The sequence below is a fragment of the Centroberyx affinis genome, unplaced genomic scaffold (assembly GCF_046629955.1).
Source record: "Centroberyx affinis isolate AG114_WGS23_722 - 3 ecotype Tasmania unplaced genomic scaffold, CSIRO-AGI_Caff_v1 ptg000350l_1, whole genome shotgun sequence".
Lineage (NCBI taxonomy): Eukaryota > Metazoa > Chordata > Actinopteri > Beryciformes > Berycidae > Centroberyx > Centroberyx affinis.
The window spans coordinates 53,611-121,715 of record NW_027279022.1 but is presented as its reverse complement, the minus strand read 5'-3'; the positions used below and the strand labels follow the sequence as shown (position 1 = coordinate 121,715).

The 68,105-nt window shown below is 38.5% G+C and overlaps 3 protein-coding genes across 4 annotated transcripts; 1 reads left to right on the top strand and 2 right to left on the bottom strand.

Moving 5' to 3' along the window:
- Positions 1-416: 416 nt before the first annotated feature.
- On the top strand, positions 417-2,703 carry LOC139641165 (centriolar coiled-coil protein of 110 kDa-like; the record flags this gene model as incomplete). The annotated part of the gene is made up of 8 exons (XM_071515431.1): positions 417-526; positions 697-813; positions 983-1,084; positions 1,211-1,327; positions 1,476-1,549; positions 1,710-1,775; positions 1,907-1,966; positions 2,072-2,703. Coding segments are annotated over 8 exons (722 nt in total), but the record flags the coding sequence as incomplete, so codon positions are not given.
- Positions 2,704-7,837: 5,134 nt separating this feature from the next.
- LOC139641162 (nuclear GTPase SLIP-GC-like) lies at positions 7,838-37,618 on the bottom strand. 2 transcript variants are annotated; one of them, XM_071515428.1, is made up of 29 exons: positions 37,583-37,618; positions 36,166-36,247; positions 32,858-32,973; positions 31,078-31,155; positions 30,235-30,295; positions 28,694-28,786; positions 28,393-28,486; positions 23,106-23,322; positions 22,785-22,976; positions 22,370-22,564; positions 21,891-22,066; positions 21,514-21,607; positions 21,335-21,434; positions 20,998-21,119; positions 19,635-19,808; positions 19,339-19,502; positions 19,076-19,193; positions 17,765-17,873; positions 17,516-17,649; positions 16,986-17,067; positions 16,767-16,848; positions 16,627-16,684; positions 16,369-16,442; positions 13,037-13,236; positions 12,697-12,947; positions 12,465-12,584; positions 11,913-12,060; positions 9,515-9,769; positions 7,838-9,421 (listed from the first exon to the last, which is right to left on the bottom strand). In XM_071515428.1, the coding sequence occupies exons 2-29, from the start codon at positions 36,236-36,238 to the stop codon at positions 9,402-9,404; spliced, it is 3,600 nt and encodes a 1,199-aa protein (XP_071371529.1). In that variant the 5' UTR covers positions 36,239-36,247; positions 37,583-37,618; the 3' UTR covers positions 7,838-9,401. The 2 variants fall into 2 exon arrangements, with proteins under 2 accessions (XP_071371529.1, XP_071371530.1); XM_071515429.1 differs by having other exon boundaries at positions 30,247-30,295.
- A 6,179-nt stretch (positions 37,619-43,797) lies between these two features.
- Positions 43,798-64,760, bottom strand: LOC139641164 (uncharacterized). The gene is made up of 38 exons (XM_071515430.1): positions 64,628-64,760; positions 63,808-63,988; positions 63,170-63,251; positions 61,367-61,482; positions 60,699-60,743; positions 60,566-60,598; positions 60,102-60,150; positions 59,820-59,900; positions 59,528-59,621; positions 59,015-59,231; positions 58,645-58,899; positions 58,238-58,432; positions 57,719-57,894; positions 57,479-57,572; positions 57,302-57,398; positions 56,986-57,107; positions 56,064-56,225; positions 55,809-55,966; positions 55,516-55,633; positions 53,146-53,254; positions 52,895-53,028; positions 51,445-51,523; positions 51,231-51,312; positions 51,068-51,125; positions 50,838-50,922; positions 50,610-50,691; positions 50,251-50,308; positions 49,662-49,743; positions 49,434-49,515; positions 49,285-49,342; positions 49,046-49,119; positions 48,689-48,888; positions 48,349-48,599; positions 48,130-48,246; positions 47,601-47,748; positions 47,142-47,183; positions 45,682-45,936; positions 43,798-45,588 (listed from the first exon to the last, which is right to left on the bottom strand). Exons 3-38 carry the CDS (start codon positions 63,240-63,242, stop codon positions 45,569-45,571), a joined length of 4,101 nt encoding a protein of 1,366 aa, XP_071371531.1. The 5' UTR covers positions 63,243-63,251; positions 63,808-63,988; positions 64,628-64,760; the 3' UTR covers positions 43,798-45,568.
- Between the last annotated feature and the right edge of the window lie 3,345 nt (positions 64,761-68,105).

The following is a 68,105-nucleotide window of genomic DNA, read 5'->3' as shown; positions in this document are numbered from 1 at the left end:
CTACTGAGCTCAGAGAGTCATTCAATTTAACTGGTGGGGTGATTTCAAACATCATGATTTTTTCCCATCTCATGTTGTGATTTTCAGTTGGACCCCTACATGCTTCTGAATCTAGTGTCACAAACTTTTATTGGTTATTATTCACAAATTGTTTACACAAATACTGAACACTATTAAATATCACATTAATAAAATAATATCTGAAATTAGCTCAGTGTTGGGTATCTTTTGGCAGTGGGTATATATTGCAAATGCTGCATGCCCTCTTAAATCCACAAACAAGGCAAAGAGGCTTTCTTGTTCCTAGAAATTTATCAGCGAAACATCACTACCTGCACAAAAGCCTATGTAGTTCATACAGTACCCATCGAAGTGGTGTGTTTACGCTGACAGTCTCTCTTTGTTACTCTCTCCAGGTTTCCCCTCCCCTCTCAGTTCCAGTGTGTCCTCTCCCTCTGTCCCGCCCCCTGTCTATCTGTGGGGGCCCACCTGTGGGGCTAGCAAGCCCCGAGCAAGGCTGAGTCTGGTGGGTATAATAAAGTAGTTGTGTGTGTGTGTGTGTATTTATAGTATATATATTCACCTTTACCTATTTCTTAAAAGTTATCAGCCCACATTCTTATCTTCTTTGTCAGTACTCTTAGTGGGTGTGGGTTTACGCAGAGTCTCACACAACTTCCTTATTGCATTCCCCAGGTCCTGACAGCAGACCAGCAGAGGGCGCTCTGTCGACTTGGCGCCATTACTCGCGGCTTCCTCACACGCCGACTGCTCAAAATAGAGAAGGTCAAACACCTGCGCCAGACCGTGCTGGTGAGAGTACACACACATATACACACAAAAACCACACCCGCAATGTGCACAGCCACCTGAGAGCAGCAATGTCAGTGTAAAAAGCGTTATCAGGTGTATTTGTTGTGTTACTGATTCGGGGGAAAAAAAACCCTTGTATGTTTGTGAATGTGTGTATTTGTGTGGTCAGGACACACAGGAGTTCATCCGCTCATTCCAGACTGAAGCTCCACAGAAAAGAGGCACCTTCTCAGCACAAGACCTCTCTCTGCAGGAGAGAGTCAGAGCCCAGGTACAAATGACACACACACACACACAAACAGACAAATAGAAACACACATCTACTGATACTCAGGACTGACAGTAGAGGAGAACATCATCTTTATTTGTATTTTTTTGTGTGTGTCTTGTCCCTCAGTTACGTGCAGCCCTGTATGACGTCCATGACATCTTCTTTGAAATGCCTCTGGAGGATCGATTAGCACTGCTGCAGCAGGACAGGGAGCTGCGTGCGGAGAGGAAGCTACGAGAGATGGTTACCTGATACCTGATGGCACTTAATTACATAGACTCACTGCCTACTGTTAACTACTGTCATGCTCACTCTTACGCTCTCAACACCATTAATTCTATTGTGAACTTTAAAACTATGTCCTTGTTTTCTGATGGCATCAAACCCACAGGAGAAAGCCAAGTGCCCCAAGGAGAGAGTGGTGCTGTCTGCTGCCACACAGAGGTCACTGGACAGGAAAAAGAGGTGAGATGGGGAGGGTGAAGCAGAAGAAGAAGAAGAGGTTTCATAGCCTGCATGTTAATGGTTTGAGTCAGTGTGGATCTACTGTATGGGATCTAATTTTTAGATCTTATATTTTCATTATCACCAGTGTTTTTATTGCGTGCGCTTGCTGCTCCTTCAGGGTTGGAGAATCCCCGGCCCAGGCTAGGAAGATGCAGCAGAAGCCAAAGAGCCCCACTACCAACAGGTACCAAACAGAGCTCTGGAATTTATTAGTCACTCTGCTGTTTACCAAATGCAGCTGCGTGCTATCATTATTGCCCCGTTATATTTAGCTGTGTTTCCTGTCCTCTGCATGCTTCCTCTCTCCTCTCCCAGGATCCTGAAGCCAAGCCAAGGCCAAAATGCTCCTGTCCCAGGCCAGCTAAACCGCCAGGGGTCAGTATAGTCTTGTTTTTTGTTTTTTTTACAATGGTTAAGAACATTATCTGAACCACTGTCTGTGAATGCATCTCAGCATGAAACTGGGTGTTTTCCTTTCAGGAGCTGGTACAGAAAGACCCCCGAGGAGAGAGTGAGGCGCTCAGACAGCCTGAAGAAGCAGCACTCTCTGGGTTAACAGGTGACCCACCTGAACTGGCAACTTGAATCTTTACTCGTTAATACAAATCTTCAACCGCCACAACTCCAGTCAACGCTGCTAACAACATGATGTTCTCTGTTCTACCTTTTGGAGTTCAAATGATTGTATTCAGTACCACACTTTACCTTATGGATAAATCACAATGCCATTGTTTTTGACCATTTTGTTGTGGCTTGCCAAAATAATTTTAGTATTCCTCGACTGATTCTTATCCAGAAGACTCACATGTAGCAGATGCCTTGTGTGGGATATTTAATCACTATGTAGATGAATTTAAAGGTTTTATTGATAAACTAATGAAAAAAACAAAAAAAACGTGATGTACTTTCATGTAAGCTAGAGAGAGTTGGTGATAAAGGGAAATTTGGTGAAAACTTTTCATCTGTGCCTAAGAAAAATGATAATGCCTTCCTTCCTATCTCTAATAATTTAGCATGCTTACGCTTACCCATTGTGTTTTTAAACATCTAATACTTGCCTTGCTGTTATTCTCTTTACAAACACGGAAGTCATGCTGGCAGTCACATACTGTAGTTGAGATGAAAATACAGAATATTCAAGTGTATGTAGTTTTATGTTGAAGGGCTCTGAGTACTTTTTTTGTGCTCTGTCTCTTTATTTGATGGTGCTGAGAGTTTTTATCACCTTCTGTAACATTTCAGTGTGTTTTATTGTTTGGCTTAGATCAATGCCAAATAAAAAAAATCCTAATGTATTTGTGCACACAGTTGAATGCTGTTACATTTGCTGAGATTAATGTAGCTGCACATTTTAATGATAACATGATGCACAGCAGACACAGTAAGTGAAATATTTCCCTTCAACATTATAATTGTAAATTATCACAACCATTAAAAATGCATGCCAAATTCCCAGAATTATCAATTATTATCATTATAGGTTACATTTCCAACTGCCCTGTTCGAGAATAAAGGCCAGACTCAGAATACAGGAATATTTATGAAAACTGGATTATCTACATATTTATTCACCGGCACACAAACTTGATTACTGCTGTGTCCTGTATATAATGATGAGCTGATAAATGTGCTTTATAGCAAAATGTCATATTTCTGACACTTTTTAGATAGATTAATATGAAAGTTATATGAGAGCTGAGATATGTTTTATAAAAGGTGGATTTTATGTGGGAACATATATCAGTAAATGTGACATATACTGTATATGACATGAGTTTATATGACGTAGACCTAAGCGTAGCAGTGAAAACATGGAAGTGGGGGAGGTTCACATGAACGCACGTGGTCTAGGTGCGTGCATGCGTTTTTCAAAAACAACGGCTGTGGTGAAGATTTGTGCTAAATAATAGTGTAAATACAGGTCTTCTCCACTCACTGTGCAATTGTTTGGCTTCAGAAGACTTGGATTATGCTGCACGGGCTGTATGGAGTAATTCTGTGGATATTTCTTTGCCCTTTTTGGAGCCCTAAAGATCGGTCCCCATGTACTTCAGTTGTTTTGGAGAGGGCTGCTACGGAGATGTGCTGGCAACCTCCCTGTGTGTTATATGGACTAACAAACTTCACCTTGTTTCAACTGACATGAGGGTGAGTCGATAATGACAGAATTTTCATTTGTGGGTGAACTATTCCTTTTACTCTTCTTAGACAAAGCACATACTGAAGTTGTTGAAGCCCCTCCTTTACCATTGTGTTTATAAATTCCGCTTAAGGTTAACGATTCATATATTAGAGATTGTGCCAAGAAATTTCAGTCAGTCTGTACATAGTACTGAAACTGCCCTCCTTAAGGTAACCAACAACCTCCTTTTAGCAGCTGACATGGGGGAAAGTGCAATTTTAATTCTTTTAGACCTAAGTGTGCAGCCTTTGACACTGTAGATCATGCCATTTTAATTGACCGTCTTAACACCTGGGTTGGCATCAAGGACACTGCACTTAGTTGGCTTTATTCCTACCTTTTAGAAAGAACCTTCTCGGTCACCATAGGTAACTACTCCTCTTCTACAACTCACATTACCTGTGGTGTACCGCAAGGTTCTCTTTTAGGTCCAGTTTTATTCTCAATTTACATGCTGCCACTCGGCCAAATTATCCAAGCACATTGTCTCTTTTCATTGCTACATGGATGACACACAGATATACCTTCCCCTTAGACCTGGTGACCCAAACAGCCTAGCTGCTGGAGTAGTATTTGACTCTGATCTAAGCTTTGAACCACAGATCAAAAAAAGTTGTACAGTCCTGCTTCCTTCAACTGAGAACCATATCCAGAATTAAACCAATGCTTTCACACAGCGAGCTGGAAAAATTTATCCACGCCCCAATCTTCTAACGACTAAATCCCCAATCCTGGCTTCTCTCCACTGGCTCTCTGTTCAGTTTAGAACTGATTTTAAGATTTTACTGATCACTTTTAAAGCACGTTTTGGTCTGGCTCCAAACTACATAACAGATATGTTGACCCCATATGAGCCAGTGTGCAGCCTTAGATCCTCAGGTGGGGCTCTTCTGGCCGTTCCAAAGTCTAGGCTTAAAACTAAAGGTGCAGAGCCGTTTCTTGCTATACTCAGACTACGCAGCTGCGTAGGGCCCCCGGGACAGCTAGGGGGCCCCGTTGCGCCAACCGTATTTTTGTCCTCCTCGAATATAAATGGGCACTTTTGGTAACCAAGCGTCCTCATGTGTTGGTCAAAATCACATACATTATAAGCACATAATGGCAAAACTAAAATGCATTTATTGTATGCTAGATAGATCAAAAAGCAGCTATTCTTTCGAGAGCTCTTTGCCTTACAAGCAAACCAATTCAGCATCAGATTCTCACGTACTACGTTGTTGATGTCCTTCAGACCAATTAGGCTACTATTCCAGTATCTCACCGTTACTATGGCATCCAAAAGGACGTATCCTTCGGGAAATTAAAACAGAAAACGTAAGAAAGCAGAGGAAAACAACGCTTGCAGAGCAGATTATTATTACATATTAATTAAACGTATAACCTGTTTTCATGGGCAATGTATTTCTACCAGTCAGCGATCGGTGTAAAGTTACCTGAACCACTGGATAGCTAACGTTAGCTATGTAGGTTTACTACCTATAATACGAGCCAGCTATCTAGACCTAGCTAGCTTGCTAACCCTAGTAACACGCATTTTGTTTTCAGAGCTGGCTAGGCTAGCTAACGTGATCTATGGTATCATGGTATTATTGAACCGCATCTGACCACATGTGCATACTTGCTTTATGGTCAGAATTATCAGCACGGCTACCGTTCTCCCCTCACGGTGCGCATCTGGCAATTTGTTTCTGCATTAACGTTACTAATCGGCAAACAACGCGTATGAAAATATGACGTGAGACTTTGTTATTAACTGATAGGGTGTTCTGGTAAATTCGGCATGTATATAATCATCCCCACAGCTTGCATTTAATAAGTGTTTCCCACAGGTTGACAATTTAGTTATGGTGGGAGATTAAGGACCCTCATGCGGGATTATCATTACAAACACACGTTTCACAGCCTATAGATCCCAAGGTTTCCAAATATACCAAATATGTCATGCTGAATTACAGGGAAATATGTATAAAATGATGCACAAGACATCTTGTTCTTTCCATTTGATGTAATGGCACAGCCATACAAAAATGGCATTTTCGGTTTGAATATTTCACTCACTTCAATGATGCGTTGGAATGAGCAGATACAGAATATGTAGGCCTGTATAACATTGTCCTACAGTATGGAAAAGGTATTTTTAAAGCTACTTAAGGGGGGATTTTTAAACTACAGTAACTATGGCAGGCCATTTTAACATTTAATTAGGCACTAAATTAGGCACTAGTGCTTATTTTCTAATGACTAGTCACTATTCTTCCAGTTACTAGTCACTAATGTAATTTTACCAACGAACATGTTGGATTTTTGTAACCCAGTATTACAATATGAGTAATAATTAGTATAAAATATATTAATTCACCTAGAAACTTTATGTCTCTGCAGGAGCACTTCTGAAATACTTTGCAGGACCAGCCTCAGCACAGCCAGACCTCTCTGCTGGTCAGGGGACACCAGGTCCATCATCATCTTCCTCTGTAGACCCAACAAACACCAGATGCCAGTACCAGTACCTCTTTTCTGATTTGTGAAATTATTTTGCATAATATAGGCTATATATTATTGGATTGTTATTTGTCTTTGCACTTTTATCCTGATGCTAGTGTCATTTTATAGTACTTAATTTTATGTGTATTCTTGTCCATAAGTTTGTAATTTATTCAAAGCAAAAAAAAAATAATTTTATTTGTTCAGTATTTACAATTTGCATGTTTGTTTTGATTTTGATGTCTTAACAATGCAACTAAGTTCCTGAAATTAAAAGAAGTTTTTTATGTGAAAAATGCAGCATTCGGTCTGATTTATATGCATATGGAATTTGTGTCGATGCAGATTTGATGTGTATTCATGAGTGGTTGAAATAGCAGGGGGGGGGGCCCAAACAAGATTTTGCAAAGGGCCCCCAACAAGCTAGAAATGGTCCTGTAAAGGTGACCGTGCTTTTAAAATAATTTAAATCACTTCTTAAAACCCATTTTTATAGACTTGCTTTTATGTGATGTCGTCTGTTTATCGTCTTTCTATTGTCTTTTATCTTTTTATCTTAATTTTATCTTACTTTTATTTTATTTTATCCTTACTGTTTATTTTGGTTTTCATCTTAGTTATCCCACTATTTAGTTGAATGCTGCTCTTTTCCACCTCTGTCCTCCTATCTGAATCTAATCCCTGTTTATTGTTTCATTGCTTTTTAAATTACAATTTTGAGTATTCTGCTTTTATTTTGTCTGTCAAAGCACTTTGTAAACTCTGTTTTTAAAGTTGCTATATAAATAAAGCCTTCAGCCATCACTCAGACAGCGGAGATAAGATGGAGCCATAAAAACACCTAGTCCATTAAATGTACTCCAGTTCTACATACAATGAACAATAATGCAGTCTAACCCGATGCTGCTTTTTTGCTTGTTTTTACTTTTGATCATCACTACTTGTAAATGATTTAACTCATGATGTAGTTAAATATGCTGCAGCATTAGAGGTGTGCACTTCACAGTATGCACTTTATCCAGATATACAGTATATTGTATGTATATATTATATACTGTACAGTATGTACTTTATCTTGATATGTGCATGTCACCTGAAGGTTGTTGACAACAAAGCACTGAAACTGTATGAATGAACTGAATGATTTCTTATTTTTTTTATTTTCGTGTCATACCATCTAAATGGCCCATCCCACATGGGATTACATGGCACACAATTACAACATATAAAACACAGACTTCCTGGTCACTCAACATAATAGCACAAACAAAGACAGCTAATATTATTCAAAGCAACTGCTTATACAACATCTATTTTCTGAGTGCCCATGCTTTATCTAAATTGTCCACAATAGCAAATGTTTCCTCCTCACACTATTATTTCATGATTTCTGAGTCTTCCATCGATAAATAATCAAGATCTTCTCAGTTGATCTTAATAAACAAACCAATTCATATAAAATATTGGGGCAAACAACCCACAATGCGAAACGCGTTGTTCGCCCCAATATTTTATATGAATTAAACTAAAAAAGTCGATTTGAACAATCCCGGTGTGCGCTGGATTACTTTGATCTTGAATGTTGTACTGTTCCTGCTCTAGCTGCACCCTGGATGAGTAGCACGGCTGTGCACAAGGGCACCCATAGTTTTTCAAACAAACCAATTCTGTAGTCATGGTACATGGGACAATATAAAACAAAATGCATGTCATTTTCAATTTAATTTAACCAACTTTAATGACAAACCCTATCCTAATAACTAATGTGAATATTTAATATTGCTTTGATGATTTGGTTCTATGCTTTTCAATATATTCATAGCAAACCTGCATGTGCCAGCCTGAGGTGTAACAGTTCTCCATGATCGTACTGCTATAGCTGCTGCTTCCAAGGATGAAATGAAATGTCTATGAGGAAAGTACAAAGTACATATAGGTTTAATACCCTGAAAGCTACACTTAAGTCACTGCAGTTGGTCTAGTCATTTAAGACGCTCAATATCCATCTAATAAATTGATTTCCACTTTCCTTATTGAATTTTGATAATAGCCTTGCAGGTTTTACAGGCAGATGCAGCAGTGACTCTTCATCTCTACACTGTCTCATGTGAGAATTCAAAGGATAGCCAAACCAAATTAACTGTAGAATCGGTAAGATGAAATGTTGCTGCTATTCACGTGTCTCCAACACACTGTCAAAACAGACCGCTGTAGTAAACTCCAAACACATTTGGGCAGAGGGAATTTTGATAGCATAGGTATATGCATTTTTTGCATGTAATCATGAATGATGATGATGATGATTTTAATAAAAAAAAAATCATACATATTCATGCTTTATTTGCTTGTTTAATGAACACTTTCAAATAACAAAATAAAATGTTGATAGTGCTGAACAATGTATTTATTCAGTAACTATGTCACATGACTAAACAGTTACTGACAATCCTGATATAAAAAAAATCATGTATATGAATTAATTTTTGTATAAAAACAAGAATTCAAATTATTGTAAATGAAGATGATTATATCAATATTTTGATATCCAGCAGACACAAACAGTGGTTTGATAAATGGTTCATAATGACTACCACTTACAGACATTTCTACTCTGACTAAACTGAAGGAGAATTCCTTAGTAGTGATGTGCCCAAACCCGCCCGGAGCTTTTATTAACCTGCCCGAAGCCTGCCCCGCTGTTGACTAATGGATGGCCAATCTGCTATTTCAAAACCACAGTTTTTTTCAAATGCTTTGAAAACTTGTTTTTCTTTGCCCCACTTGTGTTCTTAGCTCATCTTGTAGGCTTGGCTTACTAGTAGGATAACAAAATGGCTATACTTTAGGCTAGGCTGCCGGATTGGTTATTTGCTTATTTGCTTTTCTTTAGGCCTATCTAGTTGAAACACAGAATATACTATAGGCCAATTGTGTGTTTTACAAAATAATCAGATCAGATGCTCATTTGACAGACATGGAATAAAGAGACAAACCCTACAATGAAAATGTGAAATAAGAATTTCAAAGCTTGTAATAATTCAAAATGTTTATGGCAATAGCTGGAACTGGTTTTATTTTGTTGCTCTAAACAGCGACCTGGCACTGCACTGTTTCACTTCACTTGGAGACATATTCAGTGCTAAATCACTTGTAGAAACACTTTGCTGCAATTTGAAAAGAAAAGAAAAAGCATGTCATTCAACTGTATCATTGCACTAACTGGATTAAAAGACACTTGTTGAATTATTTGTTCTTACCCAGATCAGCAACAAGATAAGGTTCATGGTTTCTGAGAGCACTGTAGAATTCTGACATTGCTGCTGATCCTGCTGCGCACACAGCCTTAAGCAACTGTCTCATTTGCATCTGATTGGTCGTTTCTTTACTGATTCTGGTGTACATCTCCTCTCTGATCACTTCTTTGCCTAGAAGTTCATCCGCTATAGGCAACACCATCATGACCCGCTGAATTAAAGCATTCCTCTGCTTCTTCACAAACTCAGCTGCTGCAGCTATGAGAAACGTTAGGTTATATGTTAATCAACTTTAACACCACAAGGGCTGCAAAGAGCAATAAAACATCCTACTCATGTAGAAGTACTGTTACTTTGCTGGCATTCTGTGCTGTTTTCGGGGCTTTAGTTGGTGAAGGCGCACACACACCTCTCCAAAATCATAAGCTGTTAACAGCTTAATCAGACTATTGCCTTACTCACAGCATTGGTAACAGTGGCATTATTGTGTGCATGTAAACATGACTATCATGAGCCAATGACTAATTGAATGCAACCTTTTTAATCACTGAAGTAAACCTCCAGGCATCCACTAAAGTGATGGAAACACATTTTATTGTACTACAATGTTAGTTGTAACTGCATGTGTGGTTATTATGTGAATCACTGTCTTCCAACATAAAACAGTCACTGTGCATCATTCCACAAGGAAAACATGGTGACAGGGATTTCAATATCTCCAGAAATGTATATTCATTCATATGCCCTTGGCGGCATATTTGGGGTGTCGATCCAGTGTGGATCTCCTCTCCATTACAAAACTGTCAGAGCGCACTGCTTCTAAAGGGAATGAGGGGAGCTGATTTGACCAGCCATAATTGATGCCAGCCCATACCACACTTTCTGATCATTTATGCCTCCTTATCAAAGCCCTTTTACGACTGCCAAAAATCTGGGCCCAAATGCGCTAATACAATGAATTTGTGCCAATGCCTGCACTTGTGCCTTGATTCACAAAAATAGGGTCCATAGCGGTGGTGTAGTCCAAAGAAAAATGGTGGGCGTACAATAAATCTGGGCCAGCACAGCACACTCAGTCAGTGCCCCTGTAGTCCCTGTAATACTTACAATATACTTTAGATTATTAAACTAAGCTTCAAATGTAGGTATTTAGCTATGAAATCTAGCTAAAAATGTAAGTATTGTGTAAGGCAGTAAGTATGATACTATAGAACACTTATGGACATTCACTACAATCAATGTATTAATACAAACCACAAAAACTACAATTGTTGCAGTTACTCAAAGAGTTCAGTTTAGTGTGCAGCTCTATTGTACAAAGATAGAGTATGCTCCAAAAAGACTTTCATTCAGAAACAGGGCTTTGTGAAACAGGACCTTGTGATAACTAAGGTATTATTCACATACAATTATCCATACAATTATCCAAACAGCTGGATTCAGCATCCAGTTTACTGTACAAAGCTAGAGAATGCCACATTCAGTTTACTGTGTGTAAAGCTGGAATGCTCCAAACAGACTTGACAACTGACAGCCTTGTGAAACAGGACAGTCATTAAAGGAATAGTTCACCACCACCATTTCAAAATGTCATATTTGCTTTCTTACCTAGAAAGTACTATAAAGGTAAAAAGGAAACGGGAATCAATGCTTTGGTGTTATCCATGCTATCAATAATATAGCATAGACTATAGAGCTAGACCCCATAGAAAAAATAAAGTTGCTAGTTTACTGAATGGAATATACCACCAATAGTTACCATACTTTGTGGGAAACTGGGAGTCCAGCTGTACCATGCGGACAAACTCTATCATTGCTATGCGATATCACTGGCTGTATCGATAAGACCAGGGCATGGATTCCAATTTCTTTTTGCCTTTATAGTACTTTCAAAGTAAGGAAGCAAATATTAAACTTTGAAATGAAATTTGAACTATTCCTTTAAGGTAGTTTAGAGTATGCTTCCATCCAGTTTACTGTACAAAACTAGAGTATGCTCCAAACAAACCTTCTTGCACTTTGATTATGATGGAAATGAACCAAATGTCTCAATTATTTTTTGTGTTACATGTCTCCAAATAAACATTGATAATGTAATGTTGATATTGTAATTTTTTTTCTTTTTCATGGATTTTTTTGCATACTGCTGATGCAACTTGTTAATCGCTGGGTATGCGCCTAAACTCCTCATCAGAAGTCAGTATACAGAAACGTCCTGGTAGAATTGGTGAGTACAGTATACGCCATATACGGCATATGGCCTCGACTACTCCACTGGTCCATAGAGGTGAGAGACAAGTAAAAGGCTACCCAGAGGAGGAGTTTCTTGTACACCAAGCATGTTAAAGAAACACTGAGAACTATTTGCTAATACTGACCCTGATTTGATAGTCAAACTAACCTGCAAGTGGAACTAGACACTCCCACACTCTCTGGTCATTATTTCCTCTGTCCATTAGGATCAATCTTACAGTCTCTGCCCCTGAGTCCAAAAACACTCGAAAGGTGGATTGGTAGTTTTGGCCGTAATCACAGTCAAACATCCCACTCTGAAAATTCAAATGGAAAAGATTGTCAGATGGATCATCTTTTTGACACACCACTGACTAGTAACATCAGCAAAAGCAAGCTGTGTTATGGCAATGTGAACTCAACAATTGGGATTGGGAAAAATAGTAAAGGTCTAACATAATCTTTTACAATACAAAACATCCAAGATTCAAATGGTTCAATGTGGTGAAATATACAGTATAAGACCAATACAGAGATGTTGTATTTAATGTTATAGTACAAGAAAAGCAGACAGACAGTTTGTCAACAGTGACTGAAAATAAGTTTCTCCCCGTATACTTATAACTGGGGACTTTATGGTTCTTCTTTTCCCCCATTATCCAGTCAACCATGTGGAAGTTAATTCTATCTACACCACCAAGTTTTCCCCTCTCATGCTTACTTTTGGTTGAATCTCTGCCCTTGCAACCAATTCACAGCCAAGGCCATATCTGCCTCTAGGGCTCAAAGTGCAGTTGGACCTGGTCGGAATGAAAGTACATCCCATTTGATGACTCTCCACCTTCAGAGAGAAGATGAGCAAACATTTAGTAAAAATACTATAACTTGATTCACAATAACACCAAGAAATGATCAAAACGGATGGCCATCCATTAACCTTCTCAGAACATTACCTCACAAATTGGCACATTCCTTGGGAGCAAAAGCACATTTAGGGTACATGAATGGGGCCGGTTCTCAGCTTTTTGGTGGAACAGCAGTACTTGCCCTTGTACTGGGAGGTGAGAGAAACTTTTTCTGAAGAGGCCGTACTCAGACAGATTTGTGACATCAACTACCACATGTGTGGCATTCATGTGATTTGGCTGCACTTCTTCCATTTTTCCATCAATTACATGAGCCACCGACAACTTGTCAGGATCATCTGAAAAATCAGAACTGAAATGATTAATTGATCAGTTGTATTTTACCAGTGTCAAGTATACAGCTGAAAAGCAACTAACGTTAACTAACCAGAGAGAATTTCACAGTGAGGGAGATGTAGCTGACGGACACAGGGGCATTGAATGCTGAACAAGGGCCCTGCTGGTGTCAGTGTGCTCGGTAAATTGTCCCAGTCAACAGTCCTGTAGAGCACTTCTCCTTTCTTTTCCATCTCAAACACCAATCCAGTGGAAGCACACTGAAAGAGCCCCGCCCCAGGGCAATCAAGTCTGAAGAGGACAGACAGCAGCAGGACAACAGAGAGAGATACATCTGGTGAGTTATTGGTGATGATTACAGTGCCTTGCAAAAGTATTCAGACTTTTTGCACATTTTGTTGTATATTGCACTCTATTCTATCAAAGTGAAAAATGTCCAGTGCTATTATACTGTATATCAGCACTCATGGAAGGCCTCTTGTCCAATCAAATTACTCAACCGGAACTAACTGTTGTATAAAATTTAAATAACAGAAATCAGTTAAGTATTCAATCCCTTTGCTTTGTTTGGTTTAAACGGCCACACTAGCAAAATCTTTTATCTTTTACTCATATATCATATTCAGATTGTATTTAGTGGTTCTTTGCGATCAACTTTTTATTGAATTTCTCTATAGAAGGGGTTCAGACATTTTACATTGACATTTTACATTTTCTTAAGAAAAAGAAAAAAATATTTGTCCCCTTACCTCTCCCTCCTCCCCTCTTGCCATCACCCACAGAATTTACAAATATATGAAAATACAACTGAAATCTGATGGCTAACCCTCTGTGTCCCCATAATTTATCCCCATATTATCCTCCCGCACCCACCCATCCCCGCATCCCCTGTACATACCCCCCCACACAAACATTCAATAAATAATAGGAAATAGTAGTAATAATGAAAAAAATAAATACAATAAAGTAAATGAAAAATAAATGAATAAACAAAATTAATAAAAATAGAAGTAATACAAAATAATTCACTGATTTAGCTCTGTTACAATTGTGATAATTTTCTTCCAGGCCTCAACTGTTTCACGACTAGCCTCATTGAGTTTTGCTGTTGACAATTCCATTATTAGAATATCTAATAACAACTGAATCCATTGATGTATTGGGAGAGCATGTGGATGTTGCCATCTCATGACTAACATTTTTTTTGCAGCAGTACAACCAGCCAGCCAGAGACGTTTTTGATTTAAAGACATGTTGAAAGAAGTATCATCATTTAAAAGCATCACAACTGGGGAATTAGACAAAGGTGTATGTATTGCCTTGGATAGGAAATCAATTACTGCCGTTACCGGGGGGCATTCCCACATCATATGTAAATAGGTTCCTATATAATTTAGTTAATATAATGTGCAGTTAGGTGTTGGAGTAAAATTTATCAAGTGTCTTTTCTTAGGGGTTAAATAATATAAACTTAAAATGGATCAGCTGATTTTAACAATTTATAGATTCAGCATAGTCAGAAAGATCTGTATTCCAAATTTGTATCACTCCTGTTGATTTTCCTAGTAATATTTTATAGATGACTGAAATATGTTCATTGGGAAGATCAATTAATTTGTTAATCAGTTCAACAACTGGATGAACTGGAAGTTGCATGTTCCATGGAACGCCATAAGCCAGCATAGCTGATCAGCATAGCTGATCTAAAAAGAAGGATTTTCCAGGTAAATTAAATGATTCTTTAAGGTCTTGGAAAGACTGAAGCTCAATTCTATCCATAATGTCCCCTAAGAAACGGACTCCAGCATTTGACCATTGGGATGAGATAAAAGGACAGCCACCTGTTCTGAGGGCCGTATCATTAAATATTGGAGTAAATGAGTGCCACTTGGTCGACCATTTGTATTGTTTTTCCGTATTACACCAGACTGAAATACTGTGTGCAATTTTTGGACCACATTTTTGTTTTAGTTGTCTCAGAGAGGTTTCAGTAAAGACTAACTCTTCAATAGCAATTGTTGTAACAATGTTTCTCTCAATGATGAGCCAGGGGGTTGTAGATTCAGAACAGAACCATTTCAAAAGTTGAGCAAAATGTCTGGCACGCCTGGCAATACATTTTTAGATTTGGAAGTGCTAAACCACTTGTCTCTTTTTTTTTCTTAAGTTGAATAAGTTTAATTCTCGCCTTCTTACCTCTCCATAAGAAATGGATTATATAACTATGCATCTTCTCCCAGTAACCAGGAGGTGGAGGCAAAGGCAACATAGAACTACAAAAATTAACTCTAGGAAGTACATTCATTTTTATATTGGAGATTCTACCTGTCAGAGAGATGGGTAGTTTCTGCCATCTCGTAAGTGAGAGTTAATCAATGATACTGGACGATAATGGGAGCACTGAGTAGGATCTTTGTCTTTTTTAAGCAGCAATGATATCAGAGCAGTATTCACAGTCCTGCCCCACGCCGTGTGTGTTCAATGCTGTGCACTGAAGCACTGCGACACGGTATTCCACTAAAGTTGCTTAAATACCACAAGATAATAACATTACCTACCGATAAAGTTTGTAGGGCAGCAGAAGTTACTGTTACTGTTTACAAATCCCTGTTACTAAATGTGGAATGTTAAGTTTCACTTTTGTTTTCACAGCAGGAGATTGTGGATTCAGTACAATGCTGCTGGTCTGCTGTCTGTACATCTCCACATGACAAACATGACGTGATGCACACATCAGGCGCATTAGAGATCAATTTAGATCATCTTCTATACACTGACCAACTTGATTTTGTGCCTCTGTATGGGAAACACTGCATCTCACAGTCAATGACGCCCTCCAGAGGCCATCTGACAAAGTGCATCATCTCACGAAGCGACAGGTGTCTGTGTGTTTCCATGGGAAAAATGTACTATATGGTTCATTCATGGATGGCATTAGAGTCTAGTTCTTGAGGTTTAAAAGAAAACATAAATCATCCAATTCCAACCACTATAACTGAAAATACAGAAGGTACTGATTCAGTGGGTTTTTCCAGTCCATTTTTACTATAGAAGTCAATGGAGAAATTGGACCGGATAAACTCAAATATTTCAAATTCTGTATTTTCCCAAACTGTGATGGGAGGGTGATGATTTCTATTTTCTCTGAAATTGAGTTCTCTGAGTCCTGCCTACACCCTAAAATTGAGGGAATACTTGTACAAACTCAATTTCTGTTATTTTAATTTATACATTCACATAAATTTCTTAAGTTTTGTTTTCTCTCTCTTTTGTTTTCTCTTTTTAGACTCAAAATCCTGAATAAACGCATTTTGAAATATGTATCCTTTTGAAAGACACTGTATTTTGGGTGGTAACGTGATTACTGCAAACTACTGCAAGCATGAATTTGTGAAAAAAGTTAAAATAATTGCTGTACAGTACCTGTAACTTGGTTTGTGGTCATCAGTTTCATGAAGAATGTGAGGAATTAATACTGTCACACCTGACACATGACTCTGTATTCAGATAAAAAGAACACAGTAACACTTTGCAATAACCAAGCATTATTTAACAATTGTTAATTGTTTTACAAATAGTTTATGTAATATCATGAAAGGATTATGAACAGTTATAGGGAACACAAAGTTCTGTCATCAATTTGAATGTTCAGTTTGGATAATCAATCAAGAAGAACTTTACCTGTGCATGTGTCATGGGCTGAAAGTCAGATGCAGCTTTTGGCTTGAGTGGCTCACCACTGGGGAATAAACATTTCAAAATTCTGAATAGTATATAATTCTTGCAATTCTAGTTCTAAAAACAATTTAACAACATCTTACCATGTCATTGGGGTTTCTTTGTTGGGGTTGCCTAATAATTTATCATACCATTTCTTCCCCCTCTGATACTCCTCAGTGACATCTGAAACAAATATAATTAAGATTGACTGCACTATTGACCGTCGTTAAATTAATGGGCAAATTTTATTCTGTGAAAATTTGTTCACAGTATTTATAGTAAGATACATGATTGGTTTCCTTTCGACATTTTCTCTTTACCTGGGATTGAGTTATCATCCGTCTTGAGTGACAGCTCAATTGATCTCTTCATATTTTGTTCCAGGGTCTTCAAGATGCGTTTCTAATTCAGCATTTGTAATCATTATCATTTACACAAATACTGTGTTCTCAGTGCAAAATTAACTGAACCATACCAGAATTAACTGTCCAGATATATGGAGGTCAAAACAGTTGATAGCTAAGCATATGTAAAAAAAATTTTTCCCTCCTGTGAGAATACCAGACTAATAACAATACTTGTACATCTTTGTAACAGTGCCTGGAAGAATTTTATGGAGGTCTCAAAATTATGTTTTTTACACTTACATCCATGAAAAACCTTCATGTGAATGATGACCTAATAAGATTCACCAATAGTGCATATTTGTGAATATTAGTCACAGGCACATGACTTCACAGGAAGTTAACTGACAAAATTAGACCTATGTTCCAGATGGATTTGACAATACTGTGCAGCACAATTTGCTGCTATATTATGATAAAATGTTGTAATACAAAATTTGGCAAACCATCAGCCTCTTCATCTGAGACAGCATTTCATCCTTTGCCTTGTTGAACATGATATTCTTTGAACCCTTCAGGTGCTTCTCAATTGTGTCCCTCATGTTTTTCAGTGTGTCCTTTCCTCTGTGTGTTGCTGCTTCTACAATACAACAGAAACAATATTGTCACACTTCATTTTGCTGTTAAGCTAAAGGTGAATGTAAATTTATATCACTATATTGTCAGTCTGCATCTGCCATGGTCTTCTTTCTTACCTTCATAGCATGGTTGCATGGAATCCTTGATTGAGTATGTTAGACTACCATAGATTTGTTTCTTTTTCTCACGGATGTAGTCATTGAGGTTTGTCTTCAATTTTTCTTCCTTATAGAGAGAATAAACAAATTGTAAATAAACACTCCACTTAATAGCAAAGTGACTTGCAATAAGATACTAAATAAAAAATAATAATGAAAAAATGCTGTCTCCAAAATATGCATTCATAAATCAAGTTACATTTCTGTAGCTCATTAGTCTCAAAGAATCCTGGTATAAACTAAATTGTTAGTTGCGAATGTTTATTTCATGCACCTTTACTAAATTCTTATTTATATTCTATTTTTTTTTTCACTGTATCTTTCAACTATTCGCTGCTGCAACAACCAAATTTCCCCATGGAGATCATTAAAGTTTCATCTTTACAGACTCAAAGGCATAGTTCTACTGGGAGACTTCAGTGCTCATGTGGGCAATGATGAGAATCCTGCATGGGCGTGATTGTCAGAATGAGTGGCCTGATCTGAACCTGAGTGGTGCATTTCTATTGAATGTCTGTGCTAGCCATGGATAGTTCCTAACACCACATTCAAGCACAAGACTCATAAGTGTACTTGGTACCAGAGCACTTTGGGCCAAAGGTCAGCGATTGACTTTGTAGTAGTTTCATCAGATCTGAGGCTTTTGAGACAATTGAAGAGAGGGGCTGAGCTATCACAATTCAGTTCGTACATAGAGAGTTTGCATTCTTGGCATTAAGTCAAGCTTGTTCAAGGTGGGCGTCAGACTTCAACAAGGATGCACCTTGCCTCCTCTGCATTTTATGATATTCATGACAGGATATCAAGGCGCAGTGATCTCCACCAATATCCATTGGTGTTGTTCGGAGACCATGGTTCTCTCCCAGAAAAAGGTGGCCTGGCCCATTCAGGTGAGGAGTGAGCACCTGCACCACATGGAGGAGTTCAGGCATCCTGGTGTCTTATTCACAAGTGAGGGTAGCCCCCTCCCTCAACCCTCCCACCACCCATCCCCCCACCCAGTGCCTCTGTTTGACAGTATACCAGGCCAATAGGGAGGACCCCAGGGCAGGACACCCAGGACACATTGGAGGGACTCTATCACCTAGCTGGCTTTGGTATCCCCCAGGTGGAAGTTGCTGGGGAAAAAGACGTCTGGGCTGCTCTGCTTGCCATGCTCCCACCATGACCCTGACCTGGACAAGCAGCATGATAATGATGGATGGGCAGACGCCAGACACTGAACCCTTCAATAAATGAAAATATCATAGTATTATTTTGACATTGTACCTCAGTCTTGAGAAATATCAGTTGCAATGAGACGTCTTTGTACTTGTCGACCAGGCTGTCGGTGTCAAGTGTAAACTTATTGATGACCCCTTTGAATGGTCCACATCTTCCTTCATTCCTGAAACATGTTATCCTTATGTAGTTAAAAACTGCTTTCCAGCTGACAGGTTCTTCTGTAATGTATTTGTTAATCTTGCTCATTCACCATTCCTTTTAATGTGCTGGAATAAGTGCTTTTACATCTATAGTAAGTAGTTTCTTACGGGAAGGTCTTCTTGAACTCTTCGTCAATGTGATCTCTCATGCATGAAGTTAATTTCTCATTGATGTTTATTTCAGATTTTTTCTTGTTCTTTGGTTTTTGGATGCCATCATTCTCAACTAAAAATTTCAATGTTGCATAAAATCCTCTGTCTTGTTTCCCTTTCTGAAATAAATAAGAAAAAGCAAATATATATACAGTAATATATATTGTATATAATATATAATATATAACACTTAACATTTTCAGATGATGCACAAAATTTAATGTTGACAAAATTATTATTCAAAGACTTACAGGAGCTAAGATGAACTTCATGTTATTTTCACATGATTCTTGTGATTTTTTAACCCCCTCACTGAGGCAATTTTCAAAAACTTTATAAGCCTCTTCCATGGATTGTCTGACTTTATCAAGCTCATCCTTTATTCTTTGTTCCAGGACTGCGCACACCTCTGGTTTGTGGCATGCCTGAAATCAAACACAATACATTCAAAATAAAGTATTCAAAGCACCAAAACTATATATATAACCTGAAACTGTGGCCACAACAAATGAATAAATTAAAGAGGAATGCTGCCCATTTTCAATAGTAAAATATGACTTTCTCTACTCCGCAGATAGTACTGAGCTCATTTGCTCACTTGACTCGGTTCCAGAGCTGCATTCGCTAAGCACAGATAGGTCAGGTCACTTGAGCAGCTTATGTAGCACGGATGCTAATGTGACAAGGAAATATAGGCATGGCTAGAATTATTATTTACAGAATGATTTTGATGGGACATTTAAATGTCCGGTCGACCCTTCTGACCGGACCTGGACAATGCATCTGAAAACCGGACAGTCCGGTCGAAAACCGGGCATCTGGTAACCCTACGACAATTATGCTTTATCTATGCCCTAAAAAGGTTCAAGACTAATTAAATAAAGTAGTCCATAACTACTACAGAAATACCCCTATATTGGTATCCTTTGATATGAACCACATAATCTGTAAATTTGGTGTTTAGCATTTGAGGTGTTTGGGCATAAGTACAGCATACTTTTGTTACAGAAGGGGTGGAATTCGCTAGAAATATCTGAATAAACACGCTTTGTTATTACAGATGCCTTCAGGAGTAAAGCATGCATAGGCCTATTGGTTGAAAATATGTGGTTCTCTATAACAGGTTGATTAATATTTCATTATCTACAAGCAGCACAGGAGCTGTAACAGCATCAGGACCACGGTGGAATAATTTATGGACAATTTCAAAAACAAAGTTGGAAAACATTATTTAAAGGCATGTTTAGAGGTCTTGTGTATGTGTATCAAGTTCAGCTTTATGTAGGCCTATTTTCTTGAGTGTGTGGGGATTTGGGGGGTTGCTCAAAAGTAAATTTTCTATAGGTTGAAATAATGGCGTCTATAGGTGCGAAAGCCAACAGGAGGCGAGACATCAATGGGCCGGCTTGTACTAGGTCAACCTCGTCTTGTTTGTGTTTGAATGTGTTTTGTAAATACTTGTAGAGCACATTGGTCGACACTTGTTGTTTTTAAGTGTGCTTTATAAATAAAGTGAACTCAAACTTGAAACTTGAAATACATTTAAGCATACAAATGGAGGGTAATTGTGTAGTGAATTTGAATAGATCTTTGTGGGGGCTGAAATGATCATACCATTTTGCTACGGTTGGCTCCTTGAATCAGAGAGAGAATCCCATAACCTCCAGAGACATAGTTTGATGTCTTTGACTGACGGTCATTGAGAGTTTGCAGACATTTCTGAAGATCAGGTATTTCTGGAAAAAAAATAGTAGAGTAGATATTTACATTTGAAATCAATTTCATAATCCAAATTTTGATATTTGTTTTGAATTGTAAATAAATTCTTTGAAAATAGTTCAAATGATTCAAATTTCAGATTTAATATTGGGGTGTTTTGAGGCATCAGTTTTGTTAAATCAGTTCATCTTTCACATACAATATAGCTTTCACATATGGAGACTTCACCTACCGGTCTCATCTTTTTGTAGAAATTTTTCTTTTTCCTTCTGGAACTCTCTGGAGCTCACTGTGAACACTTGTAAAAGGTCACTATCACCAATGAAATGTTTCTGAAAAGAAAAAACTGATTCAGTTATAAGGAAGGTTTGGGACTGTAAGACATACGTTGTGTCAGTTTTTAAAAGTTACCTTAATCTTGTGTTGTCTGTTGAATTTTTCCCTCACTTGCTTCTTGGCTTGCTCGTTTCTGTTTAATATGTAAGCACGTCCTTCGTCTTTTGAACTGGAAGAAATTGCATGTCTTACTCTTAGACAATTCTATTGTTATGTCATCCACTTTCTCCTTGTAACTTTCACACTTGAAATTAAACTTCAAAATGCATTTTTGGCATACAATCTTGTCCACTCTAAGAAAAAAAGGCACAGTTATCTTTTGTCACTGAAGCTGTACCTGCTGAGACTATAGCATTTATATCAAAATTAATACATGATGTGAATCTCAAGTCAATGTATTATAATTTTATATTTTATATCTAGCCATAACTATATCCTTAATGGTGCATTACATCTCATCTGAATCCTCAATAGCATCAGACTTGGTGCATATAAAACTGATACGTTGACACTCTCCACCATTTCCCATGAGGCTGATGGTGTTATTCAGGATCTCCCAGGGCTCTTTCTCTGATGCGGCTCGATTAGTGTCAGTCACAATCCACACAGTAGAGCAACATCCAACAAACTGAAGGAACACAATGGAAAGTTATAACTATGATCATCCTTGAAGACAGTCTGCAACAAATGCTATGCTATGGTAGACCTTATGGTTTCTATCTGAAAACAATATTTATAACTTTTTCTTCAAGCGTTACTTAAATTACATTGTGATTAGTGTAATCAAGGTATGGATACTGCAATAGTCTCTCTGAACTCTGAAACAAACTCTTTTAATCTGCCCTAGTTATGTAGTAACTACAGTAATCAAAGGACTGTAATAATATGGTGGCAATACAATTTCTAGATAAGAGTAATATGAATAAATTACCTCTTTCCACATTTCATCTCTGCTTTTGTTACTGTCTCCACTTCCAGGAAGATCCACAAGTGTGACATGCTCAAGAAGATCAGTGACATTTGGCACCTTGATGGTCACACACTTCACTAGTGGCCAATATTGTCTTCCTGTCTCTTCCTTATCACTTCTAGTGTATTTGGCCAGTTTTTCAGACAGCTCTGAGGACTGCAATATACATTCAAATGAATGCACTGCTTTTATTTTTTTAATTTTTATTCAATGAACACTGAACAAAATGTTATCAAATTGAAATATATATATCTATGCCCTTGAAACACCAACAATTCCAGATTTCATAACTTTCCACTCTGTTAGAAAGATTAAACATTGAGTTGCAGGAATGCTTACTATGAACTAAAAATACAGGACATTTTATTTTACTTACTGATTCACATGTCAATATCTTCTTCCTACATTTGAGAAATTCTGGAATTTCAAAAAAATACTTGTAGCCCATGAGTTCTTCAGGGGATTTCCTGTTGTCTGTTCCATATAGTGCTGAGCGCTTTTCAAAATGATCATCATCATCATTTTCCTTGATCACATCTGATATGGAACATAACTCATCTTTCCATTCCTAAACAAATAAATAAAATCTCAATATTGCCACATAACATTCATGTATGCTACCCAACAATTGTACTTTTGCAGCTGCACCATATCCTTTAGCTTTATGTAGTACTTAAACATATAAAGTTCATTTTACCTTTTTTGTAATGAACTCAATCTCTGCCATGTATTTGGAGTTGCTCATATTAGCTTCCACCTTAATCATGACTGAGGTACATGCCATGACATCTCCAGAGGGCAAGAGATCCTTCTTTCCAATGATGGCATTTATCAAAGAGCTCTTTCCAGCCCCTGTTTTACCAAAGACGCCCACAAGCTGCTTTTTGCCTGTCTCCAAATCATTTAGTTTATCCCTGTTGTGAAAGAAATAAGAGTTTAACTATGGGGTTAATTGATGGATTGTGTAAAAATATAAATAAATATAGCTGCAAGTGGCAATTGCGGGGTCCAAGCACACTCTGAAAAGACGTACAGGTCAAAACATTACAGAAGGTAGACAAGACAGGCACACACACAGACAAGTTTTCTGAAGTTGATTATGGCTAATTTTGTGGTAGCCTGTGACTTTTGTAAAGTTTCTAATTTAATTGCAACCATATTGTTCATCGCACATTGTTCAAGGTATTCTTGGCAGTTTATGTGTGAAGAATTCCCTCTGAGTCTCATTTTCCTGCTGCCGTCCCACTCTCTCCTCCCTTTCCGATTGCGCAATCTTCATAAGCTGCTTGGATGCGCGTGTAACACACACTCCATGAATGGAGGAAGATGCTGCCGCGTCTGAGAGCTGCGACTGAATATGGATTGATTCTCAGTGTACCATTTGATTGACTTTATGCATTCTTGCCCATGTAACTTCATTCATTACTTTTATTCGCCATAGGAAATACGGCCAGTTAGTGCCTGCTAAATCCTATATGGCCAACACGTAGTATCCTGGCGCTTGGCTAAATTCATAGGCCACGTCAGCATTCATTCACTAGTTTGTTATACGGGACATTCATTATCAGTAGCTAGTTATTTATGTTAATTGCTTTGTGTCGCTAATTTTGGTGAAACATTGGCTGTTGTTATTGTTGTGTCTGAAATTGAGAATTTCATTTGTTTAATTAATATTCATGAACTTGAATAGAGGTGTTTATCGCCCATTTATGTGTTTTAGTACCTTCTTCTGACCCTTATGTATTAATAGTTTGTTAAACGCTGATGAAATTCACTTGTCTACTCATGCCATTAAGGCTACTGGTAGTTGAATGCCTTTTGCTTTCATTGCTTTATTTCTCCTTATTGTCTTTCAGAAACCACACGTCAATCATCAAACATGCCAATCATCAGTCTTCATCTGTTTTGTTACCTTTTGTGATCTATGGACAATAATTCATCTGTTTGCCTGTGTTGTTACCCCCTGCATTCATTCAACATTCAACACATATTCTGAAATCTATAAACTGGACTCTGCCATGTGTTTGATCCTGAAGTGAAGTCAGTGAGTGGGTATCAAATTAACCAGCAGGAATAAGTTGTTTTTATTGTGACTATTATGATGAAAATACAAGCCTGGATTTGAACCCACAATCTTCCACATATGATAGTGATGCTTAACCTAATGAGGCATACTCTGTTGTAGTTTTGTTGAGCAGAAAATAACTAAAGGAAGAAGTATGGTGATACTGCTGCCTATGATTGACAGTGCTAACCACTTAACCACATACCACTTTATAGTGCTTGTGCTGGATTGGGACATGTTTTGTTGTTCTTGGAGCCATTATTTTGGTACCTTTACATCACTTCCTGTACTACATAACCTCCAGTTTTACATCAGTTCCTGTTTGCCCAAAGACAATGGAAGCAGCAGCAGGGCTGTTCAAATCATCTCAAGCCTTGTTGGACGCATTGTCTGTGAGTTGCCATGTTAATAATGTTGTGAGAAATATATCTATGCAATACTCAGCCGATAATGCCAAGATAAGATGTTTATTTTACATGCTAATTTGATGTTGGCCTAGCTGTGAACACATGTTTAGTTATATTCAGCTATATTCACCTATTCAGCTGTGTTTAATTAAATGTACCTATGCTATGGAGATTGATTTGTATCTTAAGATCGGAATTATGATTGGAATTATGTCAGAATGTATGGTGATTACCTGCAAAGGACATATTTACTTAATTCATTTTGCATATTGTACACATAGTGTATTTGTACACGGATTTATGATCTCCTGGCCGTATTGGACTCATTATTGACACATGGGTAATTCCTAATTACAGTGTTTTGTATTGTGTCTCTTTTCAGTTTCACACTGCTCAGTAAACATCCTAAACGACTTCTGGTCTCCTGTGGATTTCTTGAGTCAAGTGTATAACTTGCTGGATAGCTAGATATCAGTTACATCTAGTGAGACCAGTACAGTGCTCTCCATTAACAAATAAATCAATACAAAATCACATGGGGTAGGAAAGTGTTGCTACACTGCTCTCTAATCAGGTATTTTGCATTTGACAGATGATGCCAATCACCTGCTTTGACATCACTGACTGGGATGTGGCCAGAAGTGCTATATGCTTGACAATTTCAACCTATAGAGTTGAGAGCGTTTCCGGCATTATGTGATTTAATGTTGATTTCCTTCACATGAAACTTAATTACCTTCATATCCTGACAGCATTTTTTGTTAGTTAGTTATTCATGACAGTAGGTCGGGGACTTGAACTCACAATCCCATGCTGTGAAAACCTATGCCTTACCCACTACGCCAACTTCCACTGTGCCAATGTGGAGAAATAAAACAAAGTTTTGTGAGAGTCCAACCTATGTTGAATGCCTCAGAAAGAATATTATAACTACAGAGCCCCTAAGGGGACATGGAGGAGAAAAAAAAGGAGAAAAAAAATAGTAGGGGGAAAAATAAAAATAAGTAAAAATAGATGGGAGAAAAAAAAAATTGTGGGGGGGGGGGGACTAGACAGAAGGGAAAAAAAGGTAGGAGGAGAAAAAAATTTTTCCACGGACAGGCTGTCCCATGTTTCATGTCCAGGAGCTCTGTGCGCCTCATCACACTGTTCTACTAAACGTATGTGAGTAACCAAAGGCTATGTGTGAAATTACTTTACATGGAGTTTTAATGGTGATCGCTTGTTCAATGGAAAAAGGAGGAGGAGATGGAGACTTTCACACCTGTCTATCAACGCCCTACTCTCACATAGCTTTAGAACAACAGTGTGATGAGGTGCACAGAGCTCCTGGACATGAAATGTGGGAGCCTGTCCATGGATTTTCTTTTCTTACGTCTAGTTTTTTTTCTTCCCCCTACTATATTTTTCATCTTCCGTCTAGTTTTTTTACCCCCTACTATATTTTTTTTCCCCCTACCCTTTTTTTTCCTCCTCCATGTCCCCTTAGGGGCTCCGTATATATAACTGTATTAGTGCCCTCCATTAATCAATTTCCAAATCATCTTGCGAGTACAGACATCATTTGTCTTTAGTTTGATGAAGATTGATCAAACTGTTTTGAACAATTCACACTTTCAGTTCATCAAACAATTTACAGCTGGACATTTCAATCTACTGTACGCTTAGTTTTCAAGATATACATTTTTTTATCTGTTTATTAATGAAGGTATGATGATTTCCAAAGTCATGTCGTTTTTTTCCGTAACGCTGTGGGATCACAGTCAGTTTTTGCTATAAAAAGAGGGGGGTGACTTCAGAATCAGGGTAGGTACCAGTGTACGAAAGATTTATCTCACTTCAGCCGACACATTCTGAAAATTGCAGCTCTCTATGCCAAAGTGTTAATGGATTATACACCCATTTTATCCATTTTTGCAGTTTTAATTTTGGAAGGCAATTATAGCACCACCGTTTGACCAATCACAGTCAATTATTTGGTGTTGACGTGTGCCTGTTGGATGCGTGATGAGTTTCAGAGCACTAACATTAACAAGCTCACAGGAATTTGTGGAAAAACGATTGTGGCGCCCCCTTTTTACTGTTTCTGATGATTGTTTTTAATGAAACTTGCATGGGTTAAACAGCTTAGATTCAGATATCATATTAACATAGCACGTTTCATGATGATTGAACAAACAGCCATGGAGTTCTAGCCAATTATGTAGTTTGACCATAGACCATAAACAAAAAAATGGACGTAGTGAGTGTGACGTCATCCATAGGTTTCTGAAGGGCCGTTTTGAAGCCAAAAGTTGGGGTTTACGAGTGCTTCCATGTTGACATTTTTTGGAGCTGGAGCAGCCAGAGCGAAGCTGGGGGTTGCCCACAGCGCTGCCTGCTATTGGTCCGTGATCAGCGACTTGTTGATCAATGGACAGGCAACCTGTCAATCACTAGGAAAACAACCCAGTTTTATAACCGTTATATCCCGTTGATGATGCAATTATTTTGAAAATCGCCACATGGACACATATTAGAAGAAGTGAAATCAGCTACTGAGACCAAAACCTCCTCTAACCGCCAACGTTAGAGGAACTGCAGCTTGAGCTGCAACTTTCACTTCCTTATTGGCTTCAGAATTCACCCAGGGTTTTGGCTGCTTGAGTTTGACACAATTTTCTGGAAATTCATTTATTAATAATGGTCAAACAGTTCATGAGATTGGGCTGGTTTGTAGTAGGTTTGTGTATCTCAGTCCCCTGAAGCTGTCTACCAATTTTAGCACAAAGCTCTAGCGCCACCATCTGGCCAATACATTTGGGCTGCCCTGCCTGAGTAGTGGGGGCCATAGTAGCCCACCTGCCAAATATGGTTACTGTAGGACTTACGATTTCTGAGCTGTAGTTTAGCGGAGAAAAAGAAAGAAAGAAAGAAAGAATGAATTCCAGCAAATACAATAGGGTTCCAGTACTACATGCTTGGATCCCTAATGAAATAGAAGATGTGGAGAAGTCAGGAAGACAACCATCTATGAAAAGCCCAGTCAAGCATACTTTAAATGCAGGTATTGTCCAACAGGAAAGGCAGACCAGTGTCAATCCTTACTCGCATCTCCATACTTTGCTTGCACAAACATGAAACAACAAATCCCTATTATGTGCATCATGCAGTACTATGAATCAACACATACAGTATATCAAGAACTACACAATAATGAGATTGCCATTACCAAGACATTTTCCCTTCTCTCTCAGGTTACAGTTGATACACCTGATGTGCTCCTGGCAAAATCAATGTAAACCATTTAAGTGGAATAGATACAATTCCAGGAGCATAAATGTCACATACACTAGTAAAACAATAACTACAAAATGCTGGAAAATGTATTGGGATTATAATTAATTATGAAGTAGGCTATGTTCAACACATTTAAATTAAGCATTGAGTAAACACTATTTTGATGTAACAGAAGTAAGGCTCTTTCATGTAAAACAATGTGAATAATAAAAAGGAGCTCATGGAATACTTACTTTAGAAAAGCATTGAGCTTTGTGTCGCCCTGCTCATCGAGTTTGTCATGGACACGTTTCATGATCTCCTTCATATTAGCCAGTATATTCACTTCTGTCAGAGTAAAAGTAAAGGACCATTCAGCTTGAATCATGCACCAGTGCACAGGCTATAATGTTAGTCTATGCAATTTAAACAGATATTTGCTGTACTATGAACATTGAAGCTAATACATGATAAAGTAGGCTATTGTAACGTTCTTAGAATAGCCATTTGTGGAGAAGCTGGTAAAATTGTAAGGAAGAGTCTTTGAGGCAATACCTGAACTTGTTCCCAATACAGAGCCACAGTGTTGTTCACTAGTTCTTGGTTTCTTTTTGCTCAATTCAGTTTCATAATCAAGCTTTCTCTTCCCTGAAAAAAAAGAATGATATATTTAAAAATAAAACAGCAGTCAGTAAAGCTATCAGACTTGACTTCAAGTTTCACTTTCTTCTAAACACATTGGGTCTCATTTATAAAACTGTGCAGAGCTTCTACGCGAACAGGTTATGTGCACACAAAATAGGAAAAGTACATATGGACAAAAATAATAGGATTTATAAACCGTGCGTAGGCACACCGGCACGCAGTTCCCCCTTTATAAATCCCAGTAATATTGAAATGGTACATGGTGTGTGTGTATCTCTCTCCTGGGGTGTGTGTCTCTCTCTCCCCATGGTGTGTGTGACAGGGGTTTGTCTCTGTCTCTCCTGGGGTGTGTGTGTCTCTCTCCTGATGTCTCTCTCTCTCCCATGGTCCATGTGTCTCTCTCTCCTGGGGTGTGCGTCTCTCTCTCCTGGTGTGTGTGTCTCGATGTTATCGATGGTTAAAAACATGTACTTTTGGTAATGATGATGTTATGACCATTTTTTAAGTAGAAAAGCCTAACGAGGGACAGGGGTCGCAAATTAGCCTTGGCTAGAAATCCCATATGCAGCTCATCTGTATCATGTTATTGTAACCTGTTACAATGTTTGTTTTGCATTGTCCCTGACAAATAAACAAATAAAAAAATATTTTTTTAAAAAAAAGCACTGTTTTACATTGAGAGGCTGACCAATGCTAGATATTATTCCAGCGGGACAGTGCAAGATAGTTAGCTAGCCACTTATCTATTCCAAATACACTTTACAAATTGATTCTACTCTCACTCTGTGCCTGGGTAAGCAAAACCGTTCTTTTCAGGACTGTATTACAACACACTGCGAGTACTCACAGCATTATTATCTTTCATCCTTTTGGTAATGGATGGGGATGCATTGGACAGCAAATTCATAAGCAGGGAAAGTCTTGAATTTCCAGGCTAAGAGCCACTGAAAACCCATCCCATATGCTCCAAAACCGAATGGGCAGGACACTGTGGACCTGGCAAGTGGGTGAGGGCGCAACCTCAGTAAACATCACTTTTTTTTGTCCAATTCCGTTGGTGGAGGTAGATAGGATGAAGCTTTTGGGTAGATGGCTTTTAGACCAAAGCAACAAATAAATTAGTATGGCCTGGATGTTCCTCTGGGATATTGGAAGTCTGTGTAATTCGATTTGGGGCATAAAGAATTGATTAAAAGTATAATTAAAACATTTTCCTTTATTTCACATTCAACATTTCTAAGTGTGTCCACAGTGCGTATGCATGGGTCACAGTTTCCATAGAGCTGCGCACATTCTCACGTCAAGGTTTTTTTTCTAAAGCCCAGTTTGTGCGGAAAGCATGCACAACATTTATAAATGAGGCCCATTAAATCTAATAATTTGTCTCAATATGTAATAGTATCATCCTTTGATTTTGCCAGGCATCAAAATATTCATTAGAGATTCCTCACCATGCATCTCACCTTCATCAGTTACTGGTAGAGTACTGAAGTTACTGGTGGAGGGCCCAAGCTGATGAATATGAACAGTCCACTTGTTAAATGGCACTTCAGCAAAAACAAATGGATTCACTATTTACCATTTCTCACAACTATATAATATAATTGAATAGGTGTGACTGTCACTACTTCCTCCTCTATTGACACACATTTGCCTTATTAGCATGAATCATTACAGGATCCTACCTTAACATAGCGCAAGAGGGGCTTCCTGGTCATTGCCATTATCTAATTGTGTGTAGGCTATTTTAAATAGCCTGGAAGTGGAGTTAGCAGATAGGATCATTCCTGGTTTGTGTGCTGCCCCAGTGCGTTGCAGGTAATTAAAGAGTTAACTCTCTCCTCCTTTAAAGTCCAAGTGCCAATCTATGACAGTTGTTTCATAGGAGAAGTAAATTATACTCCTCTTTGATGTACGTCATTTGTATTTGTTGCTTCTTATGGCATTTAGAATTACAACTTTCTGGTTTGGTTACGAGTTAACTACTAATTGTGGTGCTATTGGCCAATGAATGTCTATCCAATAGTGATGGTCTTTCAGGCAGAGGCGTTGCCAGGGATTTTGGGCCCCATGACAAGATATCATATTGGGCCCCCACTATCCCATTGGGCATTATGTGATTTCAAGAGATGACAAATTATTATTATTATTATCTATATGGATTTGTTAGCAATATATGGTATTAACAATTCACCTAAAGAACAGCTGGATAAGAGATTTGCTAACTTATGATCTGAGTTATATTAGAATAGTTAAATGCTAGAATAGTGATCATTCAACACAATGCTGCTCACCTCTTCCTTCAGTCCAGACCGGTTCAGTGGGTGTGGTGTCACAGGGTGACAGGAAGGCTGAATCTGAATCTGCTGGGCCTGGTACCGGGGGACATCTGATTTAGTATGAGTGCCTTGCCAAAGGTTAGTGTTTAATTTGCACCACAGTTAATAAGCCCAGCTTTCTTTGTGAAAAAAAATTTAAGATTCTGTCGTACTCTTTTTTTCTCCCTCCTCTGTTTCCTTTCTGTCTTTTCGTTTTTGAAATCCTGACATTACTTTCTGACATTACTGTCTGTCATCACTCTGGTCCCTTGAAAATCTCCAACTGCTTAGCACTGTTTGCTGGAGCTCTGGAAGGGGCAGGACTAAACCATTTTGAGTAAATAGGCAGGGGGAGACTACAGATGCTGCATGTTTGGTGGTTAGGCTACTTTTGTTAGTACTTTTTGTTGATGAAAATGTTGCCCTTTTTGGAACTCTAAAGAACAGGCCCTCAAAGACTTCAGTTGTTTTGGAGAAGGCTGCTATGGAGTTGTGCTGGCAACCTCCCTGTGTGTTATATGGACTAACAAACCTCACCTGTGTTTCAGCTGGCATGAGGGTGAGTAGATAATGACAGATTTCATTTTTGGGGGAACTATTCTTTTAACCTAACTGTTGTGCATAATAAGATACTCAAAAATACTTCCTTGTGTGCAATTCTCAAAGTGCCCCTAGCTGGTCTGGCCACATAGGCTTCCACAATATTTTTTGGTTTAACACTTATTGAGAGATAATAAGTTGAAATTAATTGGCATACATTCATGTAAAGACACTGAATCCGTGCATTGCAGTAATTGCAAACATCATCTTTATGCTAGTGATACCATAATTCAAACAAATGCTTTGACAGCTCAACAATCTATCAATAATACATTATACAATCTAAAATGAGTTTTGAATCAAGATAAAACCTTGTCAAACAATGTTAACGTGGACGTACTGCATAACAAAACTGAGTAAGGTCCCTATAATTATCTTGGAATCTAGTTAGATGATGAGTTATTTAAAACTCATGTAGAACTTTTGATAAAACTGAAAATTAAGTGTGGCTTCTTTTTACAAAAACAAAACACGTTTCACACATAACAGAAACAGGATGTGCCTGTACACATTCTGCACAGCAACGCTTAGACATATCCTCTTAAGATGCAAATAGACTTTCTCAGGCCAATACACTTGGTGGCATAATCAAATGTTGGCAAAAGTTGCATTTATCAATACACAGGATATGATGTTACTATCCCTTGTGCCATAATCTAAGGTGAGAGTTTAACAGAATAATATACTACCATGCAAATGTGTACCACAGAAAACATCAGGCTATATCATCATAAATCTACAGGACCATAAGACAGGCAGTTAGGGATTCATACCATACTATAGTATACTATACTATATTACACAACACTATACAATAGGCTACTATACTATACTATACTATACTATACTATACTGTACTGTACTATTTTATGTTTGTCATTTGAACCCCATCACAAATAGGCAAATGACTCAGCAGCTTCTGGTAATTATAAAAGCATAATGAATATAAAGCACATTATTCTTGTGTACGTTCTTATGAAACATGACTTTATCTGAACTCTAGACAGAAGTTCATGCTCCTGCAGTAAATTTATAGCGTAACCTTCTACAGCTACTGTATAATCTTTCTAAAATAACTTGTGAAAACAAGCATGTGTATACAAATGAGAGTATTCCAAATGTCAGAGTAAATTATCTTGATAGTGCAGCACATTACCTGTAACAATTCTTTCAGTCTCTTTTTGAATTTTGCCCTTGGTCCTACTTTTGGAATCACATCTTTGATGTCTGACTCTTCAAGACTGAGGAAACTCTCCTTGTCAATGCCTTCATCTGAAATTCAAAAATATTAAATTTAATCTTGGTCACACAGCAATAAGTCTTATTTTCAAACTGTTGCAGACATCTATTTCATTAGGTGTGAAATAGACATGGGCACTGATATTGATTTTCCATAATTATATTAGTTGCCCTTTTCTGAGACAATATTGGTAATTAGCTACTCGGCTTGTGAGAAAGTTTCATTGGCAGATTTGCTTACAGGACAATGGATGACTGTACTTGCTTGCTAAACAAACAATTTGACATCTGCTATTTTTGAGATCTGAAAACGTATTCATCTTCATCCAGTATAACTTTTTCTCTGTCACTTTTCAAGCTCACAGATGCGTTCTTTTTCCAGTGCTGCCTGTGCCGAGGTCCTCCTCTCCTGATAATGCACTAATCTACAAGTTGCTAATGAGCACCAGTGACTTTCAAGTTAGTTAAGGAAAAGGAGGAGTTGAAGCAAGAGGCGGACACCCAGCAAGTACCTAAGATTGAAGAAGAGTCTAACTTTGAGAAATATGGGTTTTCCCTTGAGAGTGGCTGATATACAATTATTGCTTTCAAATTATATTTACCGTTTAAATACTATTTTAGCAACCACACCAACAGTTGTTGCACTAAGGGAGGAGCTGTTGTTAACTGAAGCGACTCTAAACTATATCTTTATACAGGCCAGCAAGAGTGCAGTTGGGGTGGCAGTAAGGAAGTAGGGAAGGCTTCAGGATAGAAAACAGTTAGTGTCTGGACAAGGATCTCCCGCTACCGGCTTATGATTGATGAGTGATTAATCAATCCTGTACTGTTAACTACAGACAGGCTAAATGCTAACCACCTTAGAGTGAGGGCTGGTCTGGGCTCCAAGTGTCTCTGCAGACCGGAGACTTTGAGAGGGCGGGGTAACTACTTTGAATGGGCGGGGTAACTGTCAATCATTTTTTAATTTGTCCAATCAGAGTCAGAGACTTACAATCTTCTGTCAATCTGTGGAGGAAATTACACATTATACTATTCTATATGACTTTAATATCTGTACTGTACTCTCTTTGTATTATTATGAGAGCTCATCTCTGTGTGGAAATTTACAAACTGCTGTTCAGCACATCTCTCATGCCTTTGACCTGACCTGAGACAGATAAGACAGTGACTAGTTTAATTGGTCCTTGTTTGCACTGGAAATCTTTTATCCCTTTATCTCTCGCCATTCTATTCATCAGGTATCAAGCATGATACCATTCCTCAGTTGAATGCTGTCTCTGCTTTCAGTAATTTTCCATTCTCCACCAGTCTGAGATAAACAAAAGTTCTGCCCAGAGATGGTCTTGAGTGTCCAGTATGAACTGGATTTTGTTATGCACCAAAACTTCTTATCAGAAGATACCTAAGATGGGGATGGGCCAGGCTTTCTGGGGATTCAGCTATAAGACAGAGACAAAGGCTTGGTTTCTGGCCCTTTGCTGATCACACCTGTTGTGAATGCATCGTGCCTTGCTTGCAAGCAATAAAGACGACAGAAAGACAACTTCTCATCTCCAAGTCTCTTTTATTACAGAAAACGTCCACCACACAATCAAAAACGAATTTCACCAATACACTGCCTGAACCCACCTGAACCAGTTGTCAATCACTTTATAATTCGGCTAATCATCTTTCTCATAGGAGAAGGGGGAGGTACTGGACATACTCAACTGCCTGCACAATGGCAGAGATGAGCCAAGCTGAAAGCTGCTGTAAGTTTCGCTGTAGGACTGTTAATATGTCACTTTATTAAGTTTTAATATTTTTTCAGGCGAGAAAGTAACCATGTAGATTCCCAATATGTGGTCAGTTTATCCATATAACGCTTGTTTGGAAATCTGCACCGACGTTTTCGGAGATCTGAGGAGCCGCCTATTGGAGCCGCTGGCCAGGACCAGCCGGTCATCTCAGCTGCTAGCAGCGCGACTCCTGAGCTGATCGGCCGGTCAACGTCCGTCGTCATACCGGGGAGAACATGATCCGATGAACTGATCTGTGCAGCTCTTTGGTGATTAGAGATCTGGCTCTAATGTCTCCATAGCATTTTGATATATGATATAATTCCTTTTGGAAGATAAATGTTGGTCTCACAGAAGAAATCTAACAATTGTAGCTGCCACATTAGTTTGAATGTAAAGTGAAGCTTCATGTTTTTACTGGCCAGAACAACAGCGCTGCCTCTGGGGCTCTATAGGCCTATGTATAGATATCACCACATTTCAATAAATATAAATGTATTAAAATGGCCTGGTAAATGGTGAATTAACTTGCATCAATTTATATAATGATCATATTTATTTATCACTTTTCAGAGAAATGTTCTCTGGTTAGTATCTATATTATTCGTTAATGTTAATGTGAACATGTTACAAAACTTTTCTATTCTTTTGCTCATGGCAACTTACCTCTGAAAACTTTGGATCTAAACATTGATTGAGAAACAAGAACCTCCCCCTTCTCCTATGAGAAAGATGATTAGCCGAATTAAAAACTGATTGACAACTGGTTCAGGCAGCGTATTGGTGAAATTCGTTTTTGATTGACAGAAGATTATAAGCCTCTGATTGGACCCCCCTACTATGGTTCTGTGACTTCCTCTGGGCTGAGCCCAGGATGTTGTGAAATCCTAACAACGCCCCTGGTGTCCGGTCTGCAGAGACGCCCTACTCGGTCTAGGGCCTGTATTAGGAAGTAGACTAACTTACAGTTAGCCTACTTCCCACCTTTTCTTTTAGTACTGTTAGAATTGTGGTCAAGGTCACTGAGGAGAGAGTCCCAACACACATTTTCTCAAAACAATTAATTGTACAAAATGTGCAAGCATATGAAACCATTGTACTGCAATCTCTGTTTTCAATTTAAGTACAATTACAATTTCCCATTTGGCAGACGCTTTTATCCAAAGCAACGTACACATGAGAGTACCGTAAAGCTAAGGTCTAGTCCGACAGGACATAGGTGCCACGAGGCAGTGCATAGAGGCAGTACATAAAGTGCATAGAGGCAGATAAAGATTTTTTTTTTTTTTACACAGTCCATCAGGTGAGAAGGTGATCGCTAAAGAGCTGGGTCTTTAGCCTTTTCTTAAAGATTGAGAGGGATTATTGGTAGTATTGGTAGACTCAAGCAATATCAATATTTTATCATATCTGTGCCCACCAAGGAAGCATGGTAATACTTTACCTTCAAATGTCTGTATCAACTCACTGAGACCCCATTCACGTAATTTGTCCCGGACAAAATCAAATGTCTCCATGAAATGCCACTGTAGAAATAGTAAACAAACAATTATATGGGTTTGAGCAATTATTGTTGATTAATATTATTTTAATAAGTTATGTCAATCAATCAATTAAATTCTAGGGTGTACGATTGCTTAGGAAGATGGTAGGGACACACTGGCAGATTTTATTAAATTTTGCACATTTAAGACCTTTTATAAGAGCAGTGACCTTGAATAAGGTTACAATATATAATACAGTTCATACAACATTGTGTGTCTTAGGACTTTCAGACTTCTGAGTAGCCTGCTGTACTTGTCCGACAGGCTGTATGGTGTGAAGTCAAATGTGAAAGCAGCTTCCAATCTGCATAAAATGTGTTAACACGTCGTACGGTATCTAGACAAGCTAGACAATGCTTTCAATGTTTTACCTCTCTCTCTAAAAGTTAATAAATGGCCACTATATAAAAGATTTAAATCCCTGCTTAGGGTAGGAATGAGGAAACATTACCTTTATTACATTTCTATTGCCCTCATAAACTGGTAGATCCGGTAACTTATCTATCTACCTTAAAATCAAACCTAGACATATTTACATATTTATAAGATGCCAACATTGGCTAAAATAATCACATCTGATTCCAACCTAGTGGCCAGTGAACTCAAACAAGTAGTTTAGGGTACCATAGTTCTGGCTGAATTGCCTGAGGAACACCTTTATTTACCAGTCAGTCGGTCATTGCATGTGTAATATTTGTTTATGCTGGTGTGGTACAATAATAGGGGACATAATATCAGGGCTCTTTGACAAATGTTTTGTGTTTTTTTCCATAACTGTGATGAAACCAGAAAAATGTAAAAGAAATCTGAGAATGGAATATTAGTATATCATAGCTGGCAAGCCCTTCTTCGACCAGAGGCATGTGATAATGCAGTTGGTTATGCAGGGTTTGGAAGTGTAGGCTGGTACTGAATTAATTAACTAGATCGTTTTAACTACAGGATCATGGATACACATTGATTTGATTTATTTATTTTAATGTGCAATGTAAAAACACCCACAAGTTTGCTCTGCTGCGTCACATTGCCTCTGGTACAATGAGGTATTTATTTTAATCATTTTTAAACAAATTGTACTCGTTTTTTACAGTTCTATGGAGTTGCACTCTTACCTTTTATCTCTTACAATGCACTCTTACACTGCACTTTACTGTATTAATCAGTGATTAAGTGATGATGTTGAGAGTTAATGAAAAAAATGACAGTGACAAAATTGAAAATGACATAGTAGACTTAGTTATTCTGTTATTTTGTTACTACCTGGAAGTATTAACATATTCAGTTCTGAATATAGTACAGAAAATTGAATGTACTTACATTTTGTCTTGTCCAAATTAATGAACTGGATTCCCTCCGTACTCCTCTGGTGCTCTGTATACCATGGCACTCTCTTTTATAATGTCTCCACCTCTCTCCAGTTTACTCCCTTCCCTCCCCTTAGGCAGATCAAACAGTTTAATGAGGAGGCAAAGAACAAATGTCACATGACTCAGATATGTCAGACACCACATTTAAACACATTGCACAGACAAATGCAGAGTGATTTGTATCTGTAACCTACCATTTGAAAAAAGGAGGTGGATTGATACCAATTCCAATACTACATTTACTGTCGATACACCTCTAGAACCTAAGAAAAATGGATCATGTGCTTGGTCCTGGAATGCAACAATAATTGGTGTGAAGAAAAATCCTGGTTTATATGGTTCCAACAGTAAGCAATGACCAGAAATACTCCACAAAAAAGAATGTTTGATCTTTCTTTACTTCCATGTCTTATGAATAACGTGGTCAACAAATAGTTTACATGTCATCATTCTGAGGTTTTGCCATGTACTCATAATGCATGGGTGTCTATGCAGTAGCTGTTTCAAATTGTGGTTTCTATCTGCATACTAACAAGCGGTGCATCATATTAGGACATCCTATTGTCCTTATGGCAGTTCCTCTCCTACTCTGCTTCCTCCTGACTCACTGAGGCCCTCTGTGATGCAGTAGGCCATATGCCAGAAAACAACCAATATCAACTTTATTTCTCTTTATTTCAATGAGGGAGTGGGTCAACGTGGGTCAACCATCGAGAATTGAACCTCGGTGATTCTTTAGCTTTGATGCAGCCATCGGACACAATGCAACGTGAATGCAACTCGAGCAGTGGAGCATCTTTCAGTGCTTTTAAAATAATTATTCCTTCGAAGGCTAATGTCTGATGGCTGAAGTAGAACAGGGCCGTTGGAGGCTTTCTCTGCTCGCTTAGCCTTAAATCTGGCTTTGAATCTGGCTCGATGCTGTTTCCAAGACTCAGATCTTGGATGTGACCCCCTACTGTTTTTTTAAAGATTTATTTTAGGCATTTTATGCTTTATTGATAGAGACAGTGTGAGAGAGAGACAGGAGGGTATAGGAGAGAGAGAGGAGGACATGCAGCAAATGACCGTGGGCCGGATTCGAATCCGGGTCGCTGCGGGAAGGACTGAGCCTTATGGTGCGCGCCTTATGGGCACCCACCCCCTACCGGTTTTTATGGAAGTGATGGATGAGCCATTCTCAGCCCTTCTAGGGGAATCTCTAGATTCCACAACACAAAGTAATAAGCATCAGTACTCAATTTATGACACAGACAGCCTACTCACCGCTGAGCAGAGAGTGATAGATGACAGATCTATTCTCTAAAACATTCTAATGGAACTAGAATATAATTTCTAAACAAGCACAAAGAGGTTTATTGCATTTGTTTAAGTTTATATCATTCTACCATGATTTGAAAGCACTTGACCAGAAGGGGCCCCTTCATGACCAGATCTGTAAAAACCACTTGTCCTTAAACAAGAGATCACTTTTCACATTTCAAATTGATCAAAAAAGGAGCATGAACACCATACAAACACTCAAATACAGTGAATTTTAATTTAATTGTAATTTATTTAGTATTATTATTATGGTTTAAAACTGTGTGCTGAGTTTTTGTCAACACTGTCAGATATTTTTATAAGCAATATAACCAGAAAAAAACACATGGGGAGCTTAACTCTGAGGACCTCACCTTCACTTTCCACTAGTGCTTAATGCATCAAGGTCACACAGGTTCTAATCAGTTTGCTTTTTTTTGTAATTTAGACTTATTATATTTATATAGTACTGTCATGGTTGTGACTTTTGCCCTGTCTAGATTTTGTATTTCTTTGTGTGTTTCCCTGTCTAGTTCTTTTAGTTCTTCCTGTACCATGTTTCCTGTCTGCCCCAGCTGTGTCTAATTTGTAATCACCCCCATGTGTATATTAGTCTTGTTCCCCAGTCAGTCTTTGTCAGATTATTGTGTTATGTTTGTCAGTTTGTGTAGAGCTCTTGTTGTTGGTGACTTTGTAGCGATGTCCATCGGGCGATCATAATGCTGTGGCCTACTATAAACTGCCCTTTACGCTTATTACCTGTTGTCATCCTCTATCAGACTCACTCAACAAATCTGTTGCTGTTAGCCATTTTTGCTCATATTTCCATTGTTTTTGCCCATTTCCAAGCTCCTTTGCATTGACTGTGCTACTGTCTTCCACACCCTATAATGCACTGCCGTCGAAATAATGTGTGTGATCAGTATTACCACCATTAGTATTTAATACTACTACCCAAGGCACACTGGACTCCTGCACTTCAGGTCATTCATTGCTCCCCAACCCCTTGTGTACAACATACAACTACATAGTTAACATTGAGTGGCATTGGATGCTGAGCTATGTGTTTGACCAAGTGTCCTGTTGGAATAGATTGCCCTACATCAGTTAGTTTTGTATTGTTTGTCATCGTCAAAACACAATTACGATTTTAGCCTGCTGCGTGTCTGTATATATATAATATATATACTCAATTTATTTTTCTTACTTGTGAAGTGAAGAACCCAAAGTCCAGCCTTCCCCAGTCAAGCACTGGAGGCCTGTGAATTTGGGCAGTGTAATTTGGAAGTGTATGGTACATAATGTGATGTGAATGAGCATGGACTCACCGATTGACTGAATTGATTGAATTGAATACAGGTGCGATGAAGACAGACAGTAGGGGTTAGGGGGTTAGCTGTTCCTGTGTTAGGAGGCGAGGTCTGCTGCCTCCAGGGCCGGAACTGTAGAAGAGTGCAGTAGCCGCCACCGCTCCCTGTGTGTTACTTACTGCCGTCTGGTGTGACACTGACGCCCGACTGAATTTTGTCCACGCCGTCCAGCGAAGCCGTTTCCCCAGGGAGTTGGACGGCATCTCAAGCTCAGACCCCGGGGGAAGGTCTCGCCGAGTGGGCGAGTTCAGTACACGCTTTAACAAGACTAGGTCAAAACCTAGTATATGGCTGGACCGTGTATGGGTGTGCCACGTGCCACGGCCGACCAATGGTGTAACTAACTCCACTGTAGACTGTTAATATACAAAATAATAGTCCATACATCCATACTGATCTCCGTTCCAGCGCGTCCCGTCTCCTCTCTCCGCCGCTGTCCTCTCCACCGTGCCCACGGCCCGCATTGAACCTCCCGATCCAAGTGGCAGTCGCTCTAGTACCCATCGGTGCCGCAAACGCTGTTCGCCAGACACCCGGTGACGCATCGGTGTCGGGACCCCCGCTGAAATCTCGGCCGGATAACCGGGAACAAATCGCCGTCCCGCTATCGGCACTGGCCGGAACTGTGGCCCCAGGAAGGTCAGCAGTAAGCCCTCGGCGTGCCGAAACCTCCATGCTTGTCTGTGTCTCTCTCTCCGCCGACAGAACAGAAGGCTGTCAGAGGGACTGAGCTTGCGCATATGCATCGAAATAAATGGCGATACTGGACTGAACTGGCAACTTGAATCTTTACTCTTTAATACAAATCTTCAACCACCACAACTCCAGTCCAAGCTGCTAACAACATGATGTTCTCTGTTCTACCTTTTGGAGTTCAAATGATTGTATTCAGTACCACACTTTACCTTATGGATAAATCACAATGCCATTGTTTTTGACCATTTTGTTGTGGCTTGCCAAAATAGTTTTAGTATTCCTCGACTGATTCTTATCCAGAAGACTCACATGTAGCAGATGCCTTGTGTGGGATATTTAATCACTATGTAGATGAATTTAAAGGTTTTATTGATAAACTAATGAAAAAAAAAAAAGAGAGAGTTGGTGATAAAGGGAAATTTGGTGAAAACTTTTCATCTGTGCCTAAGAAAAATGATAATGCCTTCCTTCCTATCTCTAATAATTTAGCATGCTTACGCGTACCCATTGTGTTTTTAAACATCTAGTACTTGCCTTGCTGTTATTCTCTTTACAAACACCGAAGTCATGCTGGCAGTGACATATTGTAGTTGAGATGAAAATACAGAATATTCAAGTGTATGTAGTTTTATGTTGAAGGGCTCTGAGTACTTTTTTTGTGCTCTGTCTCTTTATTTGATGGTGCTGAGAGTTTTTATCACCTTCTGTAACATTTCAGTGTGTTTTATTGTTTGGCTTAGATCAATGCCAAATAAAAAAAATCCTAATGTATGCGTGCACACAGTTGAATGCTGTTACATTTGCTGAGATTAACGTCGCTGCACATTAAAATGATGACATGATGCACAGCAGACACAGTAAGTGAAATATTTCCCTTCAACATTATAATTGTAAATTATCACAACCATTTAGAATGCATGCCAAATTCCCCAAATTATCAATTATTATCATTATAGGTTACATTTCCAACTGCCCTGTTCGAGAATAAAGGCCAGACTCAGAATACAGGAGTATCGATGCAAACTGAATTATCTACATATTTATTCACCTACTTGATCACTGCCACCACCACACTTTTGGCCTTCTGCTGTAGTAGTGCTGTTCAGTAATTCTTCTCACCTGCTGACATTACTGTGCTCTATCTGTTGTTGGAAAAAAGCTTCTTTTTTTTCTTTTTTAAATGCCAAGTTGTCAACGGTGTTTTCTATAAACACAATTCTGAAAAAGCTGAACTTTCTGGGTACACAGAGACTGTGATTAATTATAAAACGGAAAGAACAATTAGATGGGACAAATAAATTAAAAAACAAGTTTGTCAGGACAAGCAGGATCGTGAATGTTGTGTGTGTGTGTAGATTACGAAACAAATAAATTACACTACACACCCTTGTCATAATCATGTTGTATGTTTAAGGAATACAGCTGAGAATGAGAGTAGCATCATAAAATGTATATTGTATAAGTAGTGTTGTTCTTAATATATAAATCAAATCAAACATACAAATTGTTATACTTATAGTTGTTATACAATTAGAGAGGACATTTTATTTTACAAATTAAGGACATTTCAGGGATATATAGTGATATGCTTCAGTTAAGGGGAATCAGTTCATCATGATTCATTCATTTTCCCTTGAAAATGTCTTTCCATGTTTTTGTGCATATTTTATATTTGTGATATTCATTTATGTTTTTATATGCTTTATCTATGTATGGATTATTATGTAAACAGTGGAGTGAAACTGACTTATGATTTATTTATTTACTGATTTATTTTGAGATTATTTTCCATCAGCAAGTAGGCTTAACCTTCAAGAATCTGTATACATAAAAAAACAAACAAACAGGAGTTGGGTTTGAAAACAGCTGCCATTCTGCTATAATACATACCAGCCTGCGTGGTGTTGGCATTGAAGCACAGAAAATCCCCTCTGTGAACAACAACAAGGTGTGGCACTTTAACAGTCTTTTTGTGGTTGCCTAATATCATCCTGCTGTGTAGTGATCTGTGTGTTCTCCTTGTCCAAAATGATGTTGGAGAAAGAATAATATTAACTGTCAGTGAGGTTTCATGTTGTGATCTTTAAGTCAACTTCAACACGGTCACATCATGAAGCAATGACTGAATACGAAACCCCAGACATTAGACTATCAAATCAGGACAAGGAAAAATCCCCCTGAAAGCCTCATTAGGAAAAATATGGATGAAACCAATTGAGTGGGGCGACTCTGAGAGGGATCCCCCTTCCACATGTTCGGGCTGCAATGAACGCACAGAAAGTACACAGAATAAACACAGTAAGAACACTTGGGTAAAACGCCCAGAGCCTCGTTTCCCAAAAGCATGTTAAGGCTAGAACGATCACAGTATCCATTTTACGAAACCTCTAGTTTTCTCCCCATCCAAAATCTAGTTATGACATGCAGATAATAGCCAACTATGCCTTAAAACAAAAACAATTCAACCCTCATATACTTTGTTATTTACCATCTGCGAGGGTACATTTCCATGCCATTTATTATAGGAAATATTTAGTTTTAAAATATTTAGTAAAAAAAATAGTAGTACAACTTAGTAAGGGAAGCTTAGTAAAAGTTAAATCAAACCTTGTGAAGTAGTAAAACTTCTTCACATTGTTCGCATATCGTTAGCATCATTTTGTGGATTGTTTTCCTATGGCTGGTTTTTCAAACGGTAAAACATTTTAAGAACATTTCACAGGACTACAAAGAATCAAAGTAATCACACACCACAAGAGTCAATTTATTATAAGGAAGTTGCCAGGCTGTAGCCTAGTCAACTTGTCATTTATTAAGCACATTTCTCCCACCATAATTTCCTTGTGCAGTAGCAAAGCAACACACACCAGGGACATGACACACTGCTGAGGGAAACCAATATAATACTTTAAACACATTCTCTTAGGGGACACAAATCTTGGCATGTTCAGACCAGAAGCAGATTTCTACGTGGTCCAGCAGCCTCCTAGAGTAAATAAGCACACAGAGGACAAACGTCCCTTTAAAATTAAGTAGCAGACCCCATGTTGATTTGCCATGTGATATCAGAGACGGTATTATATAGAGGAGACAGGACACAGGTAAGCTATACACTGACCAATGGTACATTCAAATATAAAAAATAAAAAACTGGATTATGAAAAAGGTAATATATCTGTCAAATGACTGAACTATCTGTCACTGATATATAAAAAAAGCATGTATATGAATTCAATTTTGTATATAAATTCAAATGATTGTAAATGAAGATCGTTATTTCAATATTTCAATTATGAAAAAAAATATATATATGTATACAGGAATCATACAGTTGAAACAACAAAACAAGTATCCAGCAGAAGCAAGCAGTGGTTTGATAAATGGTTAACAATAGACATTTCAAACCCCTCCCACTGGACTATATCTGGAAACTGGACTTGAAGTCAGACTGTCTGAATTGGCAGACTATCTGGTCTAATGTATCCTTATCATCCAGAAACCCTAATTATCGGATGATCCATTTCAAACTCATCCACAGATCCTACTCGACTCCCAGAAGACTACACCAAATGAAGTGTAGACTTGATCCGCAATGCTCTTTTTGCCCAGGTAACACCTTGGGCACTTACAGTATATACACATGTTTTTGGAATGTCCCGGTGTAAATTCACTCTGGAAAGACGTAGCCAGCATCATGTCTATTATCATGACCAGGACAATCCCACACTCACAAACATTGCTCAACGACACCTCCTCTCCAGAACTGTCTATCCAGGACAAACGCATTGTCTTTGCTGGCTTAACCGCAGCCAAGAGGAGGACAGTCTGTTGCTGGAAGCCACAACATACCTTAGCAATCAGGGAATGGCTCTTAGCTTATAGGGACATAGCACAGCTTGAGCTATCCACTGCTAAACTTCATCATGCCAAACCACACAACATCAACAGCTGGAAAGACATAATGGCCAAAATAGACCCATGCATCATATTTGAAAATGATGGTTCATTTCCTATTAATGTGTTGGTGTACATAAAGAATGAACTCCATCTGTTCATAAATTTCATGATCTGAGAGAATAGCAACGGTTACTACACCCTATATGTATCACAAATTAGTGCATACTTTTTTAGTTATTAATTTATTTTATTATTATCTTTATTATTATTATTTTTTATAATTGATCATCTCTAATTAGAAGCCTTAATCAATCTTGCTTTATATATTAGGGTTTGCCCAGGGGAGGGATGGGGAGGGATATATGTACTCGTACTTATGTGTGTGTTATTTATGAGAGTTTGTGGTTGTAAATTAACGCTCACACTCTGTAAGTGTGAGCGTTAATTTATTTTCATTTTGTGTCTTATTGGATGTTGATTTGTTCGTGGAAAATTACAAAACTATGTCAACAATTCAATGAATGTACACTGCTCATAACGCATACCTGATTGACAATAAAAAAAAAAGTTGATCACAAAAAAAACAATAGACATTTCTACTCTGGCTAAATTGAAGGACAAATAAAAAAAAAAGACTTTCACTTCACTTGTGAGACATCTTCAGAGATAAATCACATCTGGGAAGGCTTTTCTGCAATTTGAAAAGAAAAGAGAAAGCATGTCACTCAACTGTATCATTGCACAAACTGGACTGAAAGACACTTGTTGAATTGTTTGTTCTTACCCAGATCCTTGACAAGACGAGGTTGATTTTGTTTGAGAGCCTTGTAGAATTCTGACATTGCTGCTGATCCTGCTCGACACACAACAGCAAGCAACTCTCTCATTTGCGTCTGACTGGTCGGTGCATTTTTGATTTTGTCGTACGTCTCATCTGTAATAACTTCTTCCACTAGAAGGTCATCTGCTATAGGCATCACCTCTGAGACCCGCTTAATTAAAACATTTCTGTGCCTCTGCACAAACTCAGATGTTGTGCCTGTCAGAAAAGTTTATAAAAAAAAAGTCTATTAATTGACTTGCAAACCACCCATACAAATAGTAACACAATTACCACATAAGATAATGAGCACTTTGATGTTGAATAGCAATATCACAGAGATAATGCAGAAAATGGAAAAAACAAAACAAAAACAAACATGTATTTGCTATTAGCCTCTTAAATTGTTGCCCACTTGTTGATTTGATTCTAGTCCCCAATTCAATGGTTGAAATATAGGACCCTACTTTTGTGCCAGCACAGATCAAGCGGGGTGACCTTGCGGCCACAAAGGTGCAATTTTGTTGAGCGCAAGCATATTTTTTCCCCCTGTGCCTGTTAAGATATGTTGTGGGTTGCCATGACACTAAAATCGGGTGGCACACTGCAATTTTGGTATCAAAAATTATACTGTCTCCACTCTGCAAGAGCATCAGGCTCTTGCAGAATATGCACACAAACTTCTGTGTTTTTGGGCACACCAAACAGGTTGGCTATATTCTGCACAGCTTCCAAGATTACAGTGCAACTGCCACTCTCATCCTCAGGGGTACAGGAGCACAGAAGGCGACATCCTGGGGACGCATTGGACGCAGTAGCTCACCCAGCTCCATTTTAAAGTTCACTCTCCACTACATCACTCAACTCCCTCAGGACCACCCATTCCCACCAATCCTCACTCTGTATCCTCATTCAAAAACGAGTTGGGTTGCCAGAGGTGCATCAATTGCATGAGTCGTCTCCTTCTTTCCAACAGGTTTCCAAAGGTAAGCATTTTGTGATTACAATAGAGATGGGCCTATGGCTGCAATGAACAATATGATATGGTAGTGCAAAATTATGGCTGTAATAGTTTTGGTTAAATTTGATAGTGTTAGGGCAGGAAGCAAGTTATATGTTAGCAAAAAACATACAATTTTCTGTGGAAGGATTTCAATATCTCCAGAAATGTCAATTCAACTTATAAAGGGGCATAATCTGACCTTGGCGGCATATCTGGGGTGCTGTATATATCTGCACCTCCCACACAAGGACATAATTTCCTCTTGGGAAAAGCTTTTTTGGTGCTGCCAATCATTACAAAACTGTCTGGGAGGGCACTGCTTTTAAAAGGAACGAGAAGAGCTGATTTGAGTTAACATGCGCCTGCGCCTTGATTCACAAAAATAGGGCCCATAGAGGTAAGAGCCAAGTACAGGGCTTACCCAGAGTAGGAGCTATCTGTGGCACTTCAAAACCTGGTGCAGCTGAAAGAAAAAAATCAGAAGACTCACTTTGTTGTGGTAATAGAAATGACTTTGGTCATGAAATGATGAAAGCATTAAGCAGTGACAGGAAAACAGCAAGCAGTGACAACTGTTTTTGAAGATTCCATATTTAATTAAGTGACGTAAATGGTGGCAGTCTGGTTGGTGTACTAGATGGGTCTGGTTCACTGCACAGTACAATCAAATAAGTAGCAGAAAGCAAACAACCATAGGAAAGAATTTGAACATCAATTTAGTGTCCTTTTCTGATATTAACAGCTATATCTGACAGTTCCTGAATTGTCCTTCTCCTTGATATGGTAAACCCCTCCTATCTTGTAGTCTACACCAAGGATGTAAAAAAAAAAATTGAAAATTTTTTGCAAATACTGACACTAATTTGAGAGTCAAACTAACCTGCAAGTGGAACTACACACTCCCACACACTCCGGTCATTATTTCCTCTGTCCATTAGGATCAATCTTACAGTCTTTGCCCCTGAGTCCAAAAGCACCTGAAAGGTGGATTGGTAGTTTTGGCTGTAGTCACAGGCAAATGTCCCACTCTGAAAAATCAAATAGAAAGATTGTCAGAGAGATCATCTTCCCAACAGATATTTTTGATACACCAGCAACTAGTAACATCAGCTAAAGCAAGCTGTGGCTATAGCAATGTGAGTTCAAGAACTGGGATAAGAAATAGTAAAGGACTAACATCATCATCATCAAGTACAAACCATGCCCAAGATTCAAATGGTTCAATGTGGTGATCATTTTACTGAGGGTGATGGGAACTGAAATGGACCGAATGATCAATCAACAGGATTTAGTATGACACTTCAGAAACAGAAGTTCTACAATTTCCCAGGTAGAAAAACATGCAAACAGAGCCTGCACTACTTAAGACCTCCAGTATCCACCACAAAGTTTTCCCCTCTCATGCTTACTTTTGGTTGTATCTCTGCCCTTTCAACCAAGTCACAGCCAAGGCCATATCTGCCTCTAGGGCTCAAAGTGCCGCTAGAACTCTGAAGTAAATTAAATCCCCTTTGATGACTCTTCACCTTCAAAGAGAGGATACGCAGACATTTAGTAAAAATAATATAACCTTATTTACAATAATTCCAAGAAATTATCAAAACAGATAGCTCATCTTAGTACATTACCTCACAAATCGGCACATTCCTTGGTAACAAAAGCACATTTAGTGTACATCTCTGGGGCCGGTTTGCAGCTTTTTGGTGGAACAGCAGTACTTGGCCTTGTACTGGGTGGTGAGAGAAACTTTTTCTGAAGAGGCCATGCTGAGTGAATGTTGTGACATCAACTATCACGTGTGTGGTAGTCATACGATTTGGCTGCACTTCTTCCAGTTTGCCATCAATTACACGAGCGACCAACAACATGTCAGGATCATCTGAAAAATCAGAACTGAAATTATTAATTGATCAGTCATACTTTACCAGTGTCAAACATAGAGCTGCAAAGCAACTAACGTTAACTAACCAGAGAGAGTTTCACAGTGAGGGAGATGTAGCTGACGGACACAGGGGCACTGAATGCTGAACAAGGGCCCTGCTGGTGTCAAGGTGTGCGGGAAGCTGTCCCAGTCAACAGTCCTGTAAAACACTTCTCCTTTCTTTTCCATCTCAAACACCAATCCAGTGGAAGCACACTGAAAGAGCCCCGCCTCAGGGCAATCAAGTCTGAAGAGGACAGACAGCAGCAGGACAACAGAGACAGATACATCTGGTGAGTTATTGGTGATATTTACAGTATTTAGTTGGTAATGTGATTATTGTAACCTACTGCAAGTATGAGTTTGTGAGGAGATTTTGAGCTAAAATAGTTGCAGTACGTTACCTGTAACTTGGTTTGTGGTCGTCAGTTTCATGAAGAATACGAGGATTTAATACTGTCACACTTGACACATGACTCTGTATTCAGATGAGAAGAACACAGTAACACTTTGCAATAACCAAGCATTATTATACATTTATTAACTGTCTTAAAGTTACAAATAATTTATATAATATCATGAAGGGGTTATTTTTATGTTGAGTTTGGATAATCAATCAGCAGTTCAACAAGAAAAGCTTTACCTGTGCATGTGTCACGGACTGAAAGTCAGATGCAGCTTTGGGTTTGAGTGGCTCAACACTAGAGAATAAACAACATTTCAAAATTCTAAATAGTTTTTAATCCTTGTAGTTCTAAATAATAGTTATAAAAACATTTAATTAAGTTTTACCATGTCAGTGGTGTTTCTTTGTTGGGGTTGCCCATCTGTTTATCATGGTATTTCTTCCCCCTCTGATACTGCTCAGTGACGTCTGAAACAAATATAATTAAAATTGACTGTACTATTGACTGCCGTTATGCTAACAGGCTAATTTTGTTCTATTAATTTCATGACAGAATATGCATAGTATTTTTCATAAGGTACATGATTGGTTTAATCTTGAAAACTTCTGTTTACCTGGGACCGAGTTATCATCCATCTTGAGTGACAGCTCACTTGATTTCTTCATATCTTGTTCTGGGCTCTTCAGGATGTGTTCCTAATTCAGCATTGTAATAGTTACTGCTTGCACAAATATTGTGTCCTCAATGCAAAGTTAACTGCACCATACCAGAAATAACAGTTCAGATGTGAAGGGCAAAACAGTTCATAACTAAGAATGTTTAATTTTGTTTTCCTGTTGTGAAAATTCCAGATTAATAACAATAATTGTACATATTTGTGATGATGTCTGAAAGAATTTAATGAAGGAGCAAAATCGGCTCTCAAAATTGTGCATCTTACACTTAAATCCAGGAAAATAGCTTCATGTGAAAGGTGATCAAATAAGATTCACCAATAGCACAGTAACAGAATACAGTAACACTTTGCAATAACCAAGCATTATTAAACATTATTAACTGTCTTACAAATAATTTATATAATATCATGAAAGGGTTATGAATGGTTATAGGGATAGCAAAACACAAAGGAACACAAAGTTCTGTCATAAATTTGTATGTTGAGTTTGGATAATCAATCAGCAGTTAAACAAGAAGAACTTTACCTGTGCATGTGTCACGGACTGAAAGTCAGATGCAGCTTCTGGTTTGAGTGGCTCAACACTAGAGAATAAACAACATTTCAAAATTCTAAATAGTTTTTAATCCTTGCAATTCTTTTTAAGATTTATTTTTTTGGCATTTTATTCTTTATTGGACAGATATAGTGAGAGAGAGACAGGAAGGTATGGGAAAGAGAGCGAGGGGTGGACATGCAGCAAGGGACCACGGGCCGGATTTGAACCCGGGTCGCTGCAGGAAGGACTGAGCCTTATGGTACGTGCTCTACTCAGTGATCCACCGGGGCGCCCCCAATCCTTGCACTTATAAATAATAGTTATAAAACCATTCAATGAAGTTTTACCATGCCATTGGTGGGTGTTTTTTGTGGCTGCCCATCTGTTTATCATGGTATTTCTTCCCCCTCTGATACTGCTCAGTGACGTCTGAAACAAATATGGTTAAAATTGACGGCACTATTGACTGCCGTTATGCTAACAGGCTAATTTTGTTCTATTAATTTCATGAAAGAATATGCATAGTATTTACAATAAGATAGATGATTGGTTTAATCTTGAAAATTTCTGTTTACCTGAGACCGAATTATCATCCGTCTTCATCCGTGACAGCTTAATTGATTTCTTCGTATCTTGTGCCGGTCTCTTCAGGATGTGTTCCTAATTAAGCATTGTAATCATTACCACTTAAATATTGTGTCCTCAATGAAAAACTGACTGCACCATACCAGAAATCAAAGTTCTGTCATCAATTTGGATGTTCAGTTTGTATAATCAATCAGCAGTTCAACAAGAAGAACCTTACCTGTGCATGTGTCACGGACTTAACGTCAGGTGCAGCTTTTGGTTTGAGTGACTCAACACTAGAAAATAAACAACATTTCAAAATTCAGAATGGTTTTTAATTCTTGTCATTCTAAAAATACTTATAAAAAAACATTCTAAAAAACATTTTCAAAATATTTTACCATGTCATTGGCGTTTCTTTATTGGATTTGTCCATCAGTTTATCATGGCATTTCTTACCCCTCGCATACTCGTCAGTGACATCTGAAACAAAAAAGGTTAAAATTGACTGTTAACCGTCATTATACTAACAAATTTAGTTGTATTAATTCCATGGAAAAATAGTCACAGTATTTTTAGTAAGATGCATGATTATTATGAAATTTTTCCCTTTACCTGGGATTGCGTTATCCGCCTTGAGTGACAGGTTAATTGAGCTCTTCATATCTTTTTCCAGTTTATTCAGGATGTGGTCCTAATTCAGCATTGTAATCGTTATCACTTGCACAAATATTGTCTCCTCAATGCAAAATTAACTGCACTACACTAGAATTAACTGTTCAGATATGTGGAAGGTAAAACAGTTCATAGCTCAAAATCAGCTCTCAAAATGATGCACTTACATTTAAATCCAGGAAAAACGTTAATGAAAATGACCTAATAAGATTCACTAATAGTGCATAAATGTGAATATTAGTCAGGCATATTATTTCACAGGAAGTTAACTGACAAGATTAGGCCTATGTGCCAGATGGATTGAAGATTGTATAAAGATGTGCAGCACAATTTACTACTATATTTGAATCAGATTTTGTAATGCAACACTTGCTCAGTATAAACTCGACATTTCAGCCATAATGGCCTTCAGCAGATCAATCGGCAATTGCCGACCTCTAGGGAACTCCGCACATGCATCTGTGAACATAGGAGCGGAATCCACCACAGCGATTACTCCAGCCCCGTAGCTGATCATTTTATTGAGAGGGGGCATTCCCTCTCAATAAAATGATAAAATTTTTCTAACTTTCGAACTAACTTTGATAATTTGGAATTGAATAAATTGGTTACTGACATCCCATCCAGGGAGATGGAGAAACTTACTATATACACCTTCTGGATACCCTCTTGCTCAGGGATTTAAATCTGGAAAAAGAGTATTCTGTTCTTATTTTGTGCTTATGTTTGGATTTCAACAGGATTTCTAGGTTTATAGCTGGAAACAGATGATCCTAGTATTCCATTGTCTATTGTTTTACAGATTTGAGTTTTTCTTTCTTATAGGCTCCTCCTTGATAGGAAGTGCAGTATAGCTCCCCTCTCTATTTACAAGGAGTCTCCTTCTGTTCCTTTGCTTTATGTTGTTGTCCATTTTATATTGGTATCCTCTTATAAATTATATTTTCATATTGTTGGCACTATCATTACTACCATTTTTTGTTGTTTTGATCGAGGCTTAGTGTAGCCGTTGGCTCTTTTCACCACCCCCTATTCCCTCCTTAAGAGGATTCCAGCTCTCCCATGTGGTTCCCTGCCTCAGCTCACCTTTATGCCCTTTCCTCTTATTGGGTGAGATTCACCTTGATTGGGTTTTGACTATCTGTACTCAACCTGATTGTCTGTCACCTGTGTAAACTTAATACTATAAAGGCTTGTGCAATGTATGTATACTCTGATCTGGTGAAGGCCATCGTGGCACACATTTTTTGTGCAATAGAGTTTATTTTTTCTACTAAGCAAGTGTTGCGCCTGTAACTTTTTTGTACCCTTTACTGACATTCTTTATAGGCAGCACATTGACTCATCAACTTAGTTTACCTCAGATTTTGTAATACAAAATGTGACAAACCATCAGCCTCTTCATCTCATTCAGCATATCATCCTTTGCCTTGCTGAACATGATGTTCTGTGAAACCTTCAGGTGCGTCTCAATCGCGTTCCTCATGTTTTTCAGCGTGTCCTTTCCTCGATAGCCTGCTGCTTCTATAGTACAAAAGAAAAAGTGTTGTCGCACTTTATTTTCCTGCTGTGCTGCAAAGCTATCAAGATGAATGGAAATATATATTGCTATGTTGCATCTGCCACAGTTTTGTTTCTTACCTTCATAGCATGGTCGCATGGAATCCTTGATTGAGTTTGGCAGACTACTGTAGATTTTTTTCTTATCCTCACGGATGCGATCATTCAGTTTTGTCTTCAATTTTGCTTCCTTTTAGAGAGAAAAAATGAAGTATAAGTGAAGTGATTCAAAACAAGGTACAAAATAAAGATACCTTACTAATGAAAAAATGCTTTCGAGTACCATTTCTGTAGAAGAATCACTCTGTATTCATGTTGGTCTATTTGTAGTTCACTAAAATAACAAAATCTTATATATCTCTGTGTGGAAACTTCTCCCAGAACGGGGATACTGGGGCCCATTCCTGGAGCCAGGTGTCAAAGATCCAGCTCCGATGGGAGCATCGGATCAGGTAATGAGGCCCCCTTCGGCAAGACCAGAGCGGATAATGTATGACATGGATGAACACCAGGATAGAGTGGCAGAGCAGTCAGGGCTTTATGAAACTAGCTAACCAGATGCAGGGAGAAACGGAAGTTATGGCTATAACTGGTGTGGGTCACACAGGCCAAGTAGAGGGAAATGGAGGAGAGGTCGTGGATGGAATAAGAGATGCTGTTCAGTCAGAAATACTCCTAGGGCTGTATTCATCAGAGGAAGAAACACTCTCTACCAAAATAGGACCCAGTTCATGACAAAGGGCTTTGCAGGTCTGGTTAGGGGTAGAAACATTGCCTATCTGAGCTCATTCACGGAAACTGAAGCAGAGCTCATAATATAAATTGATGTACTAATTCAATAATGAAATTATAATAAAAGGGAGACAATTTTTGGGAATATTTAGGACAGATAAAGAACAGCAGCACTAAATTGTGTGGGGATTCATGACAACTGCTTCATAGAACATGGCCATAAAGACTGTTGGCTGAAGACTATCTAAAGAAAAGACTCTACTCATCTAAAAGCTGAAAGGACTGAGATAATATATTTAGATATTTAGATTAGACTTCATCAAGAATAAACTTCAACAAAACATTATGCAGCCATTCTCTCTGCAGACATTGTCATTGAACATCAGGACAACATCCTCCCAGACTACTCATTGAGGTGAGGGACCCATCGGAGCCAAGGAGCTGACCAGTGGGGCTAAAGAGTTGTCTCTCTAATTAGGAGGTATTTCCTGCTCAGGCCGCCCTTTAATACCATTGGACGTATTCTCTGCTGAGGTTGCTTCATTGGAGATCAAACTTCCTCACTTTGAGTATGGCTGATAGAGAGGTTGGGGAAGATTAGCTACCTTTACCATTCTCTCTCTAAAGTGTTTTATTAGGGGTCCAAGCACGTAGTGCTTCTTCCTTTCTTTTTCTCCACTAAAAGAGTCTGCAGCTCAGAAATTGCAAGTCCTACGGCAACCATTTGGCAGGTGGGCTCCTACGCCCCCCCACTACTCAGGCAAGGCAGCCCATGCACATTGGCCAGATGGTGGCGTTATAACAAGCAAATTTACGATTTTTGAACCGTGTGTCGTAGACTGAAAATTTTGTGTCCAGAGATTCTGTGTAAGATGCTGAGTCCAACCCATATATAATTTTCAATGTCCACCATATTGTATTGTCTGCCATTTTGAATTCTTTAAGAAACACTTTTTTTACAACTCTTAGGCCGTTCATCCGATTCACACGAAACTTGATGTTAGCGTTGTAAAAGATTATTCATAGGCCAATAGGCCAATTGGTTTGGCTTTTCTTGACCAATAAACTAGTAATATAACACACCCTAACACTAAAATTGTCCATAACTCATTGACCATTCATCTAATCAAGCCAAAATTTGAAACGCATGTTGAGGAGTGTTGCTTGAGCATGCCCACAAAAGCATTTTGAGCTCTACCACTAGTGGGTGCTACAAATGCAAAAAGTTTATATCTCAAATGCAAAGTTATGTCATAATTTACATTTCATAATTGGTGCTCAAAGGACTGCGATCTCCAATGTGTACTGGAGTGTTCTGTGGGTTTGAATGACGGTCAGCCCCTCCCAATTGGAGACCACAGTTTTCTCCAAGAAAAAGATGGCCTGTCCCCTTCAGGTGGGCAGTGAGCATCGGCCAACAACAGATTAAGTCAGGGGTCCTGGGGTCTTTTTCACAAGTGAGGGTAAAAGGAAATGTGTGACTGCCCATCGGATAGGTACATGGCTGCAGTAATGTGGGCGTTGTAGTAAAATACAGTAAAATGTAGTAAAATTGAGAGCCAGGTGGAACCCAGGTGGAAGTTGCTGGGGAAAAAGGATGTCTGCTCTGTTTTCCCTGCTGCCACCATGACCCTGACCTAAACGAGCAGCACGATTATGGCTACATGGATAGACATCAGACACTAAATAAAGGAAACATTGTTATTTTTTACATTGTACCTCTGTCTTGAGAAATGTCAGCTGCAAGGAGACGTCTTTGTACCTGTCAACCAGGCTCTCTGTGCCAAGTGTAAACGTATTGATGGCTCCTTTGAATGGTCCACATCTTTCTTTATTCCTGAAACATGTTATTCTTATGTAGTTAAATAACTGCTTTATACAGCTGAGAGGTTTTTCTATTAGTGGAATGTACTGTATATACTGTATGTAGGGTAATGTTAATTCTGGCCATTCCCCATTGCTTTAAAGTGCTTGAAGAAATGGTTTTACGTCTATATTAAGTAGTTTCTTACGGGAAGGTCTGCTTGAACTCCTCATCAATGTGATCTCTCATGCATGAAGCTAACGTCACATTTATGTTGATTTCAGGTTTAGTTTTTGGTTTGTAAATGCCATCATTCTCAACTAAAGACTTCAATGTCCTATGAAAACCTCGATCTTTTCCCTTTTTCTGAAACAAATAGGAAAAAGCACAGATATAGTTTAAGGGCAGTTAACATTTGACACGAAATTTGACCTGTTGATGGAATTATTATTGAAATACTTACAGGGACTAAGATGAACCTCATCTTTTTTGCATACGATTCTTGCGATTTTTTAACTCCCTCACCAAGGCAGTTTTCAAAAGCTCTATAAGCCTTTTCCATGGATTGTCTGACTTTATCAAGCTCATCCTTCAGTCTTTGTTGCAGGAGTGGTTTGTGGAAAGCCTGAAATCAAACACAATACATTCAAAATAAAATATTCACAGCACTAAAACTATATATACCACTTGAAAACTATATATACCACTTGAAACTCTAGCCACCACAAATTAATAAATGAATGGTTCACTTTCAAAACAATATATATTGTGCAATGAATAGCATGTGGCCAACACAGTATATACACTTAGTGGCCACTTTATTGGCACAGCTCTCTGTTCTCTGTCTAGTAGGTGGTACAGGGTGCCAAAACTTTGTACCAAGCTCGCATATCATTTGTGTCTGTCAGTGTAACACTTTTAAACAAGTTTTGAGGTCTGTATGTCTCTGTCTTTGAGTAGGTATTGTTGTTGTGTTCAATGTTCACATATATCCCGTGAATGTTTCTTATTATGTTGTCTTGGTATGTGGTATGTGGTGTGTTTTTTGTATTGTTGTGTGTTTTTGTTGTTGAAAATGTTTTGAGATGGAGAACCTTTAATGTAAGTAAGATGGTCTATAAGAATGCATAAGTTACTCACTTATTTTTAACAGAGGAAAAAATTAATTTACGCCTTCAAATGGAGGGCAAATTTGAATAGTGAATTTGAGTAGATCTTTGGGGCACTCCACATAAATTACAATGAAAAAATATTTTTTGTGTCACCCTCTGAATTTTAATGTAGTTTACATTGGCCTACATGTTGTTCATCTTACCTGCTTTATTATGAAAATTCAATAATAAGAATTTACAAACAAAACAATAAATTGAATTAAATCATCATACCATTTTGCTACTGTTGGCTCCATGAATCAGAGAGAGAATCCCATAAGCTTCGGAGACATAGTTTGATATCTTTGATTGACGGTCATTGAAGTTTAGCAGACATTCCTGAAGTTTGGGTATTTCTGGGAAAAAAAAACACCCAGAGTTGGCATCTTACAGATATTTACATTTGAATTAAATTTCATAATCCAAATACTTATGATTTTTAAAATTGTTTTAAATGTTCACATGAAATAATCCCAATTATATACTTAATATTTGGGTGTTAAATTAATCTTTCATCCCCAGTATGTTCACATAAGGAGACTTAACCTACCAGTCTCATCTTTTTGTAGAAATACTTCCTTCTGGAACTCAGTGGAGCTCACTGTGAACACTTGGAAAAAGTCATCACTGTCACCACTGAAATGTTTCTGAAAAGAAATAAACAATCTTATTTTATGGAAGGTTTGGGTGCTGTAAGACACACTTTGTGTCAGTCTGTAAAACTTACCTTAATATTGTTTTGTTTGTTGAATTTTTCCCTCACTCGTTCCTTGGTTTGCTTGTTTCTTTTTAATATACAAGCACGTCCTTCCTCTGTTGGACTGGAAAACAATTGCATGTCTTACTCTTTTCTATTATTATATCATCCACTTTCACCTTGTAACTTTAGCACTTGAAACTGAAATTATAAATACATTTTTGCTGTACAATCTTGTCCACACTCAGTATATCCTAAATGGTGCATTACATCACACGTGAATCCTTGATAGCATCAGACTTGGTGCAGATAAAACTGATGCTTCGACATTCTCCACCATTGCCCATGAGGCTGATGGTGTTATCCAGGATCTCCCAGGGCTCTTTCTTTGATGCTGCTCGATTAATGTCAGTCACAATCCACACAGTAGAGCAACTTCCAACAAACTGAAGGCACACAATGTAAAGTTATAACTATGATCATCCGTGAAGACAGTTAACATATGCTAATATGGATTGGAATACTGGCAGCTTATGGCTTCCAGGGGACCTATCTGAAAACAATATTTCAACTTTTTCCTCCACATTCACTGAAAATGCATTAGTGTAGTTAGACACTGTAATAGGTTACTTAAATGTAATAGGTTACACAAAACTGTCTCTATTAATCTGCCTCAGTTGTGTAGTAACTGCAGTAATCAAAGGTCAGAGCATTGTAATAACATGGTGGCAATACAGTTTCTAAATAACAAGGTGACATGAAATGCAGCAATGAATAAGAATAAATTACCTCTTTCCACATTTCATCTCTGCTTTTGTTACAGTCGCCACTTCCAGGAAGATCCACAAGCGTGACATGCTCAAGAAGATCAGTGACATTTGGCACCTTGATGGTCACACACTTCACTAGTGGCCAATACTGTCTTCCTGTCTCTTCCTCATCACTTCTAGTGTATTTGGCCAGTTTGTCAGACAGCTTCAAGGCCTGCAATACATTCAAATGAATGCACTGCTTTTAGTTTTATTTTTTATTCAATGAACACTAAACCAAGTTAAACCAAATTTAAATATCTATATATGTTAAAGACACCAACAAGACACGATCCAGATTTCATAATTTTCCACTGTTAGAAAGATCAAACATCGAATGGCAGGAATGCTGACTGTGAAAATGTAAGAAATTTGTATTTTACGTACCGATTCATCAATCAATATTTTCTTCCTACATTTGAGAAATTCTGGAATTTCACTAAAATGCTTGTTTTCCATGAGTTCTGTCCAGGATTTCTTGAAGTCTTTCCCATATAGTGCTGAGAGCTTTTCATCATCGTCATCATCACCACCATCATCATCATCACCATCATCACCATCATCACCATCTTCATTTTCCTCATTCACATTGTCCCCAGGAAAATATTTTTTTGAAAGGGAACATAATTCATCTTTCCATTCCTAAAAAATAAAATCTCAATATTGGCATGACAACATTCATGTACTCGACAATTGTACTTTTGCAGCTGCACCATATCCTTTCAAACAGCTTTATGTAGCATTGAGCTCATTTTACCTGTTTTGTGATGAACTCAATCTCTGCCATGTAATCGGAGTCACTCATATTAGCCTCCACCTTAATCATGACTGAGGTACATGCACTGCCACTTCCAGAGGGCAAGAGATCATTCTCTCCAATGATGGCATTTATCAAAGAGCTCTTTCCATCGCCTGTTTTACCAATGACGCCCACAAGCTGCTTTTTGTCTGACTCCAAATCAACAAGTTTTTGCCTGTTGTGACAGAAATAAGAGTTTAACTATTTAACTAACTGATTGATTGAGCAAAGATAGAAGTATTATAGAAGTATTATAGAAGATGTAGAGAAGGAACACAACCACCTGTGAAAAGCCCAGTCAAGCATACTTAAAATGGCCAGTACAAGTACAAATATCTGACAAATGTATTTGGATTCTAATTATTTATGAAGTATGTTCAATACAGTAATTCTGATATAGCACTTAGAAGTAAGAGTCTTTTATGAATAACAATGTGAATAATAAAAAGCAATTTTACATGGAATACTTACTTCAGAAAGGCACTGAACTTTGTGTTGACCTGCTTATTCATTTTGTCACGGACACGTTTTATGATCTCCTTCATCTCAGCCAGTATTTGCTCTTCTGCCAGAGTAAAAGTAAAGAACTATTCAGTTTGAATCATGCACCAGTGAAAAACAGACATTTGCCATATAATGAACATGTAATTACATAAAGGTTATAACACATACAGCAGGTTATTTTCAGCCATTGTAGCATGTCCTTAGAATAGCCATTTATGGAAAAGCTGTTGAAATTTTAAGGCAGAGTCTGCAGCAATACCTGAACTTGTTCCCGATACAGAGCCACGGTGTCGTTTACTAGATGTTACTTCCTGTTTGCTCGATTCAGACTTTCTCTTTCCTAATAAAATAAATGATGTATTTAAAAATGAAACAGTCAGTGAGGCTATTGGACTTAGTTTCACTTTCGTCTCACAACAACATTAAATCTAAGATTTGGTTTCTATATGTCTTAGTATTGTCCTTTGATCAAAACTATATATTATTTTGACAGTCATTGATGAATATTAATTCACTAGAAATTCTTCAACGTGCAGCTCACCTTTAACAGTTACTGGTGGAGGACTGAAGTTACTGGTGGAGGGCCCAATCTGAAGATGAATATGAACAGTCCAGCCGTTAAACAGCTCAACAAGCTATCAACAATATACAAGCTTTTAATACTATCTAAAGAACAAATCTTCTAAATGAATTTGAATTAAGATAAAACAAAGTTGGTATCACTGCCCCTGTGAATGCCCATCCAATCAAATGCCCATCCCATCAGAGATGGTCTGCAGACAAATTCCACCCAATAGTTTTTTATTTATTTGCGAGAGAAAAAGTACCAGTTGCAAAATGTGGAAGGATGTATTTGCCTCTGATGACTCAGTGTTGTTGCAGGTATATAAAAAGTAAAAAAAAATCAAAGACATATGCCACTCACTGCCAAAAAATTGCTCTACACAAATTCTAGGCAAAATAATCAACTTATTAACACAAACAGACCAGCTCGTTACTCCTCACCTGTGCAGAATTAGCTGCTGCTCCCTGCTCCTCCTGTTAACAGTGCAGGAGAAAGTGCAAAGCAATGGTAAAACACAGAGCAGGTAGAGAAGACGAAAGTAATATCAGGCATTCCCAGCAACTTCCTCCTTACCTGTGCAGGATCATCACGGTCATGTCCTGCTGCCCTCTGCTCTTTCTATTGGCAGTACAGAAAAATAAGTGCTAAACAATGTTAGAATTTGCATTAGCATTTGAAAAGACTACATAGGCTACATACTATGACTGTTAGCAAGAGAGCAAGTTAAAGCTAGTATGTAGCTAGTTAGGTGACAGTAGACAAGGCTAATCTATTTTGAAACATGACTTTGCTATCCAACCAAATGCCATATAAGTCAACTTGTATTTCTTGAGCTGAGGAAATAATCAATTGTCTGCTTCATTTTTTTTTTTGGCTTGCTGAATATTCTGACTAGCTTACCTCTTAACACACAAAGTTGAGTATCTGGCATGTGAGGATGTTATAGTGTGGAGGGTGAGCACAGCCTGAGCTTGTTTATTGCTGCTAGAGGGAGTGACTGCTATTGGACTTGCATTAGAGAAAACTGTGGGGGGCAGATTTGCCTTTTGTCAAAGGTGCAGGGGACATATCCTCTTCTCCTATGTATACATTCTCATGAAAAAATGACTTTATCCAAACTCTAGACAGAAGTTCATGCTACTGCAGTTAAGTGTAGTGTAATCTTCTATAGCTGTAGTCTTTCAAAAATAAACTTGTGAATACAAAGCTAAATAAATTATCTTGATACTGCAGCACATTACCTGCAAGAATTCTTTGTGTCTGTTTCTGAACTTTTTTGCTGGTCCTATTTTTGGAATCAAGGCAGTGATTTCTGACTCTTCAAGACTTAAGAAACTCTCCTTGTCAATGCCTTCATCTGAAATAAAAAAAAATATTGAAATGAATCTTGGTCACACAGTGCGGTAAAAGCAGCCTGTCAGAGAACTTCTCCCCTTTGCATCATGTCAAGATCAAATGATGAATTGTAATTTCTTTCCCAATATTGGACCAGCAGTCTGGTGAGGACTGGGTGACCTGAAAGGCACACTGAGTAGGATTTTGATGCTTGTGGCTTGTAAACACAACTTTCAAAGTTGACCCCTCCTCCCTGCGGTTGCCAGAAGTATTGAAGGAGAGGATGGGGATGAAGAGCGGTGGAGTTGTTCTGTTTTCTGTTGGACAGGTAGGTGCAGGTTAGCTTAGCTATCAGCTTTTCTACTACAATGAAGGAGGTGAGTGGACTTGTACGAGTGTGCAACGTCAGATTCACCAAACACTTGTATCTTCAGAAAACTAAATAACCTGCGTAAACATGATGAGTGCCACCTGTTCTAAATGAACGCACATTCACGAGAATTGTGAATTAGCATAATTGACGCCCCGATAATGCCAAATAAGGTTAGGCGTCTGGCCCATTTGTCAGGAAGTTTCATTCATAAAAATGACACGGAAGACTAAGGAGAAGTCTACCAGCTCTGAGATTGAAGTCCTACTATCAGAAATAAGTAAGTGAAAGCATATAATATTTAATAGTGTCAATAGTGGAATAAAGATCCTGCTAAAGCCAAGGAATGGAAAAAATAACTTGTGCTGTTAATGCAGTGTGGTGAAGCAAGAAGAGGACATACCTAAAATTGAAGAAAAACTTTTATGGGTTTTATACATATTATTTATATATTTTGTATACAATTATTGCTTTCATCTAGTAAACGCTATTATTCATAAGTAATCATCAGATATGTATCAAGTACTGTATTCATTACAGTAATTATGGAATTAGAACAATAATGTTGAGAATCACAATATTGTAACGGTAACACCGCAGTTATAAATATCTTTCTGAATGACTGCAGCTATGGAAACTGAGGAACTGTTAACTGAGTGTTGTTAAGCATCATTAGTTGTCAGGAGACACTGGTTAATACTCCGGAGACATCTCTCAGTGACAGGGGAGTAAGTCGGAGTCAGAGGGGTTACCTTGCCTCTCGTCGAAGATGTGTTGCTCAGTCTCAAAAAATAATTTTCCCTTAACAGTAAAATTTATTGTTTAAATACCATAACCAAGGGAGGAGCTGTCGCTAACTGAGGCAACTCCAAGCTGTATCTTTATACAGGCCAGTAAGAGTGCAGTTGGGGTGGCAGTAGGGAAGTAGGGAAGGCTTCAAGATAGAAAACAGTTAGCATCTGGATGAGTACCTCCTGCCACCGGCTTATGATTGATGAATGATTAATCCTGTACTGTTAACTACAGACAGGTTAAACCACCTTAGAGTGAGGGCTGGTCTGGGGCCTGTATTAGGAAGTAGACTAACTGACAGTTACCCTACTTCCTGCCCTTTCTTTTTCTATTGAAAGAACTGTTACAATTGTGGTCAAGGTCACTGAGGAGAGAGTCCCAACACACATTTTCTCAAAACAATTACTTACAAAATGTGTACAAAATGTGCAAGTATATGTAACCATTGTACTGCAATCTCTGTTTTCAATTTCAGAATTGATAGACTCAAGCAATACCAATATTATATCATATCTGTGCCCATCAAGGATGCATGGTAATACTTTACCTTCAAATCTCTGTATCCACTTACTGAGACCCCATTCACTTAATTTGTCCCGGACAAAATCAAATGTCTCCATTGAATGCCACTGTAAAAATAGGGGGGAAAAAAAAACTTACATTACTTACTTCATACAACATTATGTATCTTAGGTTACATAATGTTGTAGTTTTTCAGGCTTCTGAGTAGCCTGCTGTACATGTCTGACTGTATGGTGTGAAATCAAAAATGAAACAGCAGCTTCCAATCCGCATAATAAAATGTGTTCACAGCGTAAGAGTAAGATCAGGCTCAGGTTGTACGGTATCAAGCTGCACATCGCTTAACTTGCTTTAACCATAGAGATAAAAAAAGTTTTATCAGTTGTTTTTATCTCTATGGCTTTAACTCTCTCAAAGTTAATAAATGCCCACTATACATATGATTATATAAAATACTTTGTAGGGTAGGAATGAGCAAAGAAAACATTTATTACTTTGCTGCCCTCCTAAACTGGTAGTGGTACCTGATTTATCTGACTTAAAATCAAAACCTAGACTTTGCCCATATTTATAACATGCCAACATTGGCTAATTTAGGTAGGTACTTTTTTAGGTACTCATTAACATGTTCTGAATATAGTACAGAAAATTTAATGTACTTACATTTTGTCTTTTCCAAATGAATAAACTGGATTCCCTCCGTACTCCTCTGGTGCTCTGTGTTCCTTTGACGCAATCTTTTACAATGTCTCCACCCTCCCTGGACTTAGGGAGATCACATAGCCTACTCAGCTATGTCAGACACTACATTGCACAGACAAATGCAGCCACTTGTATCTGTAACCTACCATTTGAAAAATGGAAAAAATTTGTATTCATAGTACTGCTGTCACAACCATAATCAACTTCACCATCCAAATGTTTCAAATTCTTATCTAAAATTATCCATTTTAAGTAGGGTCCAAAAGCAGCTAGAAACGGGGGAAACAAAATAGCTCACATGTAGACACATGGATCATATACAGTATGTAAAAATGTGGCGTCAGACGTCAACACTGTCAAGTTTTCTGTTTGAAGTTGATAAATATCAACAAAGCATGTTTTATGGTGGCTAGACAAACTTTTATGATCATAGTAAGTACTAATATGTCTTGTCATGCTTTATTAACATAATTTTATTATCATTTTTTCCACATATAGCCTACATAATAGATAGAGATGGGTTTTGTTATTATGAGATTTGATGTAGTGTTGGTCTATTAAACCAGGAACAGTCAGTATGGACTCTTTATCATCTATCATCTAACAGCAGCCATACAACAACATACGTGCTAAGACGCACCTTCATGATCGAAGTGACAATAGCGGCGTGTGACACCTTGCACCCCCTCTCCTCGCTGTAAAAAACATTATAGCGGAAACACTGGCACTAACCTCTAACATATGCCATGTAGCTTGTGTAGCTACATAATAGATTGCTTACCTGTCCAATACATGTAAGGCCAACTCTGCGTCGGTCTGGAAGTTTTTCAGAGTCCTAAGCTACCTCCACCCTATGCCTCCACCGTTGAAATGCTGCAGCAATGTTCACTCCGGTTTAGGAGAAGGCTTCAGAACGAGGTTTCGTTTGTTCTTCCATGGTAAATGAAACTGAAAGAAATTTCAGAGTAATTAAGGGGGCGCAGCTTGGCCGTACATTGAAATGCCTGGGGGTGTGGAACATTTCCACTCAAACAGAGAGTACGGCTGGCAGCTTGTTGAGAAATCTCAGCAGCCATTGAGGCGTGCCTGGCATTGATCATTAGATTCTCTAAGATGTTCAACTTTATTTTTTTACAGTTAACACCTGTTTTGTCCCACTTCTCAAGACAATGAAACATGTTGTTGTAATAAAAAGGAGATTTTTTTTGTATTGCATTGTATCTGCCTGGCCATTTTACAACTCAATATGTAATTTTGCATTATACATCTGCTTGCTCCAACTGAAATGTGTCTCTTGTACTTGTTATATTTTTTATTGAGGTTTATGTGGTAGTGTATGCTCAGTATATTTAGATGGACTAGTTGCAGAGTAATAGTTTTGTATTTGGACTGCTACCTTGCACTTAACATAATTTTGTGAATTTTGTGATTATTGCAATGAAATACTCTCCCTGTCTCATCACCATCTCCATTTATGAATTTCACACCTGTGCACTTGGATTATTCGGCACTTCTCATACACTTCATTGTTAATCAGCTGGGTTTATTTTGTACTGATGTATCTCTTCATTCATCGTGTGTGTGTGTGTGTGTGTGTGTGTGTGTGTGTGTGTGTGTGTGTGTGTGTGTGTGTGTGTGTGTGTGTGTGTGTGTGTTCTTGTACTTCTATCCGCGTATTAGAACCATATATGTTCTCACTAGGATAGAACTAGGATAGAGGAAAATCCGGCAAACTGAGGATATTTCAACATGTTCAGGGTTTGGCTGATTTCTTTCTTTGTGCTTTTGTACTGCAACTACAACTGTGGACAATAGAGGGCAGTAGAGACCAATGTATTACAGAGCAGATGTTTTCCAGCGTTTTATCCCTACAGTGTGTTTGCAATATTTGAACATGTTAGACGAATCCATGATGCAGATCTTCAGTGCCGACTCAGGAAGACCAGGAAGTAGAGCAGGTCACGATTTGACTGTAGGGGTCTCAAGAGTTAAGATAACCTTTATTATCCCTGAGAGGGAAATTCAATTGGCAACAGGAGCATCCATCACCCCACATACGACTGTGCTAAACTTTGACCATAGTCTTTCCTTCACAAAGTGATCTGTTAAGCCCATCTAGAGAAGTGCTGAAACAGAGGGATGGAGAAGGGAGAGAATAAAGAGAGAGGACCACCCAGCAGAACACTATGGAATGCAAGGGATACGGGGGAGACGAGACATAATGTGTGTGTGTGTGTGTGTGTGTGTGTGTGTGTGTCTGTACTAGAATTTGCCTGGAAACTATCCATCGCTGCTTACAGTTCTCTTCCCATTCTAAGTACCCTATGCATTGATATAAAACAGGCGGTCCCAAAAATTACACCAACATGACCAGTTGGAATTCACTGGTGCACAACAGCGATTAGTCAGAGTGTCTGTGATTTATCATGAACAGGTATGGAGAGTGCAGACAGGAAGCAGTCTTGATGCCAGGGCCAGAAAGCTGTCTCCGTACCACCAGTATTTTCCTATTTACGTGAGGTTGTCCAGCACTCATCATTTGTATTCCAGCTTGTAGGCCTGGCTCGACAAAATGTAAAAATACTGCACCTGCATGGGCATAGAGGAACGTATATAGACATCATCCACTCTCATTGGATTTTCATGATCAAGAAGATAGAGAAAGAAAATAATGAAGAATTTCAAAAGATATTTTCAAAAAATATTTTCTGATTAAACCAGTGCTATGTTACTCTATATAATGTAGAATTGTTCATGATGCCATCAACAATGTGCAGCAGTGTGTGTGCGTACGTAGTGTGTGAGTGCAAACCAATACGCTGATGGAGGCCTGTGCGGGCTACAACATGTAGAAGTGAAAGTTCAAGTGCCTTGGTAGCCTTCTTTGGAAATTCTGTTCAATTTTCACTGGCTGATGAAATTCATTCGCGGATGACGTTTACCTGTGCTCTGTCAAAAGTTCAACTAGTTTCACATTTTTTCACATACTGGGTTGCAGTATTTTTACACACAGCATTCCATCAATCCATTATATCTCTCAACAAATAGGTCTCATTTAAATACATGAGATATTTTTTGACATATCACAAATGCTCATGTGAACGGGTCCTAACACCCTGAGAAGCGCTCCTTGCACATTTATCTAAATAAGGAAAGTTGGTCATAGGTTCCCCGATGATGTGATACCTTTTATAGGGACAGAAAGGACAAGCAAACAACGATTTAGTTCACAACAGAGAATTAGATAAAAGAAAAGAGAGGCAGGATATAATGAACAGTGCCAGTCAGCCAGGTCAGAACAGCAGCCCCTCAGAGGTAAACCCTTATCCTTACAGTCCAGGTGACTCAGCGTCTGAGCGCTCCTGTTCACCTGGCTCCCATCCCAGGCCCAGCTGGCTAGACCTTTCCATGACCCTGGTCAGCGGTGACAACCACACCCAGCCCCTGTGGAATGGCAAAAGAGCCCAGAACTTCTGTTGGCCAAACAACGGTCCCTTCAAGACACGGTCCCACCAGACAAACAGATAGACGGGCAGACCGGGTCCTGAACAGGACAGGGCCCTGACTCAGTTCCAGCCACCCAGGTGTGACCAAGCCCCGGTCACCCCAGTACAACAGCCCCTCTATTTACCACTTGTTTACCTCATTTCCCAAACCTCCTGGTCTATATTTGTAATCATGAATTAATGCTGAGTGGTTGGGGGATTTTTCCTGTTGACAGGTCAAGTCTCGATCATCAGAATATCCAGCAAAACAGATGATAGTCTTTGTGGTCAGTTTGACCATTTTAATATGAGAATTAATAGACACTTCAAATAACAACTAAGACGTGAGCAGCTTCCACAATACAGAGGAAAGGTGAGAGGTGCAAATTAACACACAGGTTGGTGCACCTGTGGAGCTTCAACAAAAAACAGTGGTCAATGTGCAGGGTCCAGCACACCTGTGTTTGCTCTTTATTGTGTATAGTGTGTGTGTGCGTGTGTGTGTGTGTGTGTGTGTGTGTGTGTGTGTTCCATGTAAGGCCACTTCCTCTGCCAGGGAAGGGTCATTTGCAGGGTGCGATCATTAAGAGGTACTGTATGCACTAAGAAATGAAAGTCACCCTTACTGTTGATTCTTATCTTGCTAGAACATTTTATTGTTCTCCTCCCTTATGCCTGAGACCATGACACTATAACTAACGCTATTTATCATCACTCCTGAAGTATACTAATCAAACACACACACACACAGTGTTCCACACACAGAGATATGAG

Excerpts from the sequence above, each read along its gene's own strand:
- LOC139641162 (XM_071515428.1), bottom strand. The coding sequence starts at position 36,238 with ATGGAGACATTTGATTTTGTCCGGGACAAATTACGTGAATGGGGTCTC. Across the intron at positions 17,650-17,764 it reads CATGCAACCATGCTATGAAG|AAGCAGCAACACACAGAGGA; the intron begins GTAAGAAAGAAG and ends GTTGTATTGTAG. Across the intron at positions 9,422-9,514 it reads TTATCTTGTTGCTGATCTGG|CAAAGTGTTTCTACAAGTGA; the intron begins GTAAGAACAAAT and ends TTCAAATTGCAG.
- LOC139641164 (XM_071515430.1), bottom strand. The coding sequence starts at position 63,242 with ATGGAGACATTTGATTTTGTCCGGGACAAATTAAGTGAATGGGGTCTC. Across the intron at positions 55,967-56,063 it reads TGAGGTTCATCTTAGTCCCT|AAAAAGGGAAAAGATCGAGG; the intron begins GTAAGTATTTCA and ends TATTTGTTTCAG. Across the intron at positions 55,634-55,808 it reads GAGTTCAAGCAGACCTTCCC|GAATAAAGAAAGATGTGGAC; the intron begins GTAAGAAACTAC and ends AACATGTTTCAG.